The sequence below is a fragment of the Oncorhynchus tshawytscha genome, linkage group LG23 (genome assembly GCF_018296145.1).
Source record: "Oncorhynchus tshawytscha isolate Ot180627B linkage group LG23, Otsh_v2.0, whole genome shotgun sequence".
In the NCBI taxonomy this organism is placed as follows: Eukaryota; Metazoa; Chordata; class Actinopteri; order Salmoniformes; family Salmonidae; genus Oncorhynchus; species Oncorhynchus tshawytscha.
The window spans coordinates 25,524,388-25,594,350 of record NC_056451.1 but is presented as its reverse complement, the minus strand read 5'-3'; the positions used below and the strand labels follow the sequence as shown (position 1 = coordinate 25,594,350).

Sequence of the window (69,963 nt, the reverse complement as noted above, 5' to 3'; positions counted from 1 at the left end):
CCCTTCCACAGGCCGTAGTGGGCTGTCTGACACGTCTGGTTGTTACTCCAGGTCTTGGGCGTGGCCAGCTCCACCCAGAACTCTGTTCCCACCCCCAGCACTGTCAGGGTCACGCCCACAATGGCCACAAAGAACGCCAGCTTGATCTTCCCCTCCTGGCTGTCACTCATCCTAGGGGTCCGCCTGGTAGCACGCCCAACTCCCTTCACCCCTGCCAGGCCCCCATGGGGCCCTGCTCCTACCACCCCCATACGGCCATCCTCCTCCGGCTGGACAATGTAGTTGGCCCACATGGTGACCTCTACCAGAGGCCGACAGAGGCCCGGATGGAGAGAGGAAGAGAGGGAAAGAGGGAAGAGGATGGGAAAGAGGGTGAAGAGAGAGAAGCAGGGAAATAATTGAAAGGGGGTGAACCCCACAAAGAAGAAAGGAAGGTTGAAGACAGAAGGAAGGTAGAGATAACAGCAGTTCAGAAGTGGATGTGGGGATGAAGAATGGAGAACGGGAGGAGGAAAGGGGAGAGAGAGATGGATGGTTCAGTATGGGAGTAGACAAGATGGGAGATACTGGAACACCTGAATAAAAACAAGGAAAGAAGAAGAAAAAACGGTTAACAACGACAACACCCTCTTTGTCCTCATCCATAACAAGAGAGATGATGATTCCCTAAAAAGGGGGATCAAGTTCAGGTGGGAAAAAACACTTGGGCCAACACTGATCTCTCTGTGGATAAAACTGCCAGTCTGCCAGGAGTAGAGATCCTTTGTTGCTGCCCTATGCAGCAGAGTACAAGCCTAGATACAGCAGGTAGCCTAGTGGTTAGAGCGTTGGGACAGTAACTGTAAAAGTCGCTAGTTTGGATCCCTGCAGTGACAAGGTGAAAAGAACATATGTTAATGTGCCTTTGAGCAAGGCAATATCCCAACTCCCCTGTTAATGTGCCTTAACAATGGCTGGCTGTGACCCCACTCTGAAGGTGTCTCAGGGGGAGTTGGGAAATGTAAAAACACACATTTCCAATTCATACATGTGTGAAATAGTACAAATACAAGCACCCACCAAATCATTTCATCATTCTTCTTATTAAAGAACTGCCTGGGTTGGACATGTTTTTGTTGCTGTCCTATACAGCAGAGAGAGTATGAGCCAGATACAAGCTATTAGAGCAGACTGCTGTCAGGGTCAAGGTGAGTGTTGAATCCTCCATTAAGAACTGTGCTGGCTCTGGGCCAGACAGCCATAAGGGAAAGCTATTGTTTTCCCCAGACGGCGACCAATATCCCAGCCAGGAATCCCTGGGTCCGCCCCTACAGATCCTCCTCGCAGGTTGCTATTAGTACCCTCTCTGAAAGAAATATTCTGCATTACACTGAGTGTAATGTACAGTTGAAGTCAGAAGTTTACATACACTTAGGTTGGAGTCATTAAAACTAATTTTTCAACCACTCCACACATTTCTTGTTAACAAACTATAGTTTTGGCATGTCGATTAGGACATCTACTTTGTGCATGACACAAGTCATTTTTCCAACAATTGTTTACAGATTATTTCACTTATAATTCACTGTATCACAATTCCAGTGGGTCAGACGTTTACATACACTAAGTTGACTGTGCATTTAAACAGCTTGGAAAATTCCAGAAAATTATGTCATGGCTTCAGAAGCTTCTAATAGGCTAATTGACATAAGTTTAGTCAATTTGAGGTGTACCTGTGGGTATATTTCAAGGCCTACCTTCAAACTCAGTGCCTCTTTGCTTGACATCATGGGAAAATCAAAAGAAATCAGTAAAGACCTAATAGACTGTCACAAGTCTGGTTCATCCTTGGGAGCAATTTCCAAACGCCTGAAGGTACCAAGTTCATCTGTACAAACAATAGTACGCAAGTATGAACACTATGGGACCATGCAGCCGTCATAACGCTCAGGAAGGAGATGCGTTCTGTCTCCTAGAGATGAACGTACTTTGGTGTGAAAAGTGCAAATCAATCCCAGAACAACAGCAAAGGACCTTGTGAAGATGCTGGAGGAAACAGGTGCAAAAGTATCTCTATCCACAGTAACCTGAAAGACATTACCTGAAATGCCGCTCAGCAAGGAAGAAGCCACTGCTCCAAAACCACCATAAAAAAGCCAGACTACAGTTTGCAACTGCACTTGGGGACAAAGATCATACTTTTTGGAGAAATGTCCTCTGGTCTGATGAAACAAAAATAGAACTGTTTGGCCATAATGACCATCGTTATGTTTGAAGGAAAAAGGGGTAGGATTGCAAGCCAAAGAACACCATCCCAACCGTGAAGCCCGGGGGTGGCGGCATCATGTCGTGGGGGTGCTTTGCTGCAGGAGGGACTGATGCACTTCACAAAATAGATGGCATCATGAGGCAAGAAAATTATGTGGATATATTGAAGCAACATCTCAAGACATCAGTCAGAAAGTTAAAGCTTGGTGACAAATGGGTCTTCCAAAAGGACAATGACCCCAAGCATACTTCCAGAGTTGTGGCAAAATGGCTTAAGGACAACAAAGCCAAGGTACTGGAGTGGCCAGCACAAAGCCCTGACTTCAATCCCATAGAAAATGTGTGGGCAGAACTGAAAAAGCGTGTGTGAGCACGGAGGCCTACAAACCTGACTTAGTTACACCAGCTCTGTCAGGAGGAAAATCCCCCCAACCTATTTTGGGAAGCTTGTTGAAGGCTACCCGAAACGTTTGACCCAAGTTAAACAATTTAAATGCAACCCTAACAAATACTAATTGAGTGTATGTAAACTTCTGACCCACTGGGAATGTGATGAAAGAAATAAAAGCTGAAATAAATCATTCTCTCTTCTAATATTCTGACATTTCACATTCTTAAAATAAAGTGGTGATCCTAACTGACTTAAGACAGGGATTTTTTTTACTAGGAATAAATGTCAGGAATTGTGAAAAACTGAGTTTAAATGTATTTGGCTAAGGTTTATGCAAACTTCCGACTTCAACTGTATACCCGCAGATACCATGAATGTTTTGTGTGTGTGTGTGTGTCCTGGCTCTCTGTGTAGTTTCTGTTGATCCAAACACATCTAGGAGGAGATGAGCTTGAGTGAGTGAGTGAGTGAGATAATTCAGCCCTGAGTGGCAATTAATGGCGAGCGCAGATAGTGGTGGTGGACAGATTGAGTGTCCCAGGGATAGGTCCCACATCAGGGGACAGGGCGGTGGAGTGAATCCCATGGACAGCTCCCAGGTTGGGGCACAGCCAGTCAGACAGCAGATAGTGGTGGTGGACAGATTGAGTGTCCCAGGGATAGGTCCCACATCAGGGGACAGGGCGGTGGAGTGAATCCCATGGACAGCTCCCAGGTTGGGGCACAGCCAGTCAGACAGCAGATAGTGGTGGTGGACAGATTGAGTGTCCCAGGGATAGGTCCCACATCAGGGGACAGGGCGGTGGAGTGAATCCCATGGACAGCTCCCAGGTTTTGGGGCACAGCGAGTCAGACAGCAGATAGTGGTGGTGGACAGATTGAGTGTCCCAGGGATAGGTCCCACATCAGGGGACAGGGCGGTGGAGTGAATCCCATGGACAGCTCCCAGGTTGGGGCACAGCCAGTCAGACAGCAGATAGTGGTGGTGGACAGATTGAGTGTCCCAGGGATAGGTCCACATCAGGGGACAGGGCGGTGGAGTGAATCCCATGGACAGCTCCCAGGTTGGGGCACAGCCAGTCAGACAGCAGATAGTGGTGGTGGACAGATTGAGTGTCCCAGGGATAGGTCCTACATCAGGCAACAGGGCGGTGGAGTGAGTACCATGGACAGCTCCCAGGTTGGGGCACAGCCAGTCAAACAGCAGGTGAAAAGAGAAAGACTTGATCATAAGTGTCTTCTCTACTATCAAACTGGAATCCTAAATCAACCCATTGCCCCTACTCTTTAGGCACATAAGTAAAATAGATGAAAAGTCCTCCTAGCCTATAGGAGGGTACGTTGGTATATTTTGCTTATACATACAATCCACTAGCATCTACACAAGTGCCTGAGGGGTTAGGGATAAAGTTGAGTTGGGGCAACGTGATAGGATAGGAGACAACAGTTCCGTATAAACGTGGGAATTTGGGAGTTTGAATGACCATCTAAATGTGATAGAAATGTGGGGAAGGAGGAGCTATAGGATGACTGGAATGGAATAAAAGGAACGGAGTCAAACGTGATTTCGATATATTTGATACCGTTCCATGAATTCCATTCCAGCCATTGCAATGAGCACGTCCCTCTATAGCTCCTCCCACCAGCCTCTACTGCTGTGTAGTAATCCATTAGGTGTGTACTCTGCTATCAGTCTATAGCTCCTCCCACCAGCCTCCACTGCTGTGTAGTAATCCATTAGGTGTGTACTCTGCTATCAGTCTATAGCTCCTCCCACCAGCCATTGCTAACTGCTGTCAGTAGTAAGCCTCCATTAGGTGTGTACTCTGCTCAGTCAGTCAGCCTCCACTGCTCCTACCCACCAGCCTCCACTGCTGTGTAGTAATCCATTAGGTGTGTACTCTGCTCAGTCAGCTCTCCCACCAGCCTCCACTGCTGTGTAGTAATCCAAACCAAAGTCCCACCAGCCTCCACTGCTGTGTAGTAATCCATTAGGTGTGTACTCTGAAGTCTATAGCTCCAAACCAAAGTCAAACCTGAGAACTGTTGCCCTTTTTTAAATGTTGCACTGGGACGTCCTTCTGACAGATCTGGCAACCACAGTGGAAGGGATCACTTTCTGTCTGTAAAAGAGCATCATGTGCTCCCTATGGAATGTCCCACAGAACCAAAATAAAGATTATTTAATGGCATACACTATCAGAGATATGTATATCCAATGGCTAGACCGAAACTTCTCTTGCACAGGAAGTAACCTATAGCTTATATCTATAGCATAAGGCATAGCACTGAACCTAATGGAAAATAACAAGAGCAACTGCTGACAGTTGAATTAGGAGCTGTAGAATTACACACACCTCACATGGATAGATATCCCATTACATCACGCACTGCAAAAAGTGACATCTAAGCAAGCAAACATATGTTATATTGAGTGTTTAGTCACTTATGTTCTTTTTTTTACTTAACTAAATTATGTAACTTCATTGCCAGATTATTTTAATAAGATAACTGACTTGTATTTAGCCTTTTTTAGGTTAAAAGAAGCCAAATATCTGCCAATGACGTGAGATATTTTAGCTTAGTTAGTCAAGAAAAACTCATTTGAAGTGAATTATCACTCTAGAAAACATTTTTAAGTTGCTTAGATGTCACTTTTTGCTGTGCAATGTCCGTGATGTCCTAATCATGGTCAAAATAGTCAAAATAACACAGCAAACTGTTTTACGAATCAGATCAAACCTAATCGTGTGTACATATCCGTCAAAACTAAGATCGGCTGCAGAAATGTTTCATTTCAAAAGAATCTGTCCATTACTTGTTGAGCAGTAGAACTAAAACGTCAGGCTCTAACTGCTCACACATGTTAGGAAAAAAGACATCTGTGAAAATCAGCAACACTCTCTCCTACTTAACCACCACTACTGCAACCAGCACAACATGCAGCTATAAGCACGATCTAAAGCCCAGCACCAATAACAACAAGGAGAAAAGTAAGTCTGACCTGTTTGGAATATGTTGTTCACTTCAGATTGAAAGAAGCTTGGAACTTAATAGAGGGGAGAAAGTTGGGAGTGTTGGAGAGGGAGAGGGGGCGGGAGAGAGAGAGAGAGAGAGAGAGAGAGAGAGAGAAAGGAAGAGAGAGAGAGAAAGGAAGAGAGAGAGAGACCTGATTGTTTACATTCTGATTGTTTCCAGATTTCCTGGTCCCTCCCTGTACGCAAATTAACTGAGTGTTATTCTTTTAAAATAATATTTATTTATTTATTTATTTTAAGACACACATATTGATGTCATAATTTAATGGTGCCACCTGTCAATGATTTTAGAAGGTGGGAAAATGATGATTTCAATTGTTTCTCTGTCCAGATCTGTCTACTGTACACACAAGACAAGACATCCTGACACAATGCATGTTTGACTACCTCTGGGGGTGGTCAGAAAGATCTGATCACAATCAGATCGCAATGCGTATTGTTAATCGTCTACACCTGTCTAAAAATGTGGGCACAATCAGAATGTGGACCAGATCAGGACAGATGATGCATGTTGTTAAAACCAGGTATAAATGGGGCTAAAGAAAGAGATAGTCAGTGTGTGTTAAGGGGGTGGGGTAAGTAAAGGATATGGAAAGAGAGAGTAAGAGGAGAGGGAGCGCTGGGTAGGTTGGTTCTGTAGTTGATTAACTGTGTCTACTGGCCTCTGACCCTCAGAATGTGTGTTTGTGTGTATCCAGGTCCATGTTCAATCTCAACTCTACATTTGTTTAAAATCTTTATGGTTTAGTCTTCTGCCATGATGACAGGCAACGTTTGTGTGGGTAAAAACATTGTGTGTGTGTGTGTGTGTGTCTATTTAAGAAAGCCAGCTGTTAATGACATTAAGTGGTGGCAAGGGAGGGGCCTCTGTACTGTTTATATGAGTGGAGGCCAGGGTAGCACTTCACAGCAATCCATAACACACTGTTAATCAGAGAGAGAGAGGAGATGAAGAGAAAGAGAGAGAGAGAGGGGGGGGGGGATTAGTGGAGAAAGACAGAAGGAAAGAAAGACAGAGAGACAAACTGCAACAGAATGACAGACAGAAACACACTGGAAAGAGAGCACTACAGAGGAAAAGGTGGAAAGAAAAAGAGTGTGTTGGAGAAAGAGACGACAAGAGCAGTCAAGGTACAACTACATTTCATACAGTTTGCTTTCCTGTAGAGCTGCAGAACCATAGTCGTTGTTCTAAAGCAGAGTGGAACCCCATTCAATGTTCTAAAGACAATTAGAACTGTAATCACTATTCTAAAGCACAATCAGAAGCCCAGTCAGTGGTCTATAGTACATAACCTCCCTTTAAGGAAGCAGAGTGTAGAGAGAGGTCCAGCCTGGTCTCATGGAAGTTCTCCACATGATCCAGCTCCTGCTCTGCTGTACTGCTCACAGTTTGGGTTACACATGACACGTGGCACAGAGAGAGAGAGAGAGAGAGATGCAGAGAAAGAGATGTAAACATAGAGAGAGACAGAGAGAGAGAGAGAGAGAGAAAGACAGAGAGAGAGAGAGAGTGTCACGGAGAACTCGGCGAATGAGGTACGGGGCTGACAGGAATACCCCTCCCCCAGTCACCACTCATCTCAGTTCCTCACCACTTCCTGGGATTGCAGCATAACAACACGCTTGTTCTGTAAGTGATGATTATTTTCAGAAAGTGGACAATATGGTGGGCATATCGGCTTGATGAATAGCCAAACATCCAAATCAAATCAAATCAAATTTTATTTGTCACATACATATGGTTAGCAGATGTTAATGCAAGTGTAGCGAAATGCTTGTGCTTCTAGTTCCGACAATGCAGTAATAACGAACAAGTAATCTAACTAACAATTCCAAAAAAACTACTGTCTTATAACACAGTGTAAGGGGATAAAGAATATGTACATAAGGATATATGAATGAGTGATGGTACAGAGCAGCATAGGCAAGATACAGTAGATGATATCAAGTACAGTATATACATATGAGATAAGTATGTAAACCAAGTGGCATAGTTAAAGTGGCTAGTGATACATGTATTACATAAGGATGCAGTCGATGATATAGAGTACAGTATCAACGTATGCATATGAGATGAATAATGTAGGGTAAGTAACATTATATAAGGTAGCATTGTTTAAAGTGGCTAGTGATATATTTACATCATTTCCCATCAATTCCCATGATTAAAGTGGCTGGAGTAGAGTCAGTGTCATTGACAGTGTGTTGGCAGTAGCCACTCAATGTTAGCGGTGGCTGTTTAACAGTCTGATGGCCTTGAGATAGAAGCTGTTTTTCAGTCTCTCGGTCCCAGCTTTGATGCACCTGTACTGACCTCGCCTTCTGGATGACAGCGGGGTGAACAGGCAGTGGCTCGGGTGGTTGATGTCCTTGATGATCTTTATGGCCTTCCTGTAGCATCGGGTGGTGTAGGTGTCCTGGAGGGCAGGTAGTTTGCCCCCGGTGATGCGTTGTGCAGACCTCACTACCCTCTGGAGAGCCTTACGGTTGAGGGCGGTGCAGTTGCCATACCAGGCGGTGATACAGCCCGCCAGGATGCTCTCGATTGTGCATCTGTAGAAGTTTGTGAGTGCTTTGGTGACAAGCCAAATTTCTTCAGCCTCCTGAGGTTGAAGAGGCGCTGCTGCGCCTTCCTCACGATGCTGTCTGTGTGAGTGGACCAATTCAGTTTGTCTGTGATGTGTATGCCGAGGAACTTAAAACTTGCTACCCTCTCCACTACTGTTCCATCGATGTGGATGGGGGTGTTCCCTCTGCTGTTTCCTGAAGTCCACAATCATCTCCTTAGTTTTGTTGACGTTGAGTGTGAGGTTATTTTCCTGACACCACACTCCGAGGGCCCTCACCTCCTCCCTGTAGGCCGTCTCGTCGTTGTTGGTAATCAAGCCTACCACTGTTGTGTCGTCCGCAAACTTGATGATTGAGTTGGAGGCGTGCATGGCCACGCAGTCGTGGGTGAACAGGGAGTACAGGAGAGGGCTCAGAACGCACCCTTGTGGGGCCCCAGTGTTGAGGATCAGCGGGGGGCAGATGTTGTTGCCTACCCTCACCACCTGGGGGCGGCCCGTCAGGAAGTCCAGTACCCAGTTGCACAGGGCGGGGTCGAGACCCAGGGTCTCGAGCTTGATGACGAGCTTGGAGGGTACTATGGTGTTGAATGCCGAGCTGTAGTCGATGAACAGCATTCTCACATAGGTATTCCTCTTGTCCAGATGGGTTAGGGCAGTGTGCAGTGTGGTTGAGATTGCATCGTCTGTGGACCTATTTGGGCGGTAAGCAAATTGGAGTGGGTCAAGGGTGTCAGGTAGGGTGGAGGTGATGTGGTCCTTGACTAGTCTCTCAAAGCACTTCATGATGACGGATGTGAGTGCTACGGGCGGTAGTCGTTTAGCTCAGTTACCTTAGCTTTCTTGGGAACAGGAACAATGGTGGCCCTCTTGAAGCATGTGGGAACAGCAGACTGGTATAGGGATTGATTGAATATGTCCGTAAACACACCGGCCAGCTGGTCTGCGCATGCTCTGAGGGCGCGGCTGGGGATGCCGTCTGGGCCTGCAGCCTTGCGAGGGTTAACACGTTTAAATGTCTTACTCACTTTGGCTGCAGTGAAGGAGAGACCGCATGTTTCCGTTGCAGGCCGTGTCAGTGGCACTGTATTGTCCTCAAAGCGGGCAAAAAGTTATTTAGTCTGCCTGGGAGCAAGACATCCTGGTCCGTGACTGGGCTGGGTTTCTTCCTGTAGTCCGTGATTGACTGTAGACCCTGCCACATGCCTCTTGTGTCTGAGCCGTTGAATTGAGATTCTACTTTGTCTCTGTACTGGCGCTTAGCTTGTTTGATAGCCTTGCGGAGGGAATAGCTGCACTGTTTGTATTCAGTCATGTTACCAGACACCTTGCCCTGATTAAAAGCAGTGGTTCGTGCCTTCAGTTTCACACGAATGCTGCCATCAATCCACGGTTTCTGGTTAGGGAATGTTTTAATCGTTGCTATGGGAACGACATCTTCAACGCACGTTCTAATGAACTCGCACACCGTATCAGCGTATTCGTCAATGTTGTTGTCTGACGCAATACGAAACATCTCCCAGTCCACGTGATGGAAGCAGTCTTGGAGTGTGGAGTCAGCTTGGTTGGACCAGCGTTGGACAGACCTCAGCGTGGGAGCTTTTTGTTTTAGTTTCTGTCTGTAGGCAGGGATCAACAAAATGGAGTCGTGGTCAGCTTTTCCGAAAGGGGGCGGGGCAGGGCCTTATATGCGTCGTGGAAGTTAGAGTAACAATGATCCAGGGTCTTTCCACCCCTGGTTGCGCAATCGATATGCTGATAAAATTTAGGGAGTCTTGTTTTCAGATTAGCCTTGTTAAAATCCCCAGCTACAATGAATGCATTCTCCGGATAAATCGTTTCCAGTTTGCAGAGAGTTAAATAAAGTTCGTTCAGAGCCATCGATGTGTCTGCTTGGGGGGGGTATATACGGCTGTGATTATAATCGAAGAGAATTCTCTTGGTAGATAATGCGGTCTACATTTGATTGTGAGGAATTCTAAATCAGGTGAACAGAAGGATTTGAGTTCCTGTATGTTTCTTTCATCACACCATGTCACGTTGGCCATAAGGCATACGCCCCCGCCCGTCTTCTTACCAGAAAGATGTTTGTTTCTGTCGGCGCGATGCGTGGAGAAACCCGCTGGCTGCACCGCTTCGGATTGCGTCTCTCCAGTTAGCCATGTTTCCGTGAAGCAGAGAACGTTACAGTCTCTGATGTCCCTCTGGAATGCTACCCTTGCTCCATTCAACTGGATTAATTTTCCTAGCACCCTGGGTGGGTGGGCTAGGGTCCAGAAACACGCAAGGCATGAGGGAAGGGGGGCTGTCAGATTTGACAAAGAAATGCATTGAATTAATGTGGTATCAATCATAAAAGGTGGCCTACAGTATTTCATCTTGCCTATGCAAATTAGCTTTCCTGTCAAAATACAATTATACTTGTGTGCTTTATTTCGTAACTTTTTTCTAGTTTACCTCTCCTCCCTCATATGGTCTGATAGGAAGACAGTGGTAATCTCAGGTCTTTTATAATACACTGTGTGCTGATGTGATCAACCTAAGGCTCTCATATACATATCACTCAAAGTTCTTCTGTCACCACCGGAGTGATGTGTGCTCACACTCACTCACACTCACTCACTCACACACACACTCATGCAAGCACGTACACCAAAACGCACGCGAGCGCGGACACACAACGAAACGCACACACACTGCATGATGTCATCTATAAGATGTTCTATAGTTGAACTAAGGACTGCGTAGAAGAGTAAAAACACTACATGTTTGTTTGATCTACTGCTCTGTGATGCCATGACAAGAGAAATCTGAACCTTAAACCTATGCATTTACAAATTGTGCTCTACTTTCACACACACAGGCACACACAGGCACACACAGGCACACACAGGCACAGACACACACATGCACACAGCATCCATCCCTTGATGTAGTGTTTAGAGTTGCTCTCTCCCTAGCTACTGCAGCGTTCCATCTTTCTGAATGAAGATCAGTTGGGAGGCGTGGTGTAGAATGACAAGGACCAGTGCCAGTGGTGTAGACTTCCCACTAGAGGGCAGCACTACATGGATATACTACTGCAGCATCAGACCTGCCTGGGCTGGGCTCCTATAGTGGGTTACAATGGAAACATCTCAATTGCATACTCCTCGCATCCTCTTTCCTTGTCTCCTTCTCAAAACCCTTTGGAGGGGCAGGTCCTCTGGCTTTCTCATCCAATGGGTTTTGAGGAGGAGACGAGGAGAGAAGATGCGATGAGTACGCAATTGAGATCTCCCCTGAGTCTCTATACTGATTCCCATTGGAGTAGGATGAAGTTGTTCCTTTACACTGATCTAAGGACAGTTTTGTTTTCCCTCTTGGGATTGGGGTGGGTAAACTGATCTTAGATTCTGTGCTTTCTGGCAACATCTTCCTGCCTGGTTTGGAGGGATTGCACCATATTGCTGGCCTTCCTCAGTGGAGTGCAACGGCGCAGACAGACATGGGATGTATAGAGACATGGTTCATTATTCCCACGACAGTGTCATATCTGTGCTGCACTATACACTTCTGTTGCTGTTCCCTCCTGAATAAGCCCCAGGTGAGTATAGATGGAACACTGAAGGCTGCAGTGTCAACCTGTTTTCATGCCACTTAGGCCAGCCTCTACCCATGAATACTGCTGACCAGTCAGCTCAGGTTTATGTGTACTGTGGTTCTGAATCTGTCACCTTGACATTTCAATGGAGAAACAGTCCAAATCAGTCCCGTGTGACTCAGTTTGTAGAGCATGGCACTTACAATGCCAGGGTTGTGGGTTTGATTACCATGGGGGACCAGTATGAATATGCATGCACTCACTACTGGAAATCTTGGCTAAGAGCATTTGCTAAATGACTCAAATTTAAACATACAAGCCAAGTCTATTTGCAGTTAGTCAACTCATGCTTTTCAGTGTGTGATATCCAGAGAGCAACAGAAATCCTGTTTGAGCAACTTTTGAAAACGAGAACTAAGTGGCACAGCGGTCTAAAGGCACTACATCTCATTGCTAGAGGCATCACTACAAACCCTGGTTCAATTCCAGGATGTATCACAACCAGCCGTGATTGGGAGTCCCATATGGCGCCGCACAATTGGACCATCGTCGTTAGGGTCATTGTAAATAAGAATTTGTTCCTAACCGACCTGCCTAGTTAAAAAGGTTAAATAAAAGATTCACACTTCTATTATAAACTACATGTGGTTTTAGCCATTTTTTATTCCATTAATTCACATTTCCCCCCCCAAAAAAGATTCAATTAAAATGACATGGTAAGATTTCAAAAGCAAATTTTAGAAAGGGAGGAAGTCACATTTCACTGGTACTGCCGAACTCTAGGTCTGAACACAAAGCATCATGGGAACTCCCTCAACCCCAGTGTAACCAGTGGTCCTTGGAGTCGTAATGACAAAGGTTGAGGGAGATGAGGAAGAAGTGAGACCATATATACAGTTGAGGGGACAACCTTTTGTTGACCAGTCCAATACAACACTTGAGAACCTGTCCAAAAGACTGCACTCCCCTTCAGTTAAAAAACAAACCATTTAATACCGCCATCTCACCCTTTGTGACAGCAAACCCATTACTTAACAGAAGAGGTATACAATCACACAATACTACCTGACTTCTATGGTTACTAAAAGCCTGATAACTTGGTCAAAGTAAATAGTGCATTTTATTTGTGGGCAGTAGAACAGGAAACAGTGGTATTAGTCTTTATACCTTTATTTTGTCTGCTGAGGTGAGAAGTTACACAAACACTACCTGGGCCAAAGAGATTTCTGTATGAGCAGTCCAATATTCTATAGGTACGTTTGAAACAGGAAGCAAAACAAAATAAACTCATTCCAGACAAAGCAATACAATAGTAACTTGAATATTGACTACAATCTCAAATCATTGTTACCTGAAAATACCAAAGCATGAAATGACTCCATGTATTGACAAACTTGCTAAGCACAGACACGAATGAGTACTCCACATATTTTACTCTCGAATGTGACATGAAAAATAACATTAAGGCTTTTAATCAGAACCAGATCGAGCCCTACTCAACACCAATCCAATATTTACCACTCACAATTCAAAAATAACAATTCAGAACTTCAAAAGCCTGCCTTTCCCCCCTCCCAGTCTCTCTTATGGGTAAGGGTTGGGTGTAGGGACAGAATTATTTTGCCTGCTAAAAATGGCGATGGATAAATTCACACTAGATGAAAGGATTCAATCCAAAAAATAAACAAAACCTTCAAAGAGACACAGGCAGTAATAAAAACGTATGGTACTCAAACTCCGGCCCTGGTGACAATGCAAGGTGTGACAGTGTAAATATACAGTATTGGAACCACAAAAGCTGACATTCAGATAAACTAGTCCAATATGACATTGGAGTTGGTTATGTGTAGTTACAGCTTCTCCCCCTCTCGCTACACACACAGAGGGGCTTAGTCTGATGTACATGGAAAAGAAACGAGGAAATGTAAAGGTCCAAATCTGAGAAGGAAAATCACAAAACGAGGCCATTCCTGTCAATAGCTTTCCATTCTGTCCTGTCAATAGCTTTCCATTCTATCCTGTCAATAGCTTTCCTTCCACCCTTTTCACAACAAGAAACTGATCATGTTATCTACATTGGTGGGTCAAATAAAAAATGTCACCACCTCCCTCTCCCCATATGAAATGAGGAATACTCCTGTCTACCCATCTATCTATCCACCACTCTTATAGAGTAGACCAGTCCACTTCCCCCTCTCTACACCCTCCTACAGGACTTAAAACAGGCTCCCTCCATTTAAATACAAACCATAAGGTGTGGCAAACCCCCCTTCTCACAAAGTATAAAAATCATTTACCCCTGTCCTGTTACTACACAGAATGCACAAAAATAATTGACCCCCCCCCTCCTGGTTTTCATCAGAATACAAACCCTTTCTCTCCCCCTTTTCTTTTGCCCAATAGCAAATAGATCCCCAGCCCCTACCCCTGGGTACTTCTCTGAACTCCACCTGGCCTTCTGATGGACTAGGTGAAACATTATGTTGCTCACACCTTGTCAGGTCAAAACAAGTGCCTAGGCGGTGTGGGGTTAGGGGTCGATTTGAAATATGACAATCCACCCCCCCTCACTATCCTCGTCTGTGGTCATCCTCTACCAGAAGTCTCGGCGGTGGTAGGCATCAGGGTCGCAGTATTTGGTCACCACCACCCGGTTAGCAAACTTCCTGCCCGTCAGACCCTGCATGGCCTTCTGAGAGTCAAACACTGACATGAACTCCACAAAGATCTATAGGACAGAGAGGGATAGAGAGAGGAAATGTAAAGAGGTTCAATGGAGATCATTCAAAAAGGCATAGTCATAAAGCTGAAGACAGACAGAAGCTTCTCTCTCTCACCTTGCCAGTGCCAGGGACCTCCAGCCCATCCACAGGTCTGGGGATCTCGATGCTCTTGACCTGGCCGTACTTGCTGCACTCGTCCCTCACATCCTCTACGATCTCCTCGTATTCCTCTTCATCCACCAGCTCCTCAACAGCCACCATATTCATCAGACACAGCACCTCTGTGGGCAGGCCGGCCATCTGGGTCATTGAGCTGTTCATCAGGCCCGGCACCTGCAGCGTGACCGGGGTCTGGTTTATACTTGTCTGGAGGGGAGAGGGGAGGGTTGGAGAAGGAGTGTTGGTGGATATAGAACATGCCGTGAGGGATTGGAAAAGTAAAAACAAACAGCACAGACCATCCCAAGGGCACAACATATGCTCCCCCTCGTCTCTAAGATCCCCTGCACAAGTGTATCTTTCTCAAATGTCCTGAAGGCTCCCTGGACCAAGCGTTTCCCCTCTACCTTCTACTTCCCTCTCCACTGTAGCACACTATTCCCTGCCTGACCAGCTCCATCTCTCAGTCTTACCAGAGTGGCATTCTTGGATCCCACGCTGGCTCTCTGCACCAGGAGCTTTTTATCTCCCAGCTGCATGCCGTTGAGTCCTGCTATGGCCTGTGGGGACAGGGCATCTCCAAGTGGTTAATACAGCTGTCAATCAGCAGGGACAACCCCCCAGGGTCTATGCACTTCTACACTATATTGAAATTCTCCCTTTCAAGAACCCAATCAAAAGCTGAATTTAGGATTTTTACCTTTCTACAGATGGTCATTTTAAAAGGTTTTCTTACATTTTTACTGCAATTCAGTTCAATCATAACAGATTACTGTGAAATATTGGGAGCGTAACCATATGAAATCACTTTGTCAAGAGTTATGTCTCTTGCTGTGGGGCCTAAAGTATTATATATGAAACACAATAATATCGCAAGAGCAATATAGTTCCCCTTTCACATTCATTTACATTTTTATTCATATGCAAGTAATTCAAAATGTGAAGAGATATTGCAAAAATGTGAGAGAAAAAAGAAAAACCTGGATCAAATCCAAAACCATGACATGGTGTGTGAAGAACTAAAATTAAGGGGGTGGTTAGCTACCTGATTCTCCATGGTGATCTGGTCGTTCAGGTTGACGTCTACATACTCACAGAACGCATAACCCTTAGACAAACCTGTGGCACTATCCTTGACCAAGTTAAAGGCCTTTAGAGGCCCAAACGATGTCAGGAGCTCCTTCACCTGGAGAACACAGAGAGGGAAGATTACCATAGAGATCAGAGGGGAAAAGATGGGAGGGACAGGGGAAATGGGAGAACAGTCAGACGAGGAGAGGAGACACTGTTGAACACTTAACATCTCAGACTATTGGAGCTCTTTCAAGCTGTCTGGCTTCCATCAACAGTGTTATTCCAGTACACTGCTAACCGCGTCCAGCATTGACTAGGCATGTGAGGAAACAGGAGGTTTTCACTGGGCCAGACTGGGACGTCACGGGAGGTGAGCAGCCAGCATGTGGCTCCAGGTGACCTGGTTAGAAGGCTAAGCTGCTTAAGGTTAGCTCACTGACCTGGTCATCATTCAGGTAGTTGGGCAGGCCCCCGATGAACAGCTTGTGGGCCGAGTCAGGCACCACTGTGGACACCACGCCTACACAGACAGAGGAGAAAGAAGTTATTTAAAGTCAACCAAATGTTGATATAAACAGCCTACATCCAGATTGATCCTATAGAGACAGGTAAATAGTTCAAGTAGGCCAGACTAAGAAGGGTTTAAAGATGGACTAATTAGAGTGAAACAGCCAGAGAAGTTTGGACAGTAAACCGACAGAGACAGACAGACCAGGCACGTAGACGCTGGGGTTCTCGCTCATGCCGGGCAGGGGCTGGTAGTCATGGGGACGGCGGATCTTCAGACTCTGTCCCTGGAAGATGATGCCATCGAACGCCATGGCCTGGGTTGTCTCATCCACTGAGCGGAACTATGGGACAACAAACACGGAGCAGGTTTTTAGAAAGGTAGAGGGTTAACTTTCACCTGTCAGATTATTTCAGAAAGCTCAGATAAAAGGGCCGAACAGGCCCCCATTAATATCGACGGGGCTGTAGTGGCGCGGGTCGAGAGTTAAGTTCCTTGGAGTCCACATCAACAAATTAGAATGGTTCAAACACACCAAGACAGTTGTGAAGAGGGCACGACAACACCTATTCCCCCCTCAGGAGACTGAAAAGATTTGGCATGGGTCCTCAAATCCTCAAAAAGTTATACAGCTGCACCATCAAGAGCATCTGGTTGCATCACAGCCTGGTATGGCAACAGCTCAGCCTCCAACCGTAAGGCACTACCGAGGGTAGTGCGTACAGCCCAGTACATCACTGGTGCCAAGCTTCCTGCCATCTAGGACCTATATAATAGGCAGTGTCAGAGGAAAGCCCATAAAATTGTCAGAGACTCCAGTCACCCAAGTTATAGACTGTTTCCTCTGATACCGAGCGGCAAGCGGTACCGGAGAGCCAAGTCTAGGACCTAAATGCTCCTCAACAGCTTCTAACCCCAAACCCTTAGACCGCTGAACAATTCATAAAATCACCAAAGGACAATTTACATGGACCCCCCTGTACACTGCTGCTACTCGCTGTGTTTGTTACCTATGCATAGTCATTTCACCCCCACCTACATGTACAAATTACCTCAACTAGCCTGTACCCCCGCACACTGACCCGGTACCGGTGCCCCCTGTATATATAGCCTCGTTATTATTATTACTTTATATTTTTATAGTTACTTTATATTATAACTTTTATTTTAGCCTACTTGGTAAATATTTTCTTCTTCTTGAACTGCACTGTTGGTTAAGGGCTTGTAAGTAAGCATTTCACGGTAAAGTCCACACTTCTTGTATTCGGCACATGTGACAAATAAAGTTTGATTTGAAAAAAGGTCCTTTTGGACTATTGAGGAAGGTCACATTTCTTCTCCAGTATTGAGTATAGTCAAGTGGGTGTTGAGACCCACCTCGAGGAAGGCAAAGTTCTTGTCCTGGTTGATCTGAACAGCGAGGACAGGGTTTCCTGGAGCCTGAGTGAGACCACCCAGACGCATCTGAGCGTTGAAGAAATCCATCATGGACTCCTACACAGGTAGAGGGAGAGACATTGAGGTAATACTCTGGAAGACACACTCCAACAACAGTATTTATTATGCACTCTGATCCCCGAGCTTGAAATACTAGTTGACAGAATCAGATGGCCCGGCCCCTAGCCTTAACCTGACAGAATCAGATGGCCCGGCCCCTAGCCTTAACCTGACAGAATCAGATGGCCCGGCCCCTAGCCTTAACCTGACAGAATCAGATGGCGCGGCCCCTAGCCTTAACCTGACAGAATCAGATGGCGCGGCCCCTAGCCTTAACCTGACAGAGATGGCCCGGCCCCAGCCTTAATGACAGCAGATGGCCCCCCTAGCCTTAACCTGACAGAATCAGATGGCCCGCCCTAGCCTTAACCTATCTTTTAAACAGTCAAGGCTCTAACCTGACAGTGAACTTTTAAACTGTTTTTGAACTTTTTTTCTTTTTACAAGGAACATGTGAAAAATGTAGGCGCAAACAAAGAAATTTAAAACCGCAATGAAAAATGAGGAAATAAAAGCTAGAATCCGTAATTTTTCTAGGCACACTGGTTCTCCTAAATAAAAATTCCAGGTCGCACAGCTACATATTCAGGCACATATGCGAGTAAAATTGCAGTGCTGTAGAGCCCTGTATCAACTTCTACCTACTCCATCTCTCTGATCTCTGTCCCTACATCCATCCAGGAGCTAACTGACCTCTGTGATGCCGAAGGGGATGTTGCCCACATAAAGCCGACGGGCCTGTCTGGTCATCTGGCTTCCCACCACAGGGACAGGAGTGGGGGTCACGGCGAGGCCGTCTGGGGTCATGGTGGGCAGCAGGGCCGTGGCTGGGATCTGACCCGCAGCTTGAGGAGAAGTCACATGTTTAAAACAACATTCATACATTCCAGAACAAGACAGTATTAGTAAGAACAGTTAAATAAGAGGCCAAACAAGGGTCAAAGAGTTGAATAGAGTAGATGAAAATAGAGAACAAGGAAGAGAGGAAGAGGATGATGAAGAGAGGCCTCCTCTCTTACCCTGCATGGCTTTGTACTGCATCACACTGATGTGTTCAAAGCCAGGAGGAGGGACGTCCCAGTACTTCTTCACTTTGTTCTTCTTCTTCGTTTCACGGTGCGGGGAACGACTGATGGAGAGAAAATAGGACAGGAGGAGTGAGGACAGAAAGACCAACAAAGGAGTGCAGGGAGAAACAGATGACGTAAAAAGACAAAGAAGTCATTACTTGTGATGTCCTGTGAGTCAAGCCTTAAATAGACCTTTAGAGAAACCTACAGCTTCTCTTTAACCCATCTATGAGAAACACCAGGTTTACACTTCTGAATCCATGTTATAAATTATTATACATTTTACAAATACAAGTGATTTCAAATGACATACTACTTTTAAATGACATTTACAGTGGATGATGTCACAGAGCCCTACAAATCTAACTCATTATTACAGAGTTGACCCTACAGTTTCATTTCTCTCTCTCCATAGAAACCCCTTACCGAAACCTTCCCACACAATGGTATACACAGGATATAATACGCTGTCGTAAACATGAGTGGATAGTACACAATCAGAGGAAAGATCACTGGCTAGAGTGACTGGAGTGATATTGTAATAATGCAGAAACAAGCTCTGTGTTAGTTTGCTGTATTACCTTACAGCAATCTCTTGGGGTTGTTGTTGGGATGGTGAGCTGAAATGACATTGGAAGGAGTTCACATTTTATTTCACTCCAAGCCTGGTCACAGGTAGTTCCAATGAAGGAAGTGGAACTAGAGTGCAATTCGAAATTAGCCCCAAGCCACTGTTTGTATGAACTTGACATAGATGCTAAAGGATTGGATGGGTATAAGCAATATGGTCTTCTGCTGGAGCTCTCACCATATCCACTCCTTTCAGATCTACTAGTAGGGCCTAGGGATAGGGACCGATTTGGAATCTTCTACAGAACACTGAGGTCTAGTAAGTGTACGCTATGGCTCTTTCCACTAAAACAACCTCAGGGACCAGGTGTAGAATGTTCAATGTATGTGTGAACACTGTTAGATGTGAGTCTTCCTCCACAAACTTGCATCTCACTGTCAGGACAATAGGTGGGCTTCCTCATACAGAGGAATAATGCTGTATATCAATATGCTTGAGAGCTTTCTATTTCAGATTTAAACTTTTTACGAGGTACAGTCAGTGTTGCCTGGGTTGCTTATTTTCCAAGTGTCCTGATGCTGTTCACTCATCAGGTGTGTAGATAGCCCTACTCAAACCAGTACGCAGTACCTGCACGTAACTAGGTCTCTTACACACCTGAGGGCGTGCAGTAAGACAATGCAGTAGTTACCTGCGTCTCGGTCTGCGCTCCTTGCTGTCTCCACGACGATCCCTGCTGCGTCTGTCCTTGTCTCTGCTCCTCCTCTTCCTCTCTCTGCTGCGGCTGCGAGAGGGGGAGCGACGGTGGTGGCGGTTCTCCTTGTCCTTCTCCGCTGGAGGAAGGGAAAGAAAAGGGAAGGAACGGTGAAACAATAGAACAAGGGGGGATGGGAGGAAAGAAAACAGAAAGGGAGGAAAGAAAACAGAGGGGGAGGAGAGAAAACGGTTGAGTTAAAATAATATAGCTATGCCATTAAACAGACGCTTTTATCCAAAGCGACTTACAGTCATGCTTGCATACATGTTACGTACGGGTGTTCCCGGGAATCGAGCGCACTATCCTGGCGTTGCAAGCGCCATGCTCTACCAACTGAGCTACAGAGGACCATAGAGATGGGGAGGAGAGAAGATGGTACAGGGGGCAAGAGGATTGACACCGTTACGTGTTTACTTTCATAGGATATAGCTACTGTATGGCCAAGAGATGTTAACTTTTCATGGATTAATATTTTAACTGGCAACTTCAACACATTCAGAGCAGGAAAACGTCAGCTGGCTCAAAACAGGGTCGATTAGTGACAGAAATATCGTTACTTTTAAACAATGGGTTAGCTAGTTATAGCCACACGAATGTGCCTGGGACGACAGCTGCGACAGTGTGGACTCCAGCAGCCAACGTTCCTACTAGCTAGTTAGCCAGCCCGCGCTCTTGTGTTGTGATGATATGCGATTGCTAACTAGCTAGTTTAGAACCTGGCTATAAAATATAAGTGATTAACTAGCTAGCTTACCTTGTTTGTTTTCAGACAGTTGTCTCTCGAATTCGTCGAAATCCGACATTGCCGTTTCTTATTTGCTAGCCCTAGCTAGTTAGTTAGTTGTGACTGTAAAATGGACGGGAATGCTGAGCGTTCGATAGCTTGCGAAAAAAGTGCACAGCACACTTAGTAAAATGCTAGCTAACTACACACCACCAATGCAACGGTTTAGAAATATCAAAATAAACAACTCCAGGTGAGTTAAAGATGTGGTTCTTGTTTACACTAAGAACTGAAAATAACTTTGATGAAGAAAACGTGTTATCTTGTGATAGCTAGTTAGATAAAGCAAAGTCCAGGCTGGGGCCTGTTCTTGAAGCAGTCGTGGTAGCGAGCTAATGCTAACTAGCAAGTCGAGTGAATAAGGATATGCTGGTACAATTGCACATCCAATGTTATGCGGTTCGTCCTGTTGATGTTGCAACGGTGTTTGGCGTCGTCCCAATATATGTTTTTCAGTTAAATGTATACAAGGAGAAAATACGGGATATGTTCGGTATGCCCGCTTTTTGCGTTTCGTCTCCCAGGCACCCCGTGACACCGGAAGTTGATATACACATTTTACTTTTAGCGCCCCCTTTGGGCCTGTAATTCAACCTACAAAACATGTACCTATCAGTTATTATCTTTGCACTAGCACCAAACAAGAAGTTCTTACAAAATGCATGATATTTTCTAACATTGGACATTATAGTATGGATTGGATACATGAAAGCTAGATATCCCTTTATTGATTTCAGAAACAACCTCTCAGATCTGTGATTACAACAGAAAGGAGTTTGACCCAGGGGAGCAGCATTTGTTTTTCCTAGCATCTCCCTATCCACACACTCATAGAGAATCACACGTCAAATCATGATTTTTTAAGAAATCAAATGCTTTAATGGCATTTCTGTTTTTACAGTCCATACAATTTGTATAATCAACCAAACATTTTCAGTTTTTGAATATAGGCTACTCCTCGTGATTATTGAAGAGAAATACAATATTAAACATTTTTGAAATGCTGCACACACAGAGACCTGTATCTTAAATGATACAGGTTGTACTGCACCGTTCAGTAAATTATTGGTTCCTTATTAAAGTCAAAATGACATCTCTGACCCGTATAAAAGGTGTTGTAACATAACATGATTTCAGCAGTTGTACACACTGACACCGGTCAGTGGGTGAGTTTGTGTTGTGAATAAGTAAGACATGAAGTTTAAACTGAGAGGTACCCTTTCACACACTCAGACAACCTGGGGTCCAGCAATTCCTTGTACCAGTATAATAAACACACAATATACCACTATATTACACCATCGCCAATACTACTGCTATTTTTTTTAACATCATTATTAAGTTCAACAGCTCTGTCTAAACAACTGACCAACAAGAGTTAATTTCACATGCAATTGTAATGGGGAACTGGTGATTGATATGTTCAAATAAAAATCAACATTTTGTATTTTGTCCCTTTTGTGGAAATCACTGAGCTTATTGGAACACAAAAAAAGAGAAACGTAATAGTATGCAATCTAATTGCAATAAATTATTCTCAAGCAAACAAAGTATTGCAGTAGAGGACTGAAAAAAATCTCAACTGATGGTGAAATAGCACAGTAAATCGTACTACTATTATAGTAAAAAACTAATCTTCGTAGCACAGTACAAAGGGTACGTGATGTTATACTACACCACACTTCAGTCAAATTACACATGTCACACCTGTATGCTACAGTGGCACTTTACAGTGACAGAATATATTCAGGTGCAACAAAAAAAGTGATGTATTTGTGGTACAACAGCTTAGCCTCACAGTAGAACTGTCCCCAAAACTGGCCTCATCCTCCTTCCAAAGCAAAGAATATCTGCTTATTCTGTTGTTCTGGTGCAGACACAACACCAGTGGTCAGTCAGCTAGCTAACTTCCTTTGTTTCAGAACCTGGAAGCTTTCTGACAGAACACTGGAATGATTCTACTAAAGGTTTGAATCTGAGCAATAGAGTGTGCAACTACTCTTTGCTTTGTTCAGTTTGTGGTCGCGTGAGTTTCCTTCTCTTTAAGAGAATCCTCTCCTCCTTTCAACCTGGAGAAATGAGAGACAGATCCAAAATCACTAGGTGTGGGCTTTTTTAAATATCTAAATAAGGTCATCATTTAAGTGCACAAATAATACACTTGTTTTTGAAGTGCTAGGAAAAAGACGAGGGAATGTTATCCAAACAACAAACATTTATCTGTAAATAAAGATGTATAGTATTGACATTGCTTTTGTGAGTGTGCAGAATATGACACCACTTTTACATGAAGACACTAAAAGGTGAAATGCAGACAGCTCAAAATAGATGATCGTCAAAAAAGTCCGTATTACCTCAAATAGTCAGCATGGCACTTATTTCAAGTATGATGAAAATAAAGAGCCAGTTTGGAATGCTACAAATCTATGATTTGATCACTATACCTTCATGCTGCTACTGTAAGTAATTGGGAGAAGCACAGCCTCTTCAGACAATAGCACCACTTTTTGGCAATGGCAAAATGGGGCCCTACGTGTCAAAATTGCACTGAAATACAGTACTACAAAGTTCAATAGTACTCTGGTCAGAAATAAGGAATGCCATAGTTCATGACCTCTACTTCAAAAGGATTCTGAACAAATAGTTAAGAATATAAAACAAACTCTGTACAGGATGAGCAACAACCTTCCCTACATATCCAGGGCACCCATACACAAATCTTAACTTTCCATAAATGTCTGAATCTTAGGGAGATGGTTGAGTGACGACCTTCTCCAAAAGTCCCACCCTGCTCTTCTTCACAACAAAATGAAGCCCTCCTCCCCCAGATTCCCCCATCCCCTTGGCCCCCAGATTCCCCTCATCCCCTTTGCCCCCAGATTCCCCTCATCCCCTTTGGCCCCCAGATTCCCCTCATCCCCCTGGCCCCCAGATTCCCCTCATCCCCTTGGCCCCCAGATTCCCCTCATCCCCTTGGCCCCAGCGTCCCTCCCCCCATCAGTGTCTGAACCTGTAGGAGATGGGTAGTAGCAGGTTGTTCTTCTTCAGGGCCTGCACCCTGCTTAGCGTCTCCTCGTCCAGGGCGACGTAGCAGCGCCGTGCGTAATCCAGCAGTTTCTCCTTGGACGGGTCAAACTCGCCCACCTCCGCCACCTTCTCCGGGGCCACCAGCAGCATCTCAGCGATGGGCGTGGTGGAGGCCACCGTGTTGCGGTCTACGCCGTGGATCTGGAAGGCCTTAGACATGTTCTTCAGCCGCTGGTAGGTCAGCAGGATCTTCTTGTAGCGAAACAGAACCCCTGCAGCGTCTTTGACTAGAGGGGGAGGAGATGGAGAGAGGTGGGGATTGATTAGGCCTACTTCAAGGAAGGAAAGACGCATTTCTAAAGCATTTTTTTTTTTCAACTTTATTTAACCAGGTAGGCCAGTTGAGAACAAGTTCTCATTTACAACTGCGACCTGGCCAAGATAAAGCAAAGCAGTGCGACAAAAAAACAACAACACAGAGTTACACATGGGATAAACAAACATACAGTCAATAACAATAGAAAAATCTATATACAGTGTGTGCAAATGGAGTAAGGAGGTAAGGCAATAAATAGGCCATAGTAGTGAAGTAATTACAATTTAGCAAAATAACACTGGAGTGATAGATGTGCAGCTGATGATGTGCAAGTAGAAATACTAGTGTGCAAAAGAGCAAAAATAAATCAATAAAAACAATATGGGGATGAGGTAGGTAGTTGGATGGGCTATTTACAGATGGGCTGTGTACAGCTGCAGCGATCGATGAGCTGCTCAGATAGTTGATGCTTAAAGTTAGTGAGGGAGATATAAGTCTCCAACTTCAGCGATTTTTGCATATCGTTCCAGTCATTGGCAGCAGAGAACTGGAAGGAAAGGCAGCCAAAGGAGGTGTTGGCTTTGGGGATGACCAGTGAGATATACCTGCTGGAGCGCGTACTACGGGTGAGTGTTGTTATGGTGACCAGTGAGCAGAGATAAGGCGGAGCTTTACCTAGAAAAGACTTATAGATGACCTGGACCCAGTGAGTCTGGCGGCGAATATGTAGCGAGGGCCAGCCGACGAGAGCATACAGGTCGCAGTGGTGGGTGGTATATGGGGCTTTGTTGACAAAACGGATGGCACTGTGATAGACTGCATCCAGTTTGCTGAGTAGAGTGTTGGAGGCTATTTTGTAAATTACATCGCTGAAGTCGAGGATCGGTAGGATAGTCAGTTTTACGAGAGTATGTTTGGGAGCGTGAGTGAATGAGGCTTTATTTGAGAAATAGGAAGCCGATTCTAGATTTAATTTTGGATTGGAGATGCTTAATATGAGTCTGGGAGGAGAGTTTACAGTCTAGCCAGACACCTAGGTATGTGTAGTTGTCCACATATTCTTCACATATTCACAAGTCAGAACCGTCCAGAGTAGTGATGCTAGTCGGGCGGGCGGGTGCGGGCAGCGATTGGTTGAAGAGCATGCATTTAGTTTTACTAGCGTTTAAGAGCAATTGGAAGCCACGGAAGGAGTGTTGTGTGGCATTGACCTCGTTTGGAGGTTTGTTAACACAGTGTCCAAAGAAGGGCTAGATGTATACAGAATGGTGTCGTCTGCGTAGAGGTGGATCAAGGAATCACCCACAGCAAGAGCGACATCATTGAGATACACAGAGAAAAGGGTCGGCCCGAGAATTGAACCCTGTGGTACCTCCATAAAGACTGCCAGAGGTCTGGACAACAGGCCCTCCGATTTGACACACTGAACTCAATCAGAGAAGTAGGTGAGGTAGTCATTTGCGAAACCAAGGCTGTTGAGTCTACCGATAAGAATATGGTGATTGACAAAGTCGAAAGCCTTGGCTAGGTCGATGAAGACGGCTGCACAGTACTGTCTTTTATCGATGGCGGTTGTGATATCGTTTAGTACCTTGAGCGTGGCTGAGGTGCACCCGTGACCAGCTCGGAAACCGGATTGCACAGCGGAAAAGGTACGGTGGGATTCGAAATGGTCAGTGATCTGTTTGTTAACTTGGCTTTTGAAGACTTTGGAAAGGCAGGGCAGAATGGATATAGGTCTGTAACATTTTGAATCAAGAGTGTCACCCCCATTGAAGAGCGGGATGACCGCGGCAGCTTTACAATCATTAGGAATTTTGGACAATACGAAAGAGAGGTTGAACAGACTAGTAATAGGGGTTGCAACAATGGCGGCAGATCATTTTACAAAGAGTGGGACCAGCTTGTCTAGCCCGGCTGACTTGTACGGGTCCAGGTTTTGCAGCTCTTTCAGAACATCTGTTATCTGGATTTGGGTGAAGGAGAAGCTGGGAGGCTTGGGCAAGTAGCTGCGGGGGGTGTGGAGCTGTTGGCCGGGGTTGGGATAGCATGGCCAGCCGTAGAGAAATGCTTATTGAATTTCTCGATTATCGTGGATTTATAGGTGGCAACAGTGTTTCCTAGCCTCAGTGCAGTGGGCAGCTGGGAGGAGGTGCTCTTATTCTCCATGGACTTTACAGTGTCCCAGAACATTTTGAAGTTAGAGCTGCAGGATGCACATTTCTGTTTGGAAAAGCTAGCCTTTGCTTTCCTAACTGACTGTGTGTATTGGTTCCTGACTTCCCTGAAAAGTTGCATATCGCTGGGACTATTCGATGCTAGTGCAATACGCCACAGGATGTTTTTGTGCTGGTCGAGGGCAGTCAGGTCTGGAGTGAACCAAGGGCTATATCTGTTCTTTGTTCTAAATTTTTTGAAAGGAGCGTGCTTATTTAAGATGGTGAGGAAATTACTTTTAAAGAACAGCCAGGCATCCTCTACTGACGGCATGAGGTCCATATCCTTCCAGGATACCCGGGCCAGGTCGATTAAAAAGGCCTGCTCGCTGAAGTGTTTTAGGTAATGAGGGGTGGTCATTTGACTGCGGACCCATAACTGATGCAGGCAATGAGGCAGTGATCGCTGAGATCCTGATTGAAAACAGCAGAGGTGTATTTGGAGGGCAAGTTGATCAGGATAATATCTATGAGGGAGCCCATGTTTAAGGATTTAGGTACGGATTTACGGTACCTTGTGGGTCCCTTGTGTGAGATTGAGGGTATCTATCTTAGAGTGTGGGACGGCCGGGGTGTTGCATATCCCATTTTAGGTCACCAAGCAGAACAAACTTTGAAGATAGATGGGGGGGGGGGCAATCAATTCACATATGGTGTCCAGGGCACAGCTGGGAGCTGAGTGGGGTCTATAACAGTAAGAGACTTATTTCTAGAGAGATTCATTTTTAAAATTAGAAGCTCAAACTGTTTGGGCATAGAACTGGAAAGTATGACAGAACTCTGCAGTAGATTGCAACTCCTCCCCCTTTGGCAGTTCTATCTTGATGGAAAATGTTGTCGTTGGGAATAAACATTTCAGAATTTTTGGTGGAACATAAAATGAGTAACATGGCTGCCATTGTCCCTCACCTCTCTGCCTCTCCTTGGTGATTCGGAAGACCCGCCTCCTCTTCATCCCTGGGTGCCCACCGCTGCTCATGCCCTCGGACATCACGTCCTCTCCTGAAATCATTTCCTCCTCGTTCATGTAGCCATCCTGCTCCAGGAACTCCTCGGCCTCCCCCAGGAGGGACAGGGAATCTGAACAGACAAACAAGACCGTGATAAAAAACAACTTTAGACTAGAGGTGCTAGACTAGAGGTGATAGACTAGAGGTGATAGAATAGAGGTGATAGACTAGAGGTGATAGACGAGAGGTGCTAGTCTAGAGCTGATAGACTAGAGCTGATAGACTAGAGCTGATAGACGAGAGGTGCTCATAGTTTGGATTAGAGATTGTCATGTAAGTGAACATTTATTCCTGTCCCATCTGGTACTGTCCATTTTTCCCCCTGTACTGTCCTGATTAGTGGTGGGAAAAGTACCCGATTGTCATACTTGTGTAAAAGTAAAGATACCTTATTAGAAAATGACTTAAATAAAAGTGAGTCACCCAGTAAAATAGTACTTGAGTAAAAGTAAAAATATTTGGTTTTAAATATACTTAAGTATCAAAAGTAAAAGTATGAATCATTTCAAATTCCTTATATTAAGCAAACCAGCAGGCACAATTGTCTTGTTTTGTTATTTATTTTACGGACAGCCAGGGTCACATTCTAACACTCAAACAAAATGTACAAACAAATCATTTGTTTTTAGTGAGTCCACAATATCAGAGGCAGTAGGGATGAGCAGGGATGTTTTTTTGCTAAGTGTGTGAATTGGACCATTTTCTGTCCTGCTAAGCATTCAAAATGTAACGAGTACTTTTGAGTGTCGGGAAAATGAATGAAGTAAAATGTACATTATTTTCTTTAGGAATGTAGTAAAGTAAAAGTTGTCAAAAATATAAATAGTACAGGTAAGTATAAATACCCCCCAAAAATACTTAAGTAGTACTTTAAAATATTTTTACTTAAGTACTGTACATCACTGGTCCTGATCCCAAAATAGTTATATAACCCCGGGAACTTTCCTGTCCGATAAAAATCCCACATTTTTACACACAGAAATGAGAAATAACTTCCTCCATTAGCTGCTCATCTCTGTCCCCCACTCTGCTTGCGAGTAGCCATCATCAATGACTGTATATATGGTAGCCATAGCAACTGGTTTGTTTGGCTGCTGCTCAGCGCTCACGAGACAGTTGCCTGCAGTTCACACACAGCTGATAGCAACCCCATTACCCGATTTTGGCCCTCAACCAGATTAAATGGCCGGAGGCCGTATCTGCCACCCTATGGCCATCCTATTCGTTACTTCAGATGGCCCAGGTTTAGTTAAATATGCAAACAATTGGCCGGTAACGTTGTTGGTGGAGCAGCTATGCCGCTTCATGCCGCTTGTCCCGCTCTCCGGTTGGTTCTGTGTACTCGGTTCTTTCGTTGTCAAAGACAACTCCATCATATTTAGCTAAAACATAGCTCCTTCCTTTTAATGGCTCTAATGTTAGTGATGGGTCCTTGGCTGCAACAAGATATTGCAATTCCTCTCTTGAAGGCTTCATCATTCACTGATGTACGTTGGCATCTTAGGTAAAGTAGGGACTGGCTAAAACTGGAGCAAGGAGCGAGAGTGAGCCTAACCCTCCCCCCAAAAAATATTTGTATAACTATTCCTGTACTGCGACCGTTCCTGTGGACTGTCGATCCTGTCCAGTCCTGTCCTGAACTCGACCCTAGAACTTCCCTCCAATTCCTTTTTATTACTCCTTTTTCCCCCCAATTTCGTGGTATGCAATTGGTAGTTACAGTCTTGTCTCATCGCTGCAACTCCCGTACGGATTCGGGAGAGGCGAAGGCCAAGAGCTGTGCATATACCGAAACACAACCCAACAAAGCCGCAATGATTCTTGGCACAACACCCACTTAACCCAGAAGCTGCATGTGTCGGAGGAAACACCATACACCTGGCGACCGTGTCAGCGTGTAATGCGCCCGGCCCGCCACAGGAGTCACTAGTGCATGATGGGACAAGGACATCCCTGCCGGCCAAACCCTCCCCTAACCCGGACGACACTGGGCCAATTGATCGGGAGACCCATGGTTCGGCGCACACGGCCGGCTGCGACAGAGCCTGGACTCAAACCCAGAATCTCTAGTGGCACAGCTAGCACTGCGATGCAGGGCCTTAGACCACTGCACTACTCGGGAGGCCTCTCCCATTCCTGCCGGAATCCCTTGGCACGTGCAAGAGTCCTGTTCCCATGTCAACCTTTTGTTTGGATCCCCTTACCTGGCCCTATGCTCCCGTGTGCATTCATGTCACTCATGGTGGCTCTGTTAGCACTGCTACTGCCACTGCTGTGCCCCTGCAAGAGGGTCTGGGAGGCCCCGGAGCTGAACATGGAGCTCATTGCGGCCATCTGATTGGCTATCGTGCTGGAAGTGTGGTTTTTGGGTGGGGCCATGGCAGTGGGGGAGGGTCTTCGCTGGAATATCTGACGAGATGTGAAACGCTGTGGCTCGGACTTCTGCTCTGAAAGGGTTAACGAACGGAAAAGGAGAAGATCAATGAGGGTGATCAGTGAACTGAGGCCAGTAGTGGTGAGAGGTGATGAGAATGTATAGAATATGCTCTGGATCTAGATACATGTATCATGTACAACAAGGGACTAGTGAGGTCATAAAGCAGTCCTTACCAACTGGGCGCTCCACCTCTCTCCTCGGCTTCCATTCAAAACGTCTAGAGTCATAGCCTGCAGGAGGAAAAACAACGGTTCCCGAGAATAAATCTATGCCTGTAAAAAGTATGTTGTCTTACATGCTGACAAACCGGCTCCACGCGTGCGTCTACCTGCTGATTTTGTCTATCCCCACCAGACACGTTCATGACATACAGGTTAAAATACCAAACCAACTGTGGACAAACTATATTAATTTGGGGACAGGTCGAAACACACATGAAACTTTCATGGACATTTAGCTAGCTTGCTGTTGCTAGCTAATTTGTCCTGGAAAATAAACATTGGGTTGTTATTTTACCTGAAATGCATATGGTCCTTTTTTTAAGGATCTTTTTCGAAATTTTTATCTATGTAGAGTCATACAAAATCGTGTGTTCTCTACTCCGACAATTAATCCACAGATAAAAAGGGGAAACCTAGTTAGTTTTTCTCCTTGTTCATTCTTCTTATTCTGTGGAGTTTTATATGGTGGTTGGCAACCATATTTAAGGTACATTACCACTACCAAATATATTGGAGTGTGGACCTCCATCTTTCAATCACCCACATGGGTATATGCTCCTAAAAACCAATGAGGAGATGGGAGAGGCGGGTCTTGCAGCACATCAAGCGTCTAAAATAGAACCAAGTTCTATTTTAGCGCCTGGCTACGCAGGCGCTGGTTGAGGCGTACAAGCAGTTGGGATGAAATTATTGAATAACATGTGTACATTTATTGAGCAACACTCGTGCACACAATGTGGAGTGGTGTGGTTAGCATGGTAGAACTTCTCTAATCACAATACATCTTTCTGCATCATGGTTGTGTCTCCCCAGTGTCCATCCTCCTTCCCAAAACCTCTCCATGCCCCTCTCTCACCGTTGCTGTACTGGCTCTCGCTGGGGCCCTGGTTCTGATGGCCCTGGGTCTTGGTAGAGAAGATGAAGCGGTCCAGCTGGCAACGCAGGAAGTCCCTCTCCTCCTCCAGGTCCTCTATGCGTTTGTGCAGCCACGAGTTCTTCTCCAGGGAGATCTGCAGCTGCGTCCGCAGGTTGGTTATCAGCAGGTACGAGCTGCCTGGTGGGGGGGCACCCGAGGGAGGGGGCGACTCTGAAAAACACACACAGGAAGTTAAGGGTCAGGGAATAAATATTAGGATTAATCTTAATCACTAACTGATTCACACCGGAGAAACTAGGTGAGTGGACTCACTGGACTGTCCTTCCAGATGGTCATTCAACTACATTCCTCTATGGTATGGGTTCTGATCTAGTAGGAAATAAAAGCTTTGATATGAACCTTCAAAACTCTGCTCATTCTGATTGAAGAAGCCTTGCTGCTCAAAGTTGTTCTCCTCAAAGGGAATGGAGATTTCATAGGCATCCTCGTTCTTCGGAGCTACAGTGGGAGAAATATACAGTAGGTATTATTATGGCTAAATAACTGTTATCACTTTGTCATGAAGAGGTTAATACACATCTATATCAATGATGCAGATTTTAGAAGGTTTCACAATCTTACTCTGCATGGGGTGGGAGCCTGTGTGGTTCTTGGAGGTAGGCAAAGCGTCATTAATATTTCCCTCCTGCATCTCGTGCACCCTTCATTGTACAGAAACAATACAGGTTTATTAATGTATTACATTTGGCACACAACATCCAACGATGGATAACAACTCCCATTGACGATGTTTCGTTGCAAATGTAACAGTATGCAGTCAGTTTTGTAATAACTTCGAAGTGTTGCCTTCAGCTTGCTAACTAAGCATTTGTGGATGCAATTATGCCACTAGAAATGTAATTACTAGTAGTTATTGTATGGCAATTCTCAGCAGATATGCAGAATAAGTTACCTACTTATTTCACACAGATCGCTTTATTCCCCTTTGTCTAACGTTACACTTGCGAGCGTACTAGCAAGTTATATTAGCACATTATACACGATGTTCGTCGCTGACATGCTAGTTTGAAAGATGTAGCGTTATAATTAAAAAAAATGGACACGTTAGCTAGCTACACATCAAATTGCCATAAGGACTCTGCTAATCTTACACAGGCTAGTTAGATAATCAGCAGCTAGCTATTTTACTAGTAGCAAGCTAGCAGCTTCTTTTACGCACAAACTATTTTCTGGTGGAGTTCTCCACAAATCAATGATATACGAACCGTTATTCAGTCGTTATAACAATGTATTTCATATCTAAATCCCGTTCATTCTGTCCACTTTCGTACCTAGCTGTAACAATAATAAATTAGCGTTAATTTTACAAGTCGTGTTTATGTCCTTCGCCGTCGTTTCCGGTTACCTAAGGGAGAGTCTATCATTTACTGAAATGTAGTTTGTAACGAAAAGACCCTGCTGTACAGTCAGGATCCCGTCCCAGTTGTCGGGGTCAACCTAGGTTTCGAACTGTAAATACATATCTTTATCAATGGAAAGCTCTTGTGTATTGTATTAATTGGTCATTATTAAATAAGAACCCATTAAATTACATACTAAACAAAAATATAACATGTAAAGTGTTGCTCCCATATTTCATGAGCTGAAATAAAATATCCCAGAAATGTTCCATAAACACGAAAATCTTATTTCTCTCAAATTTTGTGGACAAATTTGTTTATATCCCTGTTAGTGAGCATTTCTCCTTTGCCAAGATAATCCATCCATCTGACAGGTGTGGCATAGCAAGAAACTGATTAAACAGCATGATCATTACACAGGTGCAGGCCACATCTAAAATGTGCAGTTTTGTCACATAACACAATGCAACAGATGTTTCAACTTTTGAGCAAGCGTGCAATTGGCATGCTGACTGCAGGAATGTGCACCAGAGCTGGTGCCAGAGAATTTAATTGTCATTTCTCTACCATAAGCCGTCTCCAACTTCGTATTTAGAGAATTTGGCAGTATGTCCAATTTGCCTCACAACCGCAGACCACATGTAACCACACCAGCCCAGGAACTCCACATCTGGCTTCTTCACCTGTAGGATCATGTGAGACCAGCCACCCGGACAGCTGATGTGGGGAAAAACTCATTCTGATTGGCTGGTCTCAGATGATTAGTGCCTAATTCAATTATTTAAATTGACTGATTTCCTTATATGAACTGTAACTCAGTAAAATCGTTGACATTTGCAGTGGCGATTCTAGACCATTTCAACTGGGGGGGCCAAGCTGGGGCCAGTTGTACTGTTAGAGGGGCCAGTTACATTAGACGTTATTGCTGTCATATCGTTTTCTTCACTGCATTGTAGGCATTAGCAGGCAAGAGACCATGTTCATAATCATTCAATGTTCCGCCTAAAGCCGTCCCTCTAGAAAATGTGTGGGTTAAATTAGTGTTCCGCGTTGCCACTGTCTAATAACGGATGTAAAAAAAAGAACGATAGCAAAAATTAGTTATGTAAAAATGATTTCATACTCCACATTTAGGGGGGCCACAAGGGGGTCCAAAATTGTTGTCACAGGGGCAGAACTGCTAGTGGACATTTGTGTATGTTGCATTTATATTTCTGTTTAGCATATACATTAGAAATCATATTCCAAAATAAATGTCAGGGTGAAAATAATTGAAAAGTAAAATATTGTTTGACATGTTTTTCTTGCTTTCGTTTAGTGCTGCTCCGGACCAATGATATTCGTCAGTGCAGAAAAGCTCAGGTGAGGGGGGAGTGGAGAGGTGTCAGGTAACATTATTCACTCATGAGTCACTGTTTTTACCTGCCAGTGAAGAACCGGAAGGATACAGTTTGAGTGGACATTTTTAAGAGATAAACATTGAAAAGATACTAATCAAAACGCATTTGCACTTGTGATGAGGTGAGTATTAATCTGTTATGTTTTTCTGTGTTTAAATCCGTTTTTTAACAGGGCATTGAAACACAAAAGTGACTTGGTTGTGCTGAGAGTATCATAGCGCTCAGGTGTGGCACCTGTTTTTCCTATGAATAAAAATACATTGAAGAGTATTGTAGGAACCTACAATGTTATATAAAACTTCTTTTGTGTAGGTGTAGGCCTAAGTACACAGACACAGTAAATATTTAAATAACATACTGTAGTTATTTGACCATGGTTACATTATTTCATACATACCTGTACTTTAGTAGCTACAGAACATACACGCCATGGTGTCATGTTTATGTTCATACAATATCCTCCCACTCGACCAGTAGGCCTAGAGTGAACCCCATATCATTGCCAGAGGTGACTCTATTGTGATTCTACTCTGAGCAATGTCAATGTACATGATTTATGTCTGTCAATATGCCACACCTCACCTCCTCCACCTCTCTGTCCCCCAGGTGAGTGACCATGGCGCAGCACTATGATGGTCTGTCCCACTGTAAGCTGGCCCTGGTGTTTGCCATATTGATGGACCTGCTAGGTGTCTCTGCTCTTCTGGTGGGGGTTTTCGCCCCATTAGAGATTAAGGGACAGGACTTTGGGGACCTGTTGGTGTACTCTGGGGCTCTACTGATGCTCATGTCCCTGGGAGGATGGGTCATGTGGTACAGCGGGAACCTTGAGGGCCTGACCTCCAGGAAGGAGCTAGGGGGAACCATGGGTGCCATGGACCGGCTGGCCCGCTCGCTCAGCCGCAGGATACGACTCCCCAGGAGCCACAGCAGCCCCTCATGATGCTTCATGGTCAGGCGTAGGAGAAGGGTGTGGTTGTAGGAGAGGATCCTCAGTGTCTCTATTAGACTATCGGCCCCTGACAGTGAAACTGCCTGGGGGTCTGGGAGCAGTATTGTTGACATTGAGGGAGTGCTATTAAATGAACCAGGCTATGGCCCGTGATGTGAACAGGCAAAAGAGGGGTTGGGAGGAGCACCCTTCTCAAACCAAACAGTAATCTGCGCCGCTCGGTCATGTTGTCATCAAGGCAGCATATGTTCACATTTTCAAGCTAGTTTTCAATAGGAAGGCAGATGATGATTGCTTTTGATAAAAAACGATTTTGTGTATGTGTAAACGCAGAATCCTATTCATTACTCCACACGATTAACCTATGTCACCTTTTTTTTGGAGCTGACGGGGAGGATGCCCGGTTCCAAAACTAATGTAATCAACGCCAACCCATTTCACCCGGGACAGGAATAAGATTCCGTTTTTAAGATATTTTTTTTTTTTATAGAACTCCCTCATTCTTTAACCCAAGTTCCACCGCCTCCACAGAGGAAGAGACTTACATACTGCTAGTTCACTAATGTCAATTATAAGATGGAAAAACTGTTGGTCATTGCATTTTATTGTGACTTGACCTTTGCTAAAACACCTCTGGTAGATAACAGAATTGTACACTGTCTGAATAGGATTTTAAACGATCAAGCATGGAGGCTATTCATAGTTCACTTGGTTGGTTTGTTTAGGCTTGAATCTGTTCAGAATTGGTCTTTATATTCATAATAATTCATGTGTTGTGGTTTTCTTTGAATCGTAATATGGTTTTTGCATTAAATTATAAAATTGTATTAAAACAATAAAATAACCTACCATAGGGCATTTGTGAAGATTTGGGATGTTAAAGTATTACATTATATTGACTTGAAAACAGATCTTTTATGAAAGTATTTACAAAAGTTTATTTTTCATAGATTATCTTGCATAGAGTCCAGTTATGATGAACATTTTCAGACACGAGTCACACACAAACACTCTTTCAAATACTGCATAAAATACTTTAAGTATCTTTTGAGACTTCCACTCCCATATCGCTCTGCAAATGAAAACTTAGAACAAAACAAAAAAATCATGTGCTTCACAAGGTCATGACGAGCAGACATAAGATCATTTCTCTGGGAGAAATACTAGCAGTTTTTTTCCCCCTAGAATCTTCAAGAGGATTAGCCAATAATTTCAAAAGATTTGACACACACGCACACACACACACACACAGAGAGATGATAATAAAGTGCAGTTACGCTGTAGATTTACCCAGCATGCAATGGGAACTGAAGGCCAGGGTCTTATGCAACAATAGTTACTAGGAACCCAGCAGCTTCAACACTACATCTCAGTATCAATGTAAACGAGTTTGATCAAACGTCATGGAATGATGATATGAATCTGAGTGTGCATGTTTTGCACACTCCGATTGCACACAAACCCTAACCATTCTTAACTAACCAACCAACCAAAAGTCAGAGACTCTTACTGTAAAATACTTTGCTACAGTGATGATGATATTTACATTTGAGTCATTTAGCAGACGCTCTTATCCAGAGTGATTTACAGGAGTAATTAGGGTTAAGTGCCTTGCTCATCATGTGCACAGACCGATTTTTGACATAGTCGGCTCGGGTTTTCGAACCAGCGATCTTTGGGTTACTGGCCCAACACTCTTAACAGCTAGGCTACCTGCCGCCCATATATGATTACCATGATGAGGAAACGTTTCACAAAAAACACAAAACATTGTACAATGACCAATCTCACAGCAACGATTGTCAAATCATATTAAGGCACACACAGAGGAGACTGGCTTAACTAGGTGAAAGGTTTAGTCAAGGGATGAGGGTAGCAACTGAATAACAGAGTGAGACAAGAAGGATTAAGCTGTGATGTCTTAATTTAATCCCAAGATTCTAGAACAAAAATCCAAATGGAACTCCTAGTGAATGAAGCCAATTAAAACATGGCTCCCATTTGTACTTCCTGGTCTCGTGTATGACATCTCTGTCTAATCCTTCCTTGTCTCATTCTAGACTGGATGTGGGTGTGGTCAAAGGGCAGAGCTGGGCAGGGAGGGGGTGGGGCTCTGCCAGATGATCATGTGACTGCGGTCTGATCGCAGTGGAGCAGCTTCGGGTGCACCGTCATTCGCATCGTCCCCTGGAAAAGGTAAGAGGGAGACAGAGTCAGTTAGACAACCACTCTAATGACAATCACGTGATGTCCCCAACTCACCGATACGGAAGTTGATGTAGCCCTCTCCTCCACTGAGAATGAGTTGAGAGGTAGAGACTAGAGTTACAGCACCGCCTCCTATTGTAGAAAAGCTGGTCACACAGCCTGGGGAACAGAGATATAGAATACTAATAACCATGTAATAACTGCATAGTATCACAATATAATACTACCGAATAACTATGCAATAACTGCATAGTAGCACAATATAATACTGTCTAATAACTATGTAATAACTACATAGTAGCACAATATAATACTTTTTAATAACTATGCAATAACTGCATAGTAGCACAATATAATACTGTCTAATAACCATGTAATAACTACATAGTATCACAATATAATACTTTTTAATAACTATGCAATAACTGCATAGTAGCACAATATAATACTGTCTAATAACTATGTAATAACTACATAGTATCACAATATAATACTTTTTAATAACTATGCAATAACTGCATAGCATGTAATACTGTAGAACAGGGCTATTCAACTATATTCCTACTGGGGACAGATGTAAAAAGGTTCATTGCAAGGGGGATGGACATTTTCCACATGCAATTAATGTTCGGAAGAACCGTATAAAAAAAAAGCAACGCACATCACCAATAAAGCACTTTTCTTCAAATGAAATGTTGCAAAAAGTAATTAGGAATGAAGTGGAGGGCGCTCAACCAACGTGAGTCGAGGTGCAGCCCAAAAATGCTCATCATTGAAAAGGAAGTCACAAAACTTGCTCATTATTTTAACTATTAAAAGCTTCTTAAATGTAATTAGGTTATTTTAAAATCGGAAAACTAGGCATCTTAATAAAGAACACAAAGATATGTAAAATCAGGTGATGCCAAATTCCAGTCTGAGGGACGGAAGCTTTGAATTAATTTCTCAGTCATTAGGTGCATTAATTTGTCCCACTCCCTTCTAACAAGCCCTTGTGAGCATCAGAGAGGGAAACAGAAGGCACGTAGTGTTCCTGAGAGTCGTAGCTTTCAGGAATGGGGTCATAATATGTTGTAGCTTAAACCGTTCAAACACTAGAGCCAAATTCATATAAAGAAAAAATTATCAACATGCCACATAGGCGCTAGAAACCACAGAAAACACTAGAAACTACACTATAGACAACCACCATAGTGCTTGTCATTTTGACACTGAACGTCAGATTTTTGAGGGGATTTTTTTTGCAGATCTTTGATTAATGTTTAGAATTGATCAAAGGGCCAGGGTAAATTAATAAATGGGCCGGATATGGGCCGTGGGCCGCCAGTTGAATAGCCCCGCTGTAGAATAACTGCATTGTTACACAACAGTGAATGAATGAACAACGATAAGAGATTTTCACCAGGTGCAGCAATGATGAACTTGACAGCCTGGCGGTGTCCATGGTAACACAGTTGTGCTGCCGCCAAAAAGCAGTATGGTATAGAGGCAGACTCTGAACCTATGGAACGCAGAGAAGAAGACAATTGAGATGTGACCAGTGTAAGGTCATTATCTCTCAGGTCATTCTGTTGTTGACCCCTGGGTCTCAGTGGTCAGCACTCACTGAGAGACACAGGGATGGAGAAGATGGCGCCACTTCCTGTTCCCACCCACAGCCGGCCAGAGATGAAGGTGAGGGACGAGATCTGGAGTGGAGAGAGAGACAAGAAGGCAGGGCCTGGAGGAAACAGAGAGCCAAACAGTCAGGAACTTATCAAGCAAAATTGAAGAAAATTAATTCAAAGTTATACATTAAATTATATGTCGGCCATTACATGCTCACATCAGCAATATAAAACATTAACAGATTCATGAACTGAGAATCCTGTTCATGCTCCTACCCAGTGTTTTGGTGACCAGAGGGGTCAGATCCACATCCTGCAGAGGCCGGCCAGTGGACCAATCAAAAAGCCTGAGTGTAGGGTCGAGCCGGCAGGACGTCCACACACCACTTCCTGCCGCACACAGGAAACGCACCTGCTGCTCACTGCGCTCCGAAACGGTTAAAGTTTGCTGAAAGAGAGGTGGGAAATAGACAAAATAATACAAAGTACAAACCATTCTGAATTCACACACACAATATTTTCAGGTTCGTCAAACTCTTACCTCCACTTTTCTATTCTCGACATTGACCACATGAACCCGATTCCAGTATCCTACCCATAAGCCCGCCCCCTTCGCTAGGCAACAGCGAATGGGCTGCAGTGGAGTTGATCCCAGAGGCAAAAGCTCATGTGATTGGAGATCCCATCCACCTGTCAAATATAGTGATGATTAGTCATCATTAGTCTCTTACAATCACAGGTTGTATCTGGTCATGGATAGATGGTATGAAGTTTGTCAAATTGACATCAAAATATATATATATATATATATATATATATATATTTTTTTTTTTGCATTTTAGCTAACCCTAACCCTTTTCTTAAACTTAACCTAATTATCCTAACCGGCTATGCTAATTCTCTTAACCCGTAAGTTCTCCTAACCTGTTACAAAAAGTCCATTCTGACAAACTGTATCCCTTCTAGCAAGAACCATCGTATCTCAAACTTAAATGGTACCACTTCTTCCCTCCTTTCCTTTATATGCACTGATATGATCCTGACAGTGGCCTGACCAGATCCTGACAGGAGCCTGACCTGATCCTGACAGGAACCTGACCCGATCCTGACCATAGCCTGATCCGATCCTGACAGTAGCCTGACCCGATCCTGACCCGATCCTGACAGTAGCCTGACCCGATCCTGACAGTAGCCTGACCCGATGCTGACAGTAGCCTGACCCGATGCTGACGAGTAGCCTGACAGTAGCCTGACCCGATCCTGACCCGATCCAGACAGTAGCCTGACCCGATCCAGACAGTAGCCTGACAGTAGCCTGACCTGATCCTGACAGTAGCCTGACCGATCCTGACAGTAGCCCGACCCGATCCTGACAGTAGCCCGACCTGATCCTGACAGTAGCCCGACCTGATCCTGACAGTAGCCCGACCTGATCCTGACAGTAGCCCGACCTGATCCTGACAGTAGCCCGACCTGATCCTGACAGTAGCCCGACCTGATCCTGACAGTAGCCCGACCTGATCCTGACAGTAGCCCGACCTGATCCTGACAGTAGCCCGACCTGATCCTGACAGTAGCCCGACCTGATCCTGACAGTAGCCCGACCTGATCCTGACAGTAGCCCGACCTGATCCTGACAGTAGCCCGACCTGATCCTGACAGTAGCCCGACCTGATCCTGACAGTAGCCCGACCTGATCCTGACAGTAGCCCGACCTGATCCTGACAGTAGCCCGACCTGATCCTGACAGTAGCCCGACCTGATCCTGACAGTAGCCCGACCTGATCCTGACAGTAGCCCGACCTGATCCTGACAGTAGCCTGACCTGATCCTGACAGTAGCCTGACCTGATCCTGACAGTAACCTGAGAGGGGGAATTACCTGGGTTGTGCGAGAAGAATGCAAGCGTCCCATTGGCTAATCCAGCAATGACTTGACCATGTGAATACCTGAAAGGTTTAGAGTTGAAAGTAAACATAAATAAAGCAATATTCAAACTGGTACACAATTATCCTTTCAGATCGAGTCATCCAAGTGTCCAACTGTAGGGGCTCGCGGTCTATATCGGACTGGGTACAGGAGTTCTCACGTGAGAGAGTGCACACCCTCAGACAGAGAGATAGACTGCAGACAGCGCCTCCTAGCTGTGGACGCGGAGTGGACTAACACACTGGGAATGGAGGAAAAAAGAAAAAGAGGAGAGAGGGAGAATGAGAAACTGTCAATTGTTTAACATTGTCATGGAACAGCATGGTTCTGATCTCCACACCTCACCTTCCTTCCTGAGTTCCAATCCACACAGTTCCTGAGGTCTCACCTGATGACACAGAAACCGAACAGAGACGGTAAGCTGATAGCATTGCCAGTGTTTAAAGCATTGTTAATGGAAATAACTAGTTGAGTGGTGATTTGGAAATGATGGTGGCTATGGTTAACAAGTCTACAGAAATCTAAAATTGGTAAGCTGATCCTAGATCTGTGCCCAAGGATAACTTTTACCCGGAGAGTAATAGATAGCACTGACCAGTAGGGGGCACAGCACAGATGCATAGGGCGGGCGAGGTGGGCGGGAGGCTGAACTGATCCAGCACCGTATTGGACCGTGCAGGGTTGATTACTGTGATATCACTACTGGAGGCGGGACCAGAGACCACCCACACAGCACACTGACAGGGTGGATGGAAGAGAGAGGGAGTGATGCCTACTACTGAAAAATGACAGATCAACCCCTAGCTCAGTGTTTCCCAAACTCGGTCCTGGAGACTCCAAGGGGTGCACGTTTAGCTTTTTTTCCCCTAGCACTGCACAGCGGATTCATGTAATCAAAGCTTAGTGATGAGTTGATCATTTGAATCAGCTGTGTGGTGCTAGGGCAAAAACCGAAACACCTTGGAGTCCCCAGGACCGAGCTGGGGAAACACTGCCCTAATCCCTACCCACTAGGCATATGTGTGGAGACCTAAAAAGGTGTGGATGGGTGTAAACAGTATGCTAACCAACATGGTTCCATCTAGCCTGTCAGTGGACATGGAGCTACTACCATATTGATTCTACCTATCAAACCTCCCAGATCTACAAGAAGTGTCAGTAAGAGCTAGTTGGTCAATTTGGCATTGAGAAAACCATTGGCATGACATGATCTGAAAACAGTGGTTAGATGGTACTGCAAGTGGTAGTTACTGTGACTAGAACTAGTAATTTGACGGTAATGACCACCTTACCGTTGTCTCGCCTGAGATCTCAGGTGTGACAGCAACAGCACAGTTTAGCTACAGAGAAAAAACACAAGTTATGGACTGTCTTCTGGGAAAAGACTGTCTGGGTTAAGAACCATAGCACTGACTGTAGACATGTTTCTGAATAGTATGTCCTACCTTGGCTGTAGAATCTCTTTGGTCCATCAGTCTGAGCTGCACTAGGACAGGCACATCTTTGGGCTCAGGGGTCGGCTCTAAGGAATCCTGCAATAATCCCACACAATCTACTGTATGCACCAGATTAAGGTTTGTGTCTACTTCCACAGTCGGTGTGAGTATTTTCACCTCTGAAGTAAATATTGTGTTTACCTACAGTGTCTTCAGAAACTATTCACACCCCTTGACTTTTTCCACATTTTGATGTGTTACTGCCTGAATTTAAAATGGATTCAATTGAGAGTGTGTGTCACTGATCTACACATAATACCCCATGTCACAGTGGAATTATGCAAATAAATAAAAAATGAAAAGCTGAAATGTCTTGAGTTTATACAGTGGGGAGAACAAGTATTTGATACACTGCCGATTTTGCAGGTTTTCCTACTTACAAAGCATGTAGGGGTCTGTAATTTTTATCATAGGTACACCTCAACTGTGAGAGACGGAATCTCAAACAAAAATCCAGAAAATCACATTGTATGATTTTTAAGTAATTAATTTGCATTTTATTGCATGACATAAGTATTTGATCACCTACCAACCAATAAGAATTCCGTCTCTCACAGACCTGTTAATGTTTCTTTAAGAAGCCCTCCTGTTCTCCACTCGTTACCTGTATAAAAGACACCTGTCCACACACTCAATCAAACAGACTCCAACCTCTCCACAATGGCCAAGACCAGAGAGCTGTGTAAGGATATCAGGGATAAAATTGTAGACCTGCACAAGGCTAGGATGGGCTACAGGACAATAGGCAAGCAGCTTGGTGAGAAGGCAACAACTGTTGGCGCAATTATTAGAAAATGGAAGAAGTTCAAGATGACGGTCAATCACCCTCGGTCTGGGGCTCCATGCAAGATCTCACCTCGTGGGGCATCAATGATCATGAGGAAGGTGAGGGATCAGTCCAGAACTACACGGCAGGACCTGGTCAATCACCTGAAGAGAGCTGAGACCACAGTCAAAGAAAACCATTAGTAACACACTACGCCGTCATGGATTAAAATCCTGCAGCGCACGCAAGGTCCCCCTGCTCAAGCCAGCGCATGTCCAGGCCCTTCTGAAGTTTGCCAATGACCATCTGGATGATCCAGAGGAGGAATGGGAGAAGGTCATGTGGTCCGATGAGACAAAAATAGAGCTTTTTGGTCTAAACTCCACTCGCCGTGTTTTGAAGAAGGATGAGTACAACCCCAAGAACACCATCCCAACCGTGAAGCATGGAGGTGGAAACATTCTTTGGGGATGCTTTTCTGCAGGGGACAGGACGGGGACAGAACGACTGCACCGTATTGAGGGGAGGATGGATGGGGCCATGTATCGCAAGATCTTGGCCAACAACCTCCTTCCCTCAGTTAGAGCATTGAAGATGGGTCGTGGCTGGGTCTTCCAGCATGACAACGAGCCGAAACACACAGCCAGGGCAACTAAGGAGAGGTGACCGCCCCGAAACCTGAAGGATCTGGAGAAGGTCTGCATGGAGGAGTGGGCCAAAATCTCTGCTACAGTGTGTGCAAACCTGGTCAAGAACTACAGGAAACGTATGATCTCTGTAATTGCAAACAAAGGTTTCTGTACCAAATATTAAGTTCTGCTTTTCTGATGTATCAAATACTTATGTCATGCAATAAAATGAAAATTAATTACTTAAACATCATACAATGAGATTTTCTGGATTTTGTTTTAGATACTGTCTCTCACAGTTGAAGTGTACCTATGATAGAAATTACAGACCTCTACATGCTTTAAGTAGGAAAACCTGCTAAATCGGCAGTGTATCAAATACTTGTTCTCCCCACTGTATGTATTCAACCCCTTTGGTATGGCAAGCCTAAATAAATTCAGGAGTAAAAGTGTTGCTTAACAAATCACAACTTGCATGGATTCATTCTGTGTGAACTCTGTTTTGAATGACCACTCCATCTCTGTACCTCACACATACAGTTATCTGGAAGGTCCCTCAGTAGAGTAGTGAATTTCAAGCACCGATTCAACCACAAAGACCAGGGATTTTTTCCAATGCCTCGCAAAGAAGGGCAAAAAAGCAGACATTGAGCATCTCTCTTGAGCATGGAGAAGTTATTAATTACACTTTGGATGGTGTATCAATACACTCAGTCACTACAAAGATACAGGCGTCCTTCCTAACCCAGTTGCAGGAGAAGAAGGAAACCGCTCAAGGATTTCACCACAAGGCCAATGGTGATTTTAAACATTTACTGGCTGTGATAGGAAACTGAAGATTGATTAACAACATTGTAGTTACTCCACAATACTGACCTAAATGACAGAGAGAAATGAGGAAGACTGTACAGAATAAAAATAGTCCAAAACATGCATCCTGTTTGCTATAAGGCACTAAGGTAATACTGGAAAACATGTATCCTGTTTGCTATAAGGAACTAAAGCAATACTGGAAAACATGCATCCTGTTTGCTATAAGGCACTAAAGTAATACTGGAAAACATGTGGCAAAGAAATTCATCTTTTGTTCTGAATACGAAGCGTTATGTTTTGGTGCAAATCCAGAACAACACATAACTGAGTAACACTTCATATTTTCAAGCATGGTGGTGGCTGCATCATGTTATGGGTATGCTTGTCATCTGCAAGGACTAGGGAGTTTTTTAGGATAAAAGTGTTTGTAATAGAGCTAAGCACAGACAAAATCCTAGAGGAAAACCTGGCTCAGTCTGATTTCCAACAGACACTGGGAGACAAATTCACCTTTCAGCAAGACAATAACCTAAAACACAAATATACACTGGAGTTGCTTACCAAGACGAAATTCTAACTAGGCCACTCAGGAACATTCAGTTTTGACTTAAATAAACTTGAAGATGCCAAACTTTTAAAATGTCTGTCTAGCAATGACCAACAACCAACATGACAGAGCATGAATCATTTTTTAAATAATAATAAATGGGCAAATAGTGTATCCAGGTGTGCCATGCTTCTTAGAGATTTAGCCCGAAAATACTATTTATAATCTCGCTATAAATCGCTGCCAAAGGTGATTCTAACATGTATTGACTCAGGGGTTGAATACTTACGTAATCAAGATAGATTAGTGTTTTATTTTCCATAAATCTTTTACAAATATTATAATTTTTCTCCCACTTTGACATTACAGATTATTGTTTGTAGATTGTTGTCAAAAAATGAGAGTTAAATCTATTTAATCCCACTTTGTAACTCAACAAAACGTGGAAAAGTCAAGGGGTGTGAATACTTTCTGAAGGCACTGTACAGTTGAAGTCGGAAGTTTACATACACCTTAGCCAAATACATTTAAACTCATTTTTTTACCATTCCTGACATTTAATCCTAGTAAAAATGCCCTGTTTTAGGTCAGTTAGGATCACTTTGTTTTAAGAATGTGAAATGTCAGTATAGATAGTATAGAGAAGGATTTATTTCAGCTTTTATTTCTTTCATCACATTCCCAGTGGGTCAGAAGTTTACACTCAATTAGTATTTGGTAGCATTGCCTCTCAATTGTTTAACTTGGGTCAAACGTTTCGGGTAGCCTTCCACAAGCTTCCCCAAATAAATTGGGGGGGATTTTGGCCCATTACTCCTGACAGAGCTGGTGTAACCGAGTCAGGTTTGTAGGCCTCCATGCTCGCACACACTTTTTCCGTTCTGCCCACAAATTTTCTATGGGAGTGAGGTCAGGGCTTTGTCATGGCTACTCCAATACCTTGACTTTGTTGTCCTTAAGCCATTTTGCCACAAATTTGAAAGTATGCTTTGGGACATTGTCCATTTGGAAGACCCATTTGCGACCAAGCTTTAACTTCCTGACTGATGTCTTGAGAAGTTGCTTCAATATATCCACATAATTTTCCTACCTCATGATGCCATCTATTTTGTGAAGTGCACCATTCCCTCTTTTAGCAAAGCACCCCCACAACATGATGCTGCCACCCCCGTGCTTCACGGTTGGGATGGTATTCTTCGGCTTGCAATCCTCCCCCTTTTTCCTCCAAACATAACGGTGGTCATTATGGCCAAACAGTTCTATTTTTGTTTCATCAGACCAGAGGAAATTTCTCCAACAAGAACAATCGTTGTCCCCAAGTGCAGTTGCAAACCGTAGTCTGGCTTTTTTATGGCGGTTTTGGAGCAGTGGCTTCTTCCTTGCTGAGCGGCCTTTCAGGTTATGTTGATATAGGACTCGTTTTTTCTGTGGATATAGATACTTTTGTACCTGTTTCCTCCAGCATCTTCACACGGTCCTTTGCTGTTGTTCTGGGATTGATTTGCACTTTTCGCACCAAAGTACGTTCATCTCTAGGAGACAGAACGCATCTCCTTCCTGAGCATGATGACGGCTTCATGGTCCCATGGTGTTTATACTTGCGTAATATTGTTTGTACAGAGGAACGTGGTACCTTCAGGCGTTTGGAAATTGCTCCCAAGGATGAACTAGACTTGTGGAGGTCTACAATTGTTTTCATGAGGTCTTGGCTGATTTCTTTTGATTTTCCCATGATGTCAAGCAAAGAGGCACTGAGTTTGAAGGTAGTCCTTGAAATACATCCGCAGGTACACCTCCATTTGACTCAAATGTTGTCAATTAGCCTATCAGAAGCTTCTAAAGCCATGACAACATTTTCTGGAATTTTACAAGCTGTTTAAAGGCACAGGCAACTTAGTGTATGTAAACGTCTGACCCACTGGAATTGTGATGCAGTGAATTATAAGTGAAATAATCTGTCTGTAAACAATTGTTGGAATAATTACTTGTGTCATGCACAAAGAAGATGTCCTAGCCATCTTGCCAAAACTATAGTTTGTTAACAAGAAATGTGTGGAGTGGTTGAGAAACAAGTTTTAATGACTCCAACCTAAGTGTTTGTAAACTTCCGACTTCAACTGTATGTATGCGTGTTTACCCGTGTGTGTGACCGCGGCATGCTCCAGCCATGAACCTGGCGTTTTCCCAGGGTTCCCCAGACATGGGAGCGGATGTCTCTGTACAGCTCCCTCCTCCTGACCCGCGGAGACAGGGCTGCAGCAGGGGAGGCACCACTGGGAGGAAGCGGGAAGAGGAAGAACAGAGGGGAAGAGGGGGCAGTAGGTGAGAGAGTGGTTTAAAAAGATGTACTGCTTTATGATAGTTACTAATGTAACCTATGGTAGTAGAGGGGAGTTCACTTCAAACCTTATAATGTAAAGCACTTTGAGCAGTTGAAAAGAGCGCCATAGACATGTAATCCCATTATCATGGGGCAGCAGGTAGCCTAGTGGTTGGAGCCTAGGGCCAGTAACCGAAAGGTTGGTGGATCAAATCCCCGAGCTGACAAGGTAAGAATCTGTCGTTCTGCCCTTGAACAAGGCAGTTAACCCACTAGGCCGTCATAGTAAATACAAATGTGTTCTTAACTGACTTGCCTAGTTAAAGAAAGAAAGGTTAAATAAAATTAAAATCAACGTACTCAGTCTGAGTTGTACTGACAGCCAGTTTCCGTGGAGACCCCATTGGTGAGTGAGTGAGGGACGTCGGCAGGGCCAGCGCTAGAGCAGCGGACGGAACCAAGGGGTTCTTGTTCAGGCCAAACAAACGGTTGAATCTTGAATGGACAGAGAGACAGTTAATGGTTCATTTGACTGCAATGGACCAGAAACCCTGCCGACCTCACAGGAATACAATAAGTATTACTTTCCCATAGGCACTCTGGTCATGTGCTTGGGCTAGAGACTGTGTAGCCAAAGGTAAATATGAACAGCTATTGAGCTAAATGTTGTGAAGTCAGGGGTCAGAGCCAGGCCCAGGACAAATATGTGTGGTTGTGTGCCTGTTAGCAGCTCAAGGTTTAAACAGCATCTGTGGACTTCTTCACTGCAATAATTGCCAAATTAAAAACAGTCGTCTTTTCCTTCCTGATTCTTCACTCCCTCGCTCTCACCTTCTCCATACACTAGTCCTCTCTCTCTCTGTGATCCTCTCTTCTTGGGAGACCCTGAAAAGAAGGGATGACTGATATGAGATGGAGAAAAATGAGTTATTCCCTTCTCCACAGGACTATGAAACCTCCTGTCAGTCTACTTCTATGGGGGAGACAGGCAGGTGTGGTTACCGAATGGTCTGACTGCGTCTCACAGCCTCCTGCAGCTCAAACAAACGCTCCTTATACTGGTTCTTCTCCATGACAACACGGGACATCTCCGAACGAGAGAACTGACGCAGCGATATGGGCAGAGAGGACTATGGGTAACAGATGAACATTCTAGTTAGAGTACAAGTCCATTAGAGAAACAGAAAAAGGTTACAACACATCTATTAGCAGAATATAAAGAGACAACACAAAGGAAGCCCTCTTACATCATCATCTGATTGATTTGCTTCCAGTTCTTTCCGAAGTCTACAGAAGAGCAGAAACACACACAATCAATGAATCACACCACATGAACAAATATTGTTTGTATACCTTTGTTGTCTCATGCTGCCAACCATTAACGACCTGACACTAGAGTTGTGTACCTCTTAGTTTCCTCCTCCATGTCCTTCATTCTTCCCACCAATCGGGTGACAGTCTCCTGGCAGGAAGTCACCTCCACTTTAAGAGCTGACCTCTCATTGGTCAGCTCCTCCACACGAGAGATCAGTGCTTTCCGGGCCGCATTCACTAACTCACTGGGAGAGGTAGAGGGAGACGATGTAAGAGTGAGAGAAAATACAGTAAACAAAGGACCCGTTGTGCCCAGTTTTACTTCAGGCCCAATGTGCACTCTGTCAACATATCTAAATGAAACAGAGGCATAGTGAATGGTAAGCCCCCTACACACACAGTTAGTCATACAGGACTAGACATAGTAGGGTACTAATAACGGTGGGATAAACGCGGGGACTTACTGGGTGTGTTTCAGTTCCTCATACTGAGAAAGAATCTCCTCAAACTGGTCGGTGCTGCCTGCACAGACAAGAAAAAACAAACAGTTCTCACCACAAAAAGCATTAACCCATACCGTAACCCTAACTTTTAATTGCACATGCCAGATCTCATGACATTGACACTTCAGTCCACTCTAACTTGTGCCTACTGCCCAGCACTGCCTAAGATACCCCCTCCATCTGCCTCAGCTCGTTCCCCCTAGCCTTCCTCTGGCTGTAAAATAAAGGTTGTATGTGTTAAGAGAACAAAGGGCCTATGTTTCATCTTATGTGAACAACCAGTGCAGTGTTTCACTGCAAACAGGGGGCGTAGGTGTGCCCTTGCCTAATGGCCGTACCTCTGACACTGGCCCCCTGGTCCACACTCTCTACGTATTCCCGACTCAGCTCTGACAGCTCTGAGAACACAGACTCTGTGTTCCTCAGCTCCCATTCCAGACTATTCATATCCTCCTTGTCCTCTCCTTCCTTCTCCTGCTTTGCTCCTCCTTCCTCTTTCTCCTCCACCTCCTTCATTTCTTCCTCCATGCTGGTCTTGGTCTCGTCAAAGAGCCAATCAGAGACGTCTGCTCGGACCGGGGTGCTAGGGAACATGGGTAACAGAGAAAAGGTTGGGGGCAGTAGGTGTCAGTTTGTCCAACAGTAAAGTGTGTGTTGGGGAGATGTCCCATCAAGAGTCTTTCTGAACCATGACAGACCTGTGAAGGGAAGTAGTCTGATTTACAGGTAACTAGTTGTGGCTGAATTGGTTTATTGTTATGAATGTGTAAAAGAAAAGCTTTCACGGTAATGCAATAAAGTCAGTCCAGTTCATCTTGCACTGTAAGTGAACACATATAGGACATACCTGGCATTCATAAGGCCATGAAACTTCGCCAGCTCAGGGGTGGAGCTTATGATGTCATTGATGAAGGACGCATCTATGTCTGGCTTTACGACAATGTCAATCACCCTATCGTCCTTGGTTACCGGTTCTTCCAACAGGACAGAATCAGGAGGTGTTTCTGGCCTTCGATCAGTTAGCTTGAAAAGGGGAGGAGTCAGTAAGGACAACTTCCATAGAAAAATACTACTGCTACAAGACAGTACAGAGGTTATCAAATCTAGAGAACGTACCTCCTGCCCGCTAACACAGGATTCTGACTGGCCCTGGGTAGATTGTGAATTCTTGGAGCGCACATGGTTACTAAAGACAGACAGGGCCCATTGTGACATCATAATGCAGTGAAAATCAGAAACCATCAAATGAATCAACCACAGTGAGAGATTTCTTTATCTCTTTAGAATGGAAAGACTGAATACCATTCCATGTGGTTGTAGTCATTAACTGAATTGAGTGGTGGCTAACCTTAATGGAGATCCCTCTCTCTCTAGATCCCTTTTCCTTTCCAGCAGATCCTTATAACTGAGCACCAACTGAGAGACAGCGAGAGAGAGAGAAAATGTGAAAATGGAGAGAGAAAAAGAAGGACAACAGGAGGGACAGGGGAATAATAAAATGCATTTCCAATGACGGACAGAAGCTGATAGAAGAGTACACAGAGGTTGAGTCCCAAACAGCCTCATCAGTCTAAACATGCTGTCGTCTGACCTTGTTGTGAGTGTGCTTCAGTGTGTTCAACTCTCTGCCCAGTCCAGCCCTCTGCTCCTCCAAGGCCACCACTGTCACAGAAACAACACACAGTAGCAATTAGCATCACATACAGTACGTCTCAATGACAAAGGGTGCCAGTCAGATTCTGCCGTAGCCTACTTGCCATGGTCTTACCAAACATCCTCAGTTTGTAACAAAAAGGACGTGAATGAAGGAAGTGAATCAAATAATATAAAATAATCTACACGGACATGAAGAGGGTAAGGCATGAAAATAGAGAGAAATAGAGATTGTTACAACACTGTACAGTTGTGGCCAAAAGTTTTGAGAAAGACACAAATATTAATTTCCACAAAGTTTGCTGCTTCAGTGTCTTTAGATATTTTTGTCAGATGTTACTATGGAATACTGAAGTATAATTACAAGCATTTCATAAGTGTCAAAGGCTTTTATTGACAATTACATGAAGTTGATGCGAAGAGTCAATATTTGCAGTGTTGACCCTTCTTTTTCAAGACCTCTGCAATCCGCCCTGGCATGCTGTCAATTAACTTCTGGGCCACATCCTGACTGATGGCAGCCCATTCTTGCATAATCAATGCTTGGAGTTTGTCAGAATTTGTTGGTTTTTGTTTGTCCACCCACCTCTTGAGGATTTACCACAAGTTCTCAATGGGATTAAACCCTGGGGAGTTTCCTGGCCATGGACCCAAAATATTGATGTTTTGTTCCCCGAGCCACTTAGTTATCACTTTTTCATAATGGCAAGGTGCATCATGCTGGAAAAGGCATTGTTCGTCACCAAACTGTTCCTGGATGGTTGGGAGAAGTTGCTCTCGGTGGATGTGTTGGTACCATTCTTTATTCATGGCTGTGTTCTTAGGCAAAATTGTGAGTGAGCCCACTCCCTTGGCAGAGAAGCAACCCCACACATGAAATGTCTCAGGATGCTTTACTGTTGGCATGACACAGGACTGATGGTAGAGCTCACCTTGTCTTCTCCGGACCCCAGTCCTCAACAGTCCAATCCCTGTACCTTTTGCAGAATATCCGTCTGACCCTGATGTTTTTCCTGGAGAGAAATGGCTTCTTTGCTGCCCTTCCTGACACCAGGCCATCCTCCAAAAGTCTTTGCCTCACTGTGTGTGCAGATGCACTCACACCTGCCTGCTGCCATTCCTGAGCAAGCTCTGTACTGGTGGTGCCCCGATCCCGCAGCTGAATCAACTTTAGGAAACGGTCCTGGCGCTTGCTGGACTTTCTTGGGCACCCTGAAGCCATCTGCAGAAATGCAGTGGAAATGTTTTTTGGGGGATTCAGTTCATTTGCATGGCAATGAGGGACTTTGCTATTAATTGCAATTCATCTGATCACTCTTCATAACATTCTGGAGTATATGCAAATTGCTATCATACAAACTGAGGCAGCAGACTTTGTGAAAATTAATATTTGTGTCATTCTCAAAACTTTTGGCCATGACTGTACATCGTCATAACAGAACATTTGAAATATCTTTATTATTTTGTGAGTGTAATGTTTACTGTTAATTTCTGATTGTTTACCTCACTTTTTTTTAATCCAAGACAAATTTAATTTGTCACATGCACCAAATACAACAGGTGTAGTAGACCTTACAGTGAAATGCTTACTTACAAGCCCTTACAGAGTCAATGTGCGGGGGCACAGGTTAGTCGAGGTAATATGTACATGTAGGTAGAGTTAAAGTGACTATACATAGACAATTAACAGAGAGTAGCAACAGCGTACAGGGGAGGGGGCAATGAAAATAGTCTGGGTAGCCATTTGATTAGCTGTTCAGAAATCTTATGGCTTAGGGGTAGAAGCTGTTAAGAAGCCTTTTGGACCTAGACTTGGTGCTCTGGTACTGCTTGCTGTGCGGTAGCAGAGAGAACAGTTTATGACTAGAGTGGCTGGAGTCTTTGACAACTTTTAGGGCCTTCCTTTGACACCGCCTGGTATAGAGGTCCTGGATGGCAGGTTCCTTGGCCGCAATGATGTACTGGGCCGTACGCATTACCCTCTGTAGTGCCTTGCGGTCGGAGGCCGAGCAGTTGCCATACCAGGCAGTGATCCAACCAGTCTTGATGCTCTCGATGGTGCAGCTGTAGAACTTTGAGGATCTGAGGATCCATTTCAAATCTTTTCAGTCTCCTGGGGGGGAATAGACTTTGTCATGCCCTCTTCACGTCTGTCTTGGTGTGTTTGGACCATGATAGTTTGTTGGTGATGTGGACACCAAGTAACTTGAAGCTCTCAACCCACGCCACTACAGCCCCATCGATGACAATGGGGGCGTGCTCGGTCCTCCTTTTCCTGTAGTACACAATCATCTCCTTTGTCTTGATCACGTTGAGGGAGAGGGTGTTGTCCTGTTACCACACGGCCAAGTCTCTCACCTCCTCCCTAAAGGCTGTCTCATCGCTGTCGGTGATGAGGCCTACCACTGTTGTGTCATCGGCAAACTTACTTATGGTTTTGGAGTCGTGCCTGGCCATGCAGTCATGAGTGAACAGGGAGTACAGGAGGGGACTGAGCACACACCCCTGAGGGCCCCCTGTGTTGAGGATCAGCATGGCGGATGTGTTGTTACCTATCCTTACCACCTGGGGGCGGCCTGTCAGGAAGTCCAGGATCCAATTGCAGAGGGAGGCGTTTAGTCCCAGGGTCCTAAGCCTAGTGATGAGATTTGAGGGCACTATGGTGTTGAACACTGAGCTGTAGTCAATGAATAGCATTCTCACGTAGGTGTTATCTGGGATAATGGTGTTGATGTGAGCCATGACCAGCCTTTGAAAGCACTTCATTGCTACAGACGTGAGTGCTACGGGTCGGTAGTCATTTAGGCAGGTTACCTTAGTGTTCTTGAGCACAGGGACTATGGTGGTCTGATTGAAACATGTTGGTATTATAGACTCAGACGGGGACAGGTTGAAAATGTCAGTGAAGACACTTGCCAGTTGGTCAGCGGATGCTTGGAGTACACATCCTGGTAATCCGTCTGAATGTTGACTTGTTTAAAGGTCTTACTCACATCGGCTACGGAGAGCGTGATCACACAGTCGCCTGGAACAGCTGATGCTCTCATGCATGTTTCAGTGTTACTTGCCTCGAAGCAAGCATAGAAGTAATTTAGCTCGTCTGGTAGGCTTGTGTCACTTGGGCAGCTCGCGGCTGTGCTTCCCTTTGTAGTCTGTAATAGTTTGCAAGCCCTGCCACATCCGACGAGCGTTGGAAGCCCTTGTAGTACGATTAAATCTTAGTCCTGTATTGACGCTTTACCTGTTTGATGGTTCGTCGGAGGGCATAGCAAGTCCTGCTCCTTGAAAGCGGCAGCTTTACCCATTAGCTCAGTGCGGCTGTTGTCTATAATCCATGGCTTCTGGTTGGGGTATGCACATACAGTCACTGTGGGGACGATGTCGTCAATGCACTTATTGATGAAGCCAGTGACTGATGTGGTGGTGTACTCAATGCCATCGGAGGAATCCCAGAACATATTCCAGTCTGTGCTAGCAAAACAGTCCTGTAGCTTAGCATCTGCTTCATCTGACCACGTTTTTATTGACCGAGTCACGGGTGCTTCCTGCTTTAGTTTTTGCTTGTAAGCAGGAATCAGGAGGATAGAATTATGGTTAGATTTGCCAAATGGAGGGTGAGGGAGAGCTTTGTACACTTCTCTGTGTGTGGACTTGTTTTTTTCCCTCTGGTTGCACATTTAACATGCTGGTAGAAATGAGGTTAAACGGATTAAATTTTTCCTGCATTAAAGTCCCCGGCCACTAGGAGCGCCACCTCTGGCTAAGCATTTTCCTGTTTGCTTATGGCCGTACACAGCTCATTGAGTGCGGTCCTAGTGCCAGCATCGGTTTGTGGTGGTAAATAGACAGCTATGAAGAATATAGATAAACTATCTTGGTAAATTGTGTGGTCTACAGCTTATCATGAGATACTCTACCTCAGGTGAGCAAAACCTCAAGACTTCTTTAGATTCATGCACCAGCTGTTGTTTACAAATATACACAGACCGTCACCCCTTGTCTTACCAGAGGCAGCTGTTCTAACCTGCCGAAAAAGTGTAAAACCCACCAGCCGTATGTTAATCATGTCGTCGTGACGCGATGAAACATAAGGTATTACAGTATTTAATGTCCCGTCGGTAGGATATACATGTCTGTCTATTTATTTTATTATCAAATGATTGTACGTTGGCTAACAGGACCGATGGTAAGGACAGATTACCCACTCGCAGTCGGATCCTTACAAGACACCCAGACCTACGTTCACGAGATCTCCATCTCTTTCTCAAGCGAATGACGGGGATGAGGGCCTTGTCGGGCGTCTGAAGTAAATCCTTTGTGTCCAACTAGTTAAAGGAAAAGTATTCTTCCAGTACGAGGTGACCCAGTCAGACACTCACATTGGTCAGCCTGCTCTCTGGCCTTTTTCTCCAGTTCTTTTTCCCTCCTCTCTCTCTCCTTCTCTCTTCCCCTCATCGTCCTCCGCTCCTGCTCAATCTGGTCATCCAACTCCAGATACCGCTAAAGGCAAAAAACAAACATGTATCAAAATGAATGATACTATATGAAACGTTTTATTTATGCATTTTAATCAACATCCTGAAATTACTGAGAAGAAAATGAATTGACCCCAAACCCTGACTCCATATAACATTAGCATAATTGTTTTTTAAACAACAACAAACCAAACAAACACTTCCATCCCCTCTCACCTCCTGGCTCTCTCTCCTCAGTAGTTTCTCACTCTGGTATCTCTCCAACAGCTCATCTCTCTCTCCTTTCTCTCTCTCAGCCTCGTCCTCCCTCTCTCTGAGCTGGGCTCTGCAGCTGGCCAGACCCTCCAGGACCCATACTAGGATGGGCACCAGGGACTCCACAACCCCTACGCCATGGGTCTCTATCACTGTCTGTAGCAGGGATGGGGGGGTAGCATCAGATGAGTGTGGGTGGTGATGGAAAAGAGACAGAGGAATGAAAAGCCAGCTAGGAGAAAGAGAAGCAGGAAAGGGGCGATAGGACAGAAAGCAGTTGAGTGGTGAATGTGATGTGTGTTTACCTGTAGTTCTGAGTACAGTTTCCCAGCCTCTTCACTCACAATGTCAGGGTCCAGATCCAGCTCCCCAGACACGATACTCTCTCCACACTCCATCCCGCTCTGTCTCTCTCTGTCTATAAGTGAATGGGTCTCAGCTGATACGAGTATATGAACTGTGTGTCTGTCAATACACTTCTTCCTCATATATAAATACCTACCCAACTAGTTTATCTAGACCTCTCACACTCATGTCTACTCTCATTTCATCCATCTCTCTACTGTACACGGTCCTTCCTCCATTTCTACAGTAAATGACCCCCCTATTCTTCTTAATGCCTCTGCTCTAGTTGAAGCTGATGTCAGGGGGGGGTACATAATCATTTATACAATGTCAGTGGAAATATAGGCTTGCAGGTACATACTAAATTTATATTTTTAGAAGTAAAAACCCCTTTCCAACAATCAAATCACCATCATCTGTTTCCCTTTCTCTTAGTTTCCTGTGTCCCACTGTGAGGGACAGAATGTGAACTCTAGATATAGAAGTGATACAGTGTGTATCGAGTTAGTTACTTTATTCACACTATGAGTCTTGTCTACTTCTACATGTCTGTTGCTCTCTCCAATAACAGGTTGTGCCGTTATACAAGTGACTTGGCAGTATGCAGAATCAGAACGACTTAACATTAGTATTACTAAGCAAAATGACTCCATGCACGGTTAGTAAGCATACTCCTTTTAATTCACACACAGCGACTTAGGGTGTTTCCCAACCTGATTTGCCCTAGCAGGCACACCTGTCCTCCTCACAGATCCCTCCTCCTGCCACCACCAGGCTAACTGGGGATGAAAACATCCGACAGTACCCACTACCCTGGTCTATGCCTCACACCACCAGGCTCCTAACTGGGGATCAAAACACACGACAGTACCCACTACCCTGGTCTAGGCCTCACACCACCAGGCTCCTAACTGGGGATGAAAACACATGACAGTACCCACTACCCTGGTCTAGGCCTCACACCTACAGGCAGCAGATCCCAAGTGACCTAGACCAATGTCTGGCAAGCCTTGTCCCTGGATATGTAGATCATTGATGGGGTTTCTTTCTTGTTATTGTTGTGTTGTTATTCTAAAGTAACTGTCAGATTATTATGCAATCTGTCCTCCAAAACGATTCACACTGTACAAACACTTACCACCTGTGGCTGAATTGGTAGTTTGTGTTGCTGGGTACGGTATGTACTACAAAAGTACACACACACACACACACACACACGCACACGCACACGCACACGCGAGATATTGAATGACAGCAACACACGGACGTCCAAAGAATAATCGACGATGCAGCCTAAGCAATAAACACCAACTCGATCTAGCCGGTCTGAAGTACAATAACATGATGATTTATAGATCTTACGAGATCATTTTCATTTTATTTGGCCAACTGTTCAGCCTACTGTAGTTCGGGGGAACTGCACCAAAACGTTCACTGTCTTTTTATGTCTTAACTTACCGTTGCGTCTCTTTAGTTCCCAAAACTTGTATATCATTTGTTGAAACAGGTCATATTCGAGTAGTTCACGTTGGAGAATATATCAATTACTCCTAAAAACGAGTTTAAAGAAAGGGGTGTAGTTTAATTGCGACTCATTTGATCGAATTCCTGTTCTGGCCTATCAGAGTGATAAGACTGTCTGCAGTGTTCAACGGTCGTGTACAAGAGGCGGGACATGGGCTGGTCTTGTTCTCAAGAGAGGGAAAAAAGTTTATAATTTGAACAATGACACGTGACGAGGGGAACGTTGAAGGATTGTCAGGTGACCTTCTCTAATACCTATCAGAATTTTTCACATATGACCTTTCACCCTTTAATCAAGTATAGTATGTGTGAACAACTGAACACTGCAGAAAACCAGCAGATGTTTGCAAAGACGTGGCCAGGTATCCAATTTCATATACAGCAGTCATGCCATGGGCTACTGTAGATTAACCAGATCAGGTTGTGTTTTTACAGAAAATCCTGCTGACTATGTGCTGAAAGTTTCCTTTCTTCATAACATGAGTTACTACCGTAATAACAAATGTTTTGGGGAAGCGAAGGAAATGTGCCAGTGAAACTCAGTACTGTCAGGCAATTCATAGGCCTTTGCATGAACTATAGAAAATTAAACTAGTTTTGAGTATTGCTAGCAAGGGCGTGAAGAATGAGTACAGTACATTCTCCAGCAGATGGAGGCAAACACACATTTCCCTTTGTCTCCTGTCAGTCTATCTGTATGTATGTATGTATGTATGTATGTATGTATGTATGTATGTATGTATGTATGTATGTATGTATGTATGTACACTGATTGTACAAAACATTAGGAACACCTTCCTACTATTGAGTTTGCACCCCCCTTTGCCCTCAGAACAGCCTCAATTCATCGGGGCATGGACTCTGAAGTGTTGAAAGCATTCCACAGGGATGCTAGCCCATGTTGACTCCAATGCTTCCCACATTTGTGTTAAGTTGGCTGGATGTCCTTTGGGTGGTGGACCATTCTTGATACACACAGGAAACGGTTGAGCATTGCAATTCTTGACACACTCAAACCAGTGCACGTGGCACCTACTACCATACCCCATTCAAAGGCACTTCAATCTTTTGTTTTGCCGGTCTACCCGCTGAATGGCACACATACACAATCCAATCAGCCTAGATGAAGGGGAGACAGGTTAAATAAGGATTTTTAAGCCTTGAGACAACTGAGACATGAAGTGGATTTAACAGGTGACATCAATAAGAGGTCATAGATTTCACCTGGATTCACCTGGTCAGTCTATGTCATGAAAGAGCACACTCAGTGTTTTCTCTCTCTTATTGTCAACAAAACAACAACAACAACAACTTCAGGAAACAGCAGAGGGAGCACCCCCCTATCCACATCGACGTGACCGCAGTGGAGAAGGTGGAAAGCTTCAAGTTCCTTGGAGTACACATCACTGACAAACTGAAATGGTCCACCGACACAGACAGCATGGTGAAGAATGGCAACTGCACCGCCCGAAACCACAGGGCTGTCCTGTGGACAAGTAGACAAGGTCTGCCGAGTGCATCACCGGGGGCAAACTACCTGCCCTCCAGGATACCTACAGCACCCAATGTCACAGGAAGGCAAAAAATATCAAGGACAACAACCACCCAAGCCACTGCCTGTTCACCCCGCTATTATCCAGAAGGCGAAGTCAGTACAGGTGCATCAAAGCTGGGACCGAGAGACAGCTTCGATCTCAAGGTCATCAGTTAAATAGCCATCACTAGCACATTAGAGGCTGCTGCCCTATATACATAGACTTGAAATCACTTGCCCCTTTAATACATGGCACACTAGTCACTTTAATAATAATAATAAATGGCACACTAGTCACTTTCATAATTTGCATTACTCATCTCATATGTATATACTGTATTCTATTCTACTCTCTTCGTCTATGCCGCTCTGACATTGCTTGCCCATATATTTATATGTTCTTAATTCCATTCCTTTACATAGATTTGTGTGTATTGGGAAATATGTTGTGAAATTGTTAGATATTGTTAGATATTACTGCACTGTCGGAGCTAGAAACACAAGCATTTCGCTACACCCTCAATAACATCTGCTAAATACGTCTATGTGACCAATAAAATTTGATTTCCCACCAGGACAAGAGAAATACCTATGTAAGAATGCTGTTCATCGTCTACAGCTCAAACTTCAACACCATAGTACCCTCCTAGCTCATCACTAAGCTCAGGGCCCTGGGTCTGAACCTCGCCCTGTACAACTGGGTCCTGGACTTCCTGATGGGCCGACCCCAATTAGTGAAGGTAGGCAACTACACCTCTGACACACTGATCCTCAACACAGTGGGCCTACAGGGGTGTGTGCTCAGCCCGCTCCTGTACTCCCTGTTCACCCATGACTGCTTGGCCACGCACGTCTCCAACTCAATCATCAAGTTTTCTGATGACACCACAGTGGTAGGCCTGACTACCAACAAGGGTGAGACAGCCTTCAGGGAAGACGTGAGAGCCCTAGCGGAGTTATGCCAGGAAAATAGCCTCAACGTCAACAAAACGAAGGAGCTGATCGTGGACTACAGGAGACAGCAGCGAGAGCACGCCCCCATTCACATCGGCAGGTCCTCAGTAGAGAGGGTCAAACGTTCCTCTTTGGGCACATCATAGACAACCTGAAATGGTCCCTTCAGACAGACAGTGTGATGAAGAAGGTGCAACCAACCTCAGGAGGCTGAAGAAGTTTGTGAGGGTCTAATAGGCCAAGACAAACTACAGATGCACCATTGAGAGCATGCTGTCGGACTGTATCACCGCCTGGTACGGCAATTGCACCGTCCACAAAGCTGGGACCGAGAGACTGAGAAACTGCTTCTATCTCCAGGCCATCAGACTGTTAAAAAGTCACCACTAGCCGGCCTTCGCCAAGCACCCTGCCTTGGAAGTTATTCACTGCTCTAGCTGGTTATCACCCGGTAGTCTACCCTGCACCTTAGAGACTGCTGCCCTATGTACATAGAGTAATTGGACACTAGTCACTTTAATAAGGTTAACATACTCTGTTACCCACTTTATATATACAGTACCAGTCAAAAGTTTGGACACACCTAGTCATTCAAGGATTTTTCTTTATTTTTACTATTTTCTACATTCTAGAATAATAGTGAAGACATCCAAACTATGAAATAACACATATGGACTATACAAGTGTTCAACCAATTGAAACATATTTTATATTTCAGATTTTTCAAAGGTGCCCTTTGCCTTGATTACAGCTTTGCACACTATTGGCATTTTCTCAACCAGCTTGATAAAGTATACACCTGGAATGCATTTCAATTAACAGGTGTGCATTGTTACAAGTTAATTTGTGGAGTATCTTTCCTTCTTAATGCGTTTGAGCCAATCAGTTGTGTTGTGACATGGTAGGGGTGGTATACAGAAGATAGCCCTATTTGGTAAAAGACCAAGTCCATATCAAGGCAAACACAGCTCAAATAAGCAAAGAGAAATGGCAGTCCATCATTACTTTTAAGACATGAAGGTCAATCCAGAAAATTTCAAGAACTTTGAACGTTTTTTCAAGTGCAGTCGCAAAAACCATCAAGCGCTATGATGAAACTGGCTCTCATGAGGACTACCACAGGAAAGGAAGACACAGAGTTACCTCTGCTGCAACGAATAAGTTCATTAGAGTTACCAGACTCAGAAATTGCAGCCCAAATAAATGCTTCACAGAGTTCAAGTAACAGACACATCTCAACATCTGTAACAGACACATCAACACTGCTCAGAGGAGACTGTGTGAATCAGGCCTTCATAGTCAAATTGCTGCAAATTAACCACTAGTAAAGGACACCAATAATAAGAAGAGACTTGCTTGGGCAAGAAATACTAGCAATGGACTTTAGACCGGTGGAAATGTGAGATTTTTGGTTCCAACCGCTGTGTCATTGTGAGACGCAGAGTAGGTGAACAGATGATCTCTGCATGTGTGGTTCCCACCATGAAGCATGGAGGTGGAGGTGTGATGGTGTGGGGGTGATTTGCTGGTGACACTGTCTGTGATTTATTTAGAATTCAAGGCACACTTAACCAGCACGGCTACCACAGCATTCTGCAGCGATACGCCATCCCATCTGGTTTGCTCTTAGTGGGACTATAATTTGTTTTTCAGCAGGACAATGGCCCAACACACCTCCAGGCTGTGTAAGGGCTATCTGACCAAGAAGGAGAGTGATGGAGTGTTGCATCAGATGATCTGGCCTCCACAATCACCCAACCACATCCCAATTGAGATTGTTTGTGATGAGTTGGACTTCAGAGTAAAGGAAAAGCAGCTAACAAGTGCTCAGAATATGTGGGAACTCCTTAAAGACTGTTGGGAAAGCATTCCAGGTGAACCTGGATGAGAGAATACCAATAGTGTGCAAAGCTGTCATCAAGGCAAAGGATGGCAACTTTGAAGAATCTGAAATATAAAATATATTTTTATTTGTTTAACACTTGTTTGGTTACGACATGAGTCCATATGTGTTATTTCATAGTTGTGATGTCTTCACAATTATTATACAATGTAGAAAATAGTCAACCTAAAGAAAAATTAAATGGAATGAGTAGGCGTGTACAAACTTTTGACTGGTACTGTATATACTGTATTCTAATCATGTACAGTATATATATTTTTCTTCTGGATTATTATTGCTAGGTATTACTACACTGTTGGAATTAGAAACACAAGCATTTCACTGCACCTGCGATTACATCTGCAAATCTGTATATGTGACCAATAAACTTTGATTTGATTTGATAATGTCACGCCCTGACCTTAGAGATCCTTATTATTCTCTATGTTTGGTTAGGTCAGGATGTGACTCAGGTGGGAAAATTGTATTTCTTTGTGTTTTTGGCTGAGTATGGTTCCCAATCAGAGGCAGCTGTCTATCGTTGTCTCTGATTGGGGATCATATTTAGGGTGTCATTTTCCTTTTGGGTTTTGTGGGATCTTGTTTTCTGTATAGTTTATTTTGCCTTACAGAACTGTGCGCTTTCATTTTTGTCATTGTTATTTTCTTTTTGGTGTCATCAATAAAAAGAACGATGTACGCCTACCACGCTGCATCTTGGTCCGGTCATTCCACAAACGAGAGCCGTAACAGATAATGGAAATGTTATGCAATGTTTTACAAACGGTGGGCCTGTCTGACTAAATAGTGAAGAGTGACGTGCAATGGCCATGTGAAAAGTAATCTTCTAAACTACTTGCATCACATAGAAAATTGTGTTTTGTTTTCCACAGGAAACCTCTCATCGTCACACTTTCCTGTTGCATTCCACCCAGATTGAAGAGGGAGATTGAGGAGGGAAAAGAGAGAGAGAGAGAGAGAGAGAGAGAGAGATAAAGGTCTGTTTATGTGACAACAGAACAAGAGGGGAAATAATTGGCATTTACACATGGAGCCAGAGATGGTCAAATATTTTATCTTAAAGTTACTCAACCAAAATACATTTTTATGGTGTGAAACAAATTCATAACATACATATAAAACATAACTGTTCTTCCACTAATACTAAAGTGGGACAGTGTGCAACACAGCCAGACCACTATGTGCAATAATCACAACTTGAAAACGTTTTTCTCTCATCCCCTCTTTTTTTAAATTTTTACACAGTCACAGTTTTTTTAACACTCCTCCCTCTCTCCCCTATGAGCACCACCTTCCCATCCTCCCTTTCCTCCCTCGTTATCTCTCTCCTCCCCTTCGTCAGGAAGCGAAAGCCCACCACACTGCCCACCACCCCAAAACTGATAGCCAGAACCACCAATCCCAGCCCCAGGAGGTGCGAGGTCCGACCCCCGACCTGCACTGATTGGTCCCAGATACCCAGGGCAACTACGCTTAGGCCAATTAGAGTGCCCCAAACACCAAAGGCTAGCATGCAAGAGCCACAGGACAGTTCAGCGCCCCCAGTTATCACAGTGATGCCTGCCACAGAGACAACCCCTCCTGGTAGGGTCACCATCTCTGATTTGGAGTCATAGGTCACAGCGGTGGTAGCACCTGGGAGAGCGGAGGGATCCAGGGTCTCCATCTTTGTTGTTATCTTTTAGATGTTTCTTTCGTACTCCTTTAGTAGCTTCTGTAAATATCTCTGTTACTCCTTTTGTCTGTTTCTCTTTGCTTTGTCACTCTCTTGGCTTTGCGTCCTGTTACCAGTCTTGTGTCCAGTCCTGTGCCACAAAGTAGTCAGTTAAAGCACATGGATGGAGGTGTTCATCTCGTCTGCAGTTTTTCCTATTGATTGATATGATCTTGATGCAATATAATGAAATTGATCCGTGACAACAACCAGTAACAATCCAAGATGTTACATAGACAAGATCACTCGTCTATGTAATGTGAGGATTTTTTCTTTATTGCTTCAGGATATCTTCATATAGACGTATGTCTTTACAGTGTTTAAATCAGGCTATAGAAGTCTCTAATCAATATTACATGACTCTAGAGCTTTAACTCAATCATTAAATAAAGAGAGAGAAAAAACACTGCTTTTAAAGAGAAAGAAAACTATTTAATTTGAGTGAAAATAAATACTCACCTCAGTGGCTTCCTATCATTATTGGACCAAAGAGCACATTGGTTGATGTGTAAAATGTTGGTCTATGGACGTCCTTTACATTCATGAAAATCATTAGATTACTGAAGAGCCCAAATGTATGGGCTTTGTCATCTTCAGTAAAGGCCAAACTGTGTTGACTTTCTCTGTGGGGAGATTCTCAAGAAATGGGAGCAGACGACTCATTGCTTGTCACCTTTATCATGTGACGCCTACAAAGGCGGAGGCGGACATAGTTGTTATGATTGTTGTTATCATTTGTTTGTTTCTGCCGTTCTCTGTATTCAGTAGGAAGGTCTCGTCTGTCATTAAGCCTCATTATGACCCATTAACTGGTATTTATCTAGGACCCCTTCCTTTTTCTCTCCCTCGTTCCCTCTCTCTCTCTCTCTCTCTCTCTGAAGGTTTGGGTTGGGTCCCACCAAGGCATTGTTTGGGTAGACCTAGAGTTTGTTTTTTCTAGTTCTTAAAAGGTTTCCCTCTCCTTGTTTCCAATATCACTTCCTCTCTTTAAGTGCCCTTTCTGCACTATTCTACTGCAAAGAAATCACATTAGCAACTGTGAATTTGAGTGTGTTCATAAAAAGCTTCAGAACGTCTTTTTCCACCCCTGTGCTCATATATTTAGGTTTATAGCTGGTTATTTTGACCCTGAGGAAATAAGACTTTCTAAGTACAGTAGTACTGTTTTTAACTGTATGGAAGTTGCTTTTCAGTGTACTGCTTCTTGCGGTTTGCTACTTTCAGGAAAAACATATCAACAACCTGAATGTTGTTATCCATAAGGTACTGGGAGGTAATTTACCAATGCAGACCTGTGGAGGACGCAGATGGAGAGGTCACGGAGGTTCAGCCGTATTACCTATATGTGTCAGTAAGAACCCAGGATGATCCTCTTCCCAGGCCACAGAATGAGGCTCCCGTCTGTCTGAAAACCAGGAGACATCCCTACCACAGACAGACAGATGTTAACTGCTTGTGTAACACAGGGGTTTCCTGGCATGGTAGCTAATACGATTGTTTACGAACAAATTCTGACATTCCCAGAAATGTGCCAATGTTGATCTGAAGCCATGAAGCACATATAATAATGCCATGTTTCCACCTGAGATTTCCCTCAGTGTTTAACCCAAAGGGCTCAGACTTGTATGAATCTATCTCCACGGACCGGCACCTTTGTCTCACTGGGCCATGGCCTCGGCGGTCCTGCTCTGACTTGGGGCCAAGGCCTGGCCACTGATACTTTTCAGCCTTACATAACAATGGTTACTGTGAACATGGGTTAACACCTTTCTATGGTTAACACATTCTCACAAAGCAACTGTCTTGATGACCCAGAGGTTGTTGATTCTGCTCTTTACAAGTTGTTGATAGTCTACTCCTGCCTTTTCACCCCAAGTCTTTAGTGTCACACTCCTGATGGAAACAAAATAACACTACAGCCTACATGAACTTAAACACATGATGGCACACTGATGCTGGGTAGGTCTGAGGAGGAAATTCAGCATTAGAGCTGTTACTGTAAAAAATTTATTCTGTAACCGTTAGTTTCAGCAGATGCCTTTACTATCACAAAAAGGGGTTATGTCCAGTTCAGGAATCTAACACTGGGCCTGTGGGTATGTCCAGTTCAGGAATCTAACACTGGGCCTGTGGGTATGTCCAGTTCAGGAATCTAACACTGGGCCTGTGGGTATGTCCAGTTCAGGAATCTAACACTGGGCCTGTGGGTATGTCCAGTTCAGGAATCTAACACTGGGCCTGTGGGTATGTCCAGTTCAGGAATCTAACACTGGGCCTGTGGGTATGTCCAGTTCAGGAATCTAACACTGGGCCTGTGGGTATGTCCAGTTCAGGAATCTAACACTGGGCCTGTGGGTATGTCCAGTTCAGGAATCTAACACTGGGCCTGTGGGTATGTCCAGTTCAGGAATCTAACACTGGGCCTGTGGGTATGTCCAGTTCAGGAATCTAACACGGGGCATGTGGGTATGTTCAGGTCAGGAATCTAACACTGGGCCTGTGGGTATGTCCAGTTCAGGAATCTAACACTGGGCCTGTGGGTATGTCCAGGTCAGGAATCTAACACTGGGCCTGTGGGCAACTTCTATCTGGAGCTCAGAGAATACTGGGCAAAGGCCAGGGATTGTTTTTGTTAGGGGGGAGGGGTAGTAATTCTCTGAGTGATGGGGGTGATGGTAATTGGCTCAGACTGGAGCAGGGCGGGGCAGTGGTAATCCAATGAACAAGCTCACTGGGTATATTTATAGAGAAGAGAAAATCCTCTTTTGACAGAGTTAGATAGGAACAGATAAGAATCAGATGTAAGGGCAAATTAGGACAGGAGGAAGAGGGATGGTTACAGATGGCCTACAGTATAGGCATAGGAGGAACAAACATTGTCAACTCACACTTCCACATCAAAATAACAAAAGTTTTCTCCGGCATACTGTTATTTTACCAACCTTTGTGATTATTGAAGCAACTCGGGATCGTCCCAACCCAAATATGTAAAAGGTTGTTCTACGAATGCATTTTATGTCCTTGTGACATTGTGTGTACATTTTGATAAAAACACTCAATTTAAACAGTTGGGTTACATACTGCTGTAACTAAACTAAACCATGGTAAAAATAGTAATGTGTTTTCATTCAATTCAATTAGTTGTTTTCTCTGAAATTCCCAATTTTGGCATGTCCCAAGTCAATTAACCCCAACATTTCCCCAAGTTTTCACCATCATTGTAAAGTCCTGGTTATTTAGAGTTTTTGACAAAATCATTTCTGCAGATGATTATTTATGTCAACGGGTGTATAAGAGGCGAAGTCAGGTGCAGGAGAGTAGAGTGATGTAAAAAGGCTCACTTTTATTTTAGTCCCAAAAACGAGAGCACTACATAAATCAAACGCGCTCAAAACACGGAACATACACAAATAAAGCGCGTAATAAAACACCACAATATCATGAAACAATGACACACAAAACATGATGGGAAACAGAGGGTGAAATACAAGTAGAATGAAAACCAGGTGTGTATGGAAACAAGACAAATGGAAATCTGAAAAATGGAGCGGCGATGGCTAGACGGTGACGTCGACCGCCGAACGAACAAGGAGAGGAGCCCACTTCGGCGGAAGTCGTGACAATTTATTTCATGTGATTCGTGAGTAACACTTGTTTTAATATGGTAAAACTATTCATTTTTTTAATTAAAAGAAACATTGAGCATGATACAGTCGAATCATTGTGTAAAAGTAGGTGAGCTGGTTCTACTGTTTGGCCATTTTCTGGTGTTGTGGTGGGAAACTGAGCGAGTCGAGCATAACACGTCATAACACGTCATAACACGTCATAACACGTCAACCCTCTTACCCATAGATAAGCTAGATTGTTGGTGGGGAAGCTTGCATTCAATTGCCCCTTACTATTGAAAGGGTTAGGACATGTATGGTGTACCAATGGTGAAGTTTGCATGGAATATGGTTAGAAGGAGCTACAGTTGGACTTGTGTTGTTACCTATTCGTCACACAGTGGCTGTGTGGGTTCATTGTAAGTCATTTTTGGACAATTCCTTACCTTATTACTCATAGTACAGGCACAAATAAATGTGTGAGGAGGAAAGGGAGTAGGAGAAAGACAAACTACACTACCACAAGAAAAATAGAGACTTAGAGACGGAGATGGGGGTCCAGGTGGGTAGGAGTTAGTAAAGAGGGATACATGTTCCTATCACAGACAAAACAAAGACAGACAGAGTGGGAAAAGAGACAGTAATGGCTCATTTCCAACAAGAATTTGCCCCAGTGTTTTCCCAAAAGGATCAGACTTTTCTGTTTCCACTTACGAAGGCCGTCACCCGTGTCTCACTGGGCCATGGCCCCAGCGGACTTGCTCTAATTTGGAGGCAAGGCCCTGGGTACTTTAAATCTGGTGCATTTACATAACAATGGCTAACTGTGAGCTTTAACACCTTCTCACAAGCAACAGTCTTGAATGATGCAGAGGTTGTTAATTATAGTCTTAGGTGTCACACTCCTGAGTGGTATACTACGAAACAAGCTAGACCTAGGGTTTTCTAAAGCTAGCCAGTCTCAGTTAGCTTCACATTCCAGCTCAGGCTTTATCCGTACCACGACGGTGAATATGTCTTGTCCCCCTGCTGCTGACTTTAGCCACAGCCTGCTGAAATCGAAGTTCAGGCTATGGTGTGAAATAGATGTGTTGAAGTCTACACCATCTTTGGTGTGCTTATCAATGCACAATAACCTTTTCCCCACTCCTAGCGATTAAATAATTGTATTGCCATACAAAAGCTTTACTGTGCATGAAGTTTCAAATGCATTCTCTCATTACTAAATGTGTAATTTGATAGGTATTCTAACATTACAATTTTTTTGCACAAATTTTCTTTGATTAAATATTTTATTGCTCAGTCATCTTCCTCAAATGAAGGGGGGGGGATGACGCAATCTTTGAGAGAGGGAGAGAATCTGATTTAATTGGTCCTCATCCCGCAGCTCAGACACATCATTCAGAAGAAATGGAGTTAACCTGTCCCTGAGCAGGTTCGTTTTGAAGGATTTGTTGCCATAGAAATGTAACTGGCTAAAAGGTGAGCCATGTTCGTGGTACCGGTTATCCCGAGTTGAACTCAGACTTGACCAAAGTTACCTCGATAACTCCTCAAACCTGATTTGTAGTATAGGACTCTGATGGAAACACAACAACACTAGAGCTGACATTAACATAAAACACTGATGGTCCACTGGTGTGAGGGTAAGTCTCAGTGGAAAAGCACCATACGGGACTTACAGGGCGTTACAGCAATACTTCTGTCAAAACAAACACTTAAAGAAGCGAAGGACATGTTAAGAGATTTACAGTAGCAGTCACAAGTTTGGACACACCTACTCATTCCAGGTTTTTATTTTATTTTACTATTTTCTACATAGAAACTATGAAATCAGAAACTATGAAATAACACATGAAATAATGTAGTAACCAAAAAAAGTGTTAAACAAATTAAAATATATTTTATATTTGAGATTTTTCAAAGTTGCCACCTTTTGCCTTGATGACAGCTTGCACACTCTTGGCATTCCCTCAACCAGCTTCATGAAGTAGTCACCTGGAATGCATGTCAATGAACAGGTGTGCCTTGTTGAAAGTTAATTTGTGGAATTTCTTTCCTTCTTAATGCGTTGGAGCTAATTAGTTGTATTGTGAAAAGGTAAGGGGAAAATTTCAAGTGCAGTTGAAAAAAACAGCAAACTCTATGATGAAACTGGCTCTCGTGAGGACCGCCACAGGAAAGGAAGACCCAGAGTTACCTCTGCTGCAGAAGATAAGTTCATTAGATTTACCAGCCTCAGAAATTACAGCCCAAATAAATGCTTCACAGAATTCAAGTAACAGATACATCTCAACATCAACTGTTCAGAGGAGACTGTGTGAATCAGGCCTTCATGGTCAAATTGCTGCAAAGAAACCACTACTAATGGACATTAGACCGATAAATCTGTCCTTTGGTTTGATGAGTTCAAATTTGTGATTTTTGGTTCCAACCGCCGTGTCTTTGTGAGACGCAGAGTAGGTGAACGGATGATCTCCGCATGTGTGGTTCCCACTGTAAAGCAGGGAGGAGGAGGTGCTATGGTGTGGGGGTGCTTTGCTGGTGACACTGTCTGTGATTTATTTAGAATTCAAGGGATACTTAACCAGCATGGCTACCACAGCATTCTTCAGCGATACGCCTTCGCATCTGGTTTGCGCTTAGTGGGACTATCATTTGTTTTTCAACAGGACAATGACCCAACACACCTCCAGGCTTTGTAAGGGCTATCTGACCAAGAAGGAGAATGATGGAGTGTTTCGTCAGATGACCTAGCCTCCACAATCACCTGACCTCAACCCAATTGAGATGGTTTGGGATGAGTTGGACCGCAAAGTGAAGGAATAGCAGCCAACAAGTGCTCAGCATCTGTGGGAACTCTTTCAAGACTGTTGGAAAAGCATTTCAGATGAAGCTGGTTGAGAGAATGCAAAGCGTGGGTACTTTGAAGAATCTAAAATATATAATATATTTGGATGTGTCCAACACTTTTTTGGTTACTACATGATTCCATATGTGTTATTTCATAGTTTTGATGTCTTCACTATTATTCTACA

At 44.1% G+C, this 69,963-nt stretch overlaps 5 protein-coding genes and 1 non-coding gene across 13 annotated transcripts in view; 1 reads left to right on the top strand and 5 right to left on the bottom strand.

The window, feature by feature from the left end:
- The window catches only part of cacng6b (calcium channel, voltage-dependent, gamma subunit 6b), a 20,451-nt gene extending 14,702 nt beyond the window's left edge, over window positions 1-5,749 (bottom strand). Inside the window, exons 1-2 of the mRNA XM_024416494.2 lie at window positions 5,643-5,749; window positions 1-575 (exon numbers count right to left, since the gene is read on the bottom strand). The exon at window positions 1-575 is cut by the window's left edge and continues 74 nt beyond it. Coding sequence (XP_024272262.2) covers window positions 1-293 — 293 coding nt within the window. The 5' untranslated portion in view covers window positions 294-575; window positions 5,643-5,749. The remainder of the gene's footprint in view (window positions 576-5,642) is intronic.
- Window positions 5,750-12,983: 7,234 nt separating this feature from the next.
- u2af2a (U2 small nuclear RNA auxiliary factor 2a) lies at window positions 12,984-21,526 on the bottom strand. 4 transcript variants are annotated; one of them, XM_024416495.2, is made up of 13 exons: window positions 20,943-21,526; window positions 20,464-20,526; window positions 20,123-20,264; window positions 19,442-19,480; window positions 18,810-18,919; window positions 18,484-18,635; window positions 17,671-17,787; window positions 16,498-16,636; window positions 16,226-16,305; window positions 15,757-15,897; window positions 15,185-15,271; window positions 14,667-14,918; window positions 12,984-14,557 (listed from the first exon to the last, which is right to left on the bottom strand). In XM_024416495.2, the coding sequence occupies exons 1-13, from the start codon at window positions 20,989-20,991 to the stop codon at window positions 14,423-14,425; spliced, it is 1,506 nt and encodes a 501-aa protein (XP_024272263.1). In that variant the 5' UTR covers window positions 20,992-21,526; the 3' UTR covers window positions 12,984-14,422. The 4 variants fall into 4 exon arrangements, with proteins under 4 accessions (XP_024272263.1, XP_024272264.1, XP_024272265.1 ...); XM_024416496.2 differs by lacking the exon at window positions 19,442-19,480; XM_024416497.2 differs by lacking the exon at window positions 20,464-20,526.
- A 301-nt stretch (window positions 21,527-21,827) lies between these two features.
- LOC112247692 (coiled-coil domain-containing protein 106) lies at window positions 21,828-32,507 on the bottom strand. Of its 3 annotated transcripts, none has more exons than XM_024416507.2 (9): window positions 32,342-32,505; window positions 31,698-31,777; window positions 31,476-31,574; window positions 31,056-31,286; window positions 30,152-30,208; window positions 29,746-29,988; window positions 27,441-27,611; window positions 23,983-24,286; window positions 21,828-23,041 (listed from the first exon to the last, which is right to left on the bottom strand). In XM_024416507.2, the coding sequence occupies exons 2-9, from the start codon at window positions 31,765-31,767 to the stop codon at window positions 22,984-22,986; spliced, it is 1,233 nt and encodes a 410-aa protein (XP_024272275.1). In that variant the 5' UTR covers window positions 31,768-31,777; window positions 32,342-32,505; the 3' UTR covers window positions 21,828-22,983. The 3 variants fall into 3 exon arrangements, with proteins under 3 accessions (XP_024272275.1, XP_042160959.1, XP_024272276.1); XM_042305025.1 differs by lacking the exon at window positions 32,342-32,505 and adding an exon at window positions 32,033-32,324; XM_024416508.2 differs by lacking the exon at window positions 29,746-29,988 and having other exon boundaries at window positions 32,342-32,507.
- A 1,294-nt stretch (window positions 32,508-33,801) lies between these two features.
- Window positions 33,802-35,676, top strand: LOC112247693 (transmembrane protein 238). 2 transcript variants are annotated; one of them, XM_042305024.1, is made up of 2 exons: window positions 33,802-33,838; window positions 34,483-35,676. In XM_042305024.1, the coding sequence occupies exon 2, from the start codon at window positions 34,493-34,495 to the stop codon at window positions 34,817-34,819; it is 327 nt and encodes a 108-aa protein (XP_042160958.1). In that variant the 5' UTR covers window positions 33,802-33,838; window positions 34,483-34,492; the 3' UTR covers window positions 34,820-35,676. The 2 variants fall into 2 exon arrangements, with proteins under 2 accessions (XP_042160958.1, XP_024272278.1); XM_024416510.2 differs by lacking the exon at window positions 33,802-33,838 and adding an exon at window positions 33,856-33,997.
- Window positions 35,677-35,746: 70 nt separating this feature from the next.
- LOC112247690 (C-Jun-amino-terminal kinase-interacting protein 4) lies at window positions 35,747-57,343 on the bottom strand. 2 transcript variants are annotated; one of them, XM_042305023.1, is made up of 29 exons: window positions 57,147-57,342; window positions 56,827-56,872; window positions 55,649-55,761; window positions 55,305-55,499; window positions 54,993-55,113; window positions 50,552-50,622; window positions 50,309-50,376; window positions 50,077-50,146; window positions 49,808-49,983; window positions 49,299-49,543; window positions 48,922-48,979; window positions 48,550-48,702; window positions 48,391-48,430; window positions 48,146-48,273; window positions 47,975-48,028; window positions 47,504-47,638; window positions 46,961-47,096; window positions 42,018-42,104; window positions 41,865-41,912; window positions 41,168-41,309; window positions 40,918-40,960; window positions 40,733-40,813; window positions 40,525-40,592; window positions 39,185-39,333; window positions 38,920-39,091; window positions 38,643-38,756; window positions 38,439-38,537; window positions 37,091-37,195; window positions 35,747-37,015 (listed from the first exon to the last, which is right to left on the bottom strand). In XM_042305023.1, the coding sequence occupies exons 3-29, from the start codon at window positions 55,739-55,741 to the stop codon at window positions 36,906-36,908; spliced, it is 2,961 nt and encodes a 986-aa protein (XP_042160957.1). In that variant the 5' UTR covers window positions 55,742-55,761; window positions 56,827-56,872; window positions 57,147-57,342; the 3' UTR covers window positions 35,747-36,905. The 2 variants fall into 2 exon arrangements, with proteins under 2 accessions (XP_042160957.1, XP_042160956.1); XM_042305022.1 differs by lacking the exon at window positions 56,827-56,872 and having other exon boundaries at window positions 57,147-57,343.
- Window positions 57,344-62,641: 5,298 nt separating this feature from the next.
- On the bottom strand, window positions 62,642-64,061 carry LOC112247696. The gene is made up of 2 exons (XR_006079745.1): window positions 63,777-64,061; window positions 62,642-63,408 (listed from the first exon to the last, which is right to left on the bottom strand). It is a non-coding gene; the product is annotated as an uncharacterized LOC112247696 (transcript).
- Window positions 64,062-69,963: the final 5,902 nt, after the last annotated feature.

Bases quoted from the DNA above. Each gene is read 5' to 3' on its own strand.
- u2af2a (XM_024416495.2), bottom strand. From the start codon at position 20,991: ATGTCGGATTTCGACGAATTCGAGAGACAACTGTCTGAAAACAAACAA. The intron at 18,636-18,809 runs GTAAGAGAGGAG...CTTCTCCTCAAG, and splicing joins GCAGTACAAAGCCATGCAGG to CTGCGGGTCAGATCCCAGCC. The intron at 14,558-14,666 runs GTGAGAGAGAGA...TCTGTCCTATAG, and splicing joins AGGTCCCTGGCACTGGCAAG to ATCTTTGTGGAGTTCATGTC.
- LOC112247692 (XM_024416507.2), bottom strand. From the start codon at position 31,767: ATGCAGGAGGGAAATATTAATGACGCTTTGCCTACCTCCAAGAACCAC. The intron at 31,575-31,697 runs GTAAGATTGTGA...CTCCCACTGTAG, and splicing joins AGGCTCCCACCCCATGCAGA to CTCCGAAGAACGAGGATGCC. The intron at 23,042-23,982 runs GTTCAGACACTG...TCATTTCTCCAG, and splicing joins CTACTACCCATCTCCTACAG to GTTGAAAGGAGGAGAGGATT.
- LOC112247693 (XM_042305024.1), top strand. From the start codon at position 34,493: ATGGCGCAGCACTATGATGGTCTGTCCCACTGTAAGCTGGCCCTGGTG.
- LOC112247690 (XM_042305022.1), bottom strand. From the start codon at position 57,183: ATGATATACAAGTTTTGGGAACTAAAGAGACGCAACG. The intron at 49,544-49,807 runs GTATGTCCTATA...CATGTTCCCTAG, and splicing joins CATGGCCTTATGAATGCCAG to CACCCCGGTCCGAGCAGACG. The intron at 41,310-41,864 runs GTAAGGTGGTCA...CCACCCTGTCAG, and splicing joins AGATCTCAGGCGAGACAACG to TGTGCTGTGTGGGTGGTCTC.